The 60,240-nt window shown below is 39.1% G+C and overlaps 2 protein-coding genes across 2 annotated transcripts; one reads left to right on the plus strand and one right to left on the minus strand.

The window, feature by feature from the left end:
- Positions 1 to 231: 231 nt before the first annotated feature.
- Positions 232 to 37,250, plus strand: OXTR (oxytocin receptor). The gene is made up of 2 exons (XM_074198666.1): positions 232 to 1,181; positions 32,162 to 37,250. Exons 1-2 carry the CDS (start codon positions 242 to 244, stop codon positions 32,425 to 32,427), a joined length of 1,206 nt encoding a protein of 401 aa, XP_074054767.1. The 5' UTR covers positions 232 to 241; the 3' UTR covers positions 32,428 to 37,250.
- Positions 37,251 to 38,026: 776 nt separating this feature from the next.
- CAV3 (caveolin 3) lies at positions 38,027 to 59,129 on the minus strand. Its single transcript, XM_074198667.1, has 3 exons — positions 58,888 to 59,129; positions 38,491 to 38,867; positions 38,027 to 38,376 (listed from the first exon to the last, which is right to left on the minus strand). The coding sequence occupies exons 1-2, from the start codon at positions 58,996 to 58,998 to the stop codon at positions 38,526 to 38,528; spliced, it is 453 nt and encodes a 150-aa protein (XP_074054768.1). The 5' UTR covers positions 58,999 to 59,129; the 3' UTR covers positions 38,027 to 38,376; positions 38,491 to 38,525.
- Positions 59,130 to 60,240: the final 1,111 nt, after the last annotated feature.

The raw sequence follows: 60,240 nt of genomic DNA on the forward strand, positions 1-60,240 counted from the left end.
GGGGCGAGGACAGGGACGGGAGGGGCAGGGCAACTCAGCTCCCCCCTCCCGCGAGTCCCTCCTATAAAGAGCGCTTCCGGACTGGTGGCCAGTAGAGGCGAGGAGCGCAGCGCCCCAAACTCTCCGCGGGGTGCGTCTCGGGATCGCCCTCCAGGGATCCGGCCGCGATGGCCGGAGCCGGGGACCGCGGACTGTGAGTCCTTGGGCCGCCAGCCCCCGGACCACCATGGAGAGCGCCACCATGGAGAGCGCCGGCGGAGCGGCCGCCCCGGGGTCCCTGAACCGCAGCGCCAACTGGAGCCTGGAGCTCTCCAGCCCCGGCAACCGCAGTTCCCTCCCCGTCCAACGCAACGAGGCCATGGCCAAGGTGGAGGTGACCGTGCTGGGTGTGATCCTCTTCTTAGCGCTGACCGGCAACCTGTGCGTCCTGCTGGCCCTGCGCACCACCCGCCACAAACATTCGCGCATGTTCTTCTTCATGAAGCATCTCAGCATTGCCGACCTCGTGGTGGCTGTCTTCCAGGTGCTGCCCCAGCTCCTTTGGGACATCACCTTCCACTTTTACGGCCCCGACTTCCTCTGCCGCCTCGTCAAGTATCTGCAGGTGGTGGGCATGTTCGCTTCCACCTACCTGCTGCTGTTGATGTCTCTGGACCGCTGCCTGGCCATCTGCCAGCCGCTGCGCTCCCTGCGCCGCCAGTCGGACCACCTCTCAGTCCTCTGCACGTGGTTAGTCTGTCTGGTGGTCAGCGTGCCCCAGATCCAGATCTTCTCCTTGAAGGAGGTGAGCGAAGGGGTATATGACTGCTGGGCCGTGTTCATCCAGCCCTGGGGACCCAAGGCTTACGTCACCTGGATCACACTGACCGTCTACATCATCCCGGTCCTGGTGCTCAGTGCCTGCTATGGGCTTATTAGCTTTAAAATCTGGCAGAATTTGAAGCTTAAGACAGCTCACGAGCCCCGAGCTGCCGGACTCTTGACCTCTTCTGCCACAAGTGGGGTAGATACTAGCTATGGGGCAGCCATGTCTCGGGTCAGTAGTGTCAAACTCATCTCCAAGGCCAAAATCCGCACTATCAAGATGACCTTCATTATTGTCTTGGTCTTCATCGTGTGCTGGACTCCTTTCTTCTTCGTTCAGATGTGGTCGGTTTGGGATCCCAATGCCCCTAAAGAAAGTAAGAAAGGGGACACAGAAGGGTGGGAGGGTTCATCTCTCCTCAGTTGTGGGTGCTGAGGAGAATCTATAACCAGTAGTTCTTCTGGTTTTGGTGGTGACACTTTAGCTCCTAGGTAGAGGATTGGAAAGGGGTGATGGAGTGACTCTAAGACACACATGAGTCTCCAAGGTGGGCAGCTAGGTGTGGCAGTGGAGGACCTGAGTCCAAAGCAGGCCTCAGACACTTAATTACCTAGCTGTGTGGCCTTGGGCAAATCACTTAATCCCATTGCTTTACAAAAAAAAAAGAAAGCAAAATGAATATCCAAGGTAGGGACTGTGGGAATTTGTCTGAAGAACTGCTCAGACTTGAGGGAAGAGGAATGCCTGCAAAGAGTTGATCAGTTTTAAAGGTCTTCCAACATCTAGCTCTGCTTGGAGATTAGAGAGTCCAACTCTAATCTTAGAATCAAATTTGGTCTCCGAACCAAATTATCTAATCCCCAGATGTGAGATAACATTAAAGCAAAAGAGGCACCAGAGTACAATGCTCAGTTATAGTCCATCTTCCTGAAACTCAAGAGTTCTGGGGCTTCCTTTCCATTCTTCCTCTAGGAGAATGGGGTGGAATAATGCATCATAATTCTTAAGATTATAGATTTAGATCTGGAAGGAACCTTGAAATTCTTCTAGTTCCCCTCCCTCCTAATTTTATAAATTAGGAAATTGAGGCATAGAACATTTAAGTAATTTGCTCAGATCACACAGGTAGCAACTTCAAACCCACTTCTCTTGATTCCAAATCTGATGTTCTTTCCATAATGCTCTGGCATATTGTTACAATGTGTTAGAATCCCCTGAGCACATGGGTGACACTTTATAAGTCCTTACCTTCAACAATGTGAATTTATGCTCCCCAAAGCAGTCATGCTTTCTGCCAGAACCTGTGGTTTCATTCTCTTCTTTGGGAATGAACAAGTTAAGTGCATTGTACACATGAGTTACCAGGCAAAAATTTTCTGGGAAGAAGCTGAGAATCTCTCCACCACCACTCAGACTGTTCAGTCTTGGCCAGTCACTTCCCTTCTCCTTGGTTCATCTATTGTCTTATCTATAAAACAAGGGGGTCACCTCTGGGGACCCTGTGATTCTTTTTTTTTTTTTTTAGATTTTGCGAGGCAATGGGGTTAAGTGGCTTACCCAAGGCCACACAGCTAGGTAATTATTAAATGTCTGAGGTTGGATTTGAACCCAGGTCCTCCTGACTCCAAGGCCGGTGCTCTATCCACTGCACCACTTAGTAGCCCCAGTCCTGTGATTCTTAAATCCTATAGATGGAAAGAGAATGCTGAGCTGTTTGTGACCCTCTCTAAAAGTATCTATTGAACAATCAAGAATTCCACTTTCCTGATGGAAAAAAGAATACCTGAAATTTTCATACTGCTAAAATCTTTTCAAAAGTAACAACTGCTTGCTATCTCTTAAATGCTTTTTGTGTGTGCTGTCCTAGGTGCTGTGGGGAAGGTAGGTATGGGGATGGGAAGGTGGGAAGAGATAGTGAAAAGGAAATTCACAAGAATACTCTCCTAGAATACTTCATAATTTATTTATTTATTCATTTAATAATTCATTTATTCATTCATTCATTTGTTTGTTTATTTGTAGATGGGGAAGGGTCAAATCAAGTAGGCATGGAATCTGGATTTGATCTCTCAGTCACTGTGGATTCTGGGGCTACTTGAAGCAGTACCCAGCATTGTTTGGAAGCCCATGTTTATTGAAGCAAGCTGATAGAAGCAATAAGACTGATATGGCAGGAATATACAGGACAGGTTGGAATACAGGAGACTGTATACAGAAGACTAGTTGTGAGGTCATTGTAGTATAGGTTGGAGGTCTTAGGATCTTTGATTTAGAATCGCAAGGGAACTTAAGACGGCTTCTATTCTATCCTCCCTCCTCATTTTACACTGGGAGAAACTGAGACCAAGAGAAGTTAAATGACTTATCCAGGGTCACACAGCTAATAGATACTTGGGGAAGGATTTGAACTCGTTTTTATGACTCCAACTCCAGTCTTTATCTAATGTACTACTTCCTAGTTATAATGGTAGAACTGGAGAGGAGGCGGCTGAACTGGGAAAATATTTTAAAGGAATAAAACTTAATACTTAGTAACTCAGTATACTTAATACTCAGTGAGAAAAGAATGCAGAATCAAAAATGACTCAGTCTGGAAGCCTGGAAGAATGTTAACACCTGGACAAAAAAGCTTTGGTGAGACCCTTCCAGGAGAAAGAAGACATTTTAAGGTCTACTGGTTAGACATTAGAAGGGAACATTAAGACAAGCTCCAGGGTTGGATGCTAACATTATTAGCTTTTCTTTCTCTTCCTTTCCTTTGACAATTCTTTCTCTCTCCTTCTCTCTCTCTCTCTCCCTTCCTCCCTTTCCCTCTCTCTCTTTCCTTCTCTCTCTCTCTCTCTCTCTCTCTCTCTCTCTCTCTCTCTCTCTCTCTCTCTCTCTCTCTCTCTCTCTCTCTCTCCTCTCTTTCCCTTCCTCCCTTTCCCCTTCTTTCTTTCCTCTTTCTTTCTCCTTCTCTTCCTCTATTCATTCCTTCTCCCCTCTTTCCTTTCTCTCTCTTCTCCTTCCCTTCCTCCCTTTCCCCTTCTTTCTCTCTTTCATCTTTCTTTCTCCTTCTCTTCCTCTATTCCTTCCTTCTCCCCTCTCTTTCCTCTCTCTCTCTCCTCTCCCTCCCTTCTTCTCTCCCCCTCTTGCTTCTCTCTTTTTCTCTCTGTCTCTCTGTCTCTGTCTCTCTCTGTCTCTCTCTCTCTTTCTCTCTGTCTGTCTGTCTCTCTCCTTCTCTGTCTCTCTCTCTTTTTGTCTCTGTCTCTATCTGTTGCTCTGTCTTTCTCCTTCTCTACTGACCTTTGGTACAACCTTCTCATCCTCCCTATGTCCCTGCTTTTTACCTTTTCTGCTTCTTTCCCTAACTAACTTTAAAAGTTTGGACTGAGTCACCTTTATCCCTGAATTTATCTTCAGGTCTGCACATAGGTACCTGTTTAATAAATACTGGCTGAAAGTTTACTGGATTTAAGAACTCCTTCTCCCTATAAGTTATTTACTCCAATAACGTGGAAGAATAGAATGTTTAAAGAGATACATATTGGTGGGGATGGGGTGGGTCATGCAGCCAATAGGAAGCAGAGAGGTGGCTGACTTTTGAATGCAGGGCTTCCTGACTCTGCATCAGCTCTCTTTATCCCTACTTATGGCTTTTTAAATGTTAAAAACTCTTTTTTTTCCATAAGTTGCAATTTCTCTCACTTAAGAATATGGAAAAAAGTTGTATTTCTCTCACAAGCAAACAAGCAAAGCAACAGCAATAGCACCAACAATGATGTTGTTTTTAGGATGTACAGTGGATAAGGGCCTGGGAGTCAGACTCGAATTCCAATCCTGCCTCAGATGTTCGCTAGTTGTATAACTCTGACATACTTAAACCCTCTGCCTCAGCTTTGTTGCTTGTAAAATAGGGATAAGAATAATACTTAGCTGAAAGAATGATTATGAGGCTCAAATTAGTTAACATATATAAAGCAGTTTGTAAACTTTAAAATATTTTATGCACACACATTCAGTTATGTCTGAATTGTGGCTGCATTTGGGTGTTCTTGGTACAGATAAGGGAACTGAAGCAAGCAAGATCAAGTGACTTGCTCAGGGTCACATAGCTAGTAAATTTCTGAGGCTTGATTTGAACTCAGGTTTTCCTGTCACCAAGTCCCAATGGTCTAGCCACTGTGCCACCTAGCTGCTCTCTCACACACAGAGAAACATATGTGTGCATGTATGTATACTTTTGTGTATATATATGTGAATATGTATATCTTTACATACATACAATTATATCTATCTATCTATCTTTCTATCTATCTATCTATCTATCTATCTATCTATCTATCTAGTATTAGTTAGCTATTATGTTTCCCTCAGCTTTATTTTTCCTGTAGTTAATTGATAAACAAAAGAAAAAAGTTTCCCCACTCCTAATGCAGAGAGAACAGGGGAAATATATTAGAAATATATTAGCAAAGGGAATTTTAGGTCATAGTGGTTTCCTTTGCTTCTTCTGACTTTCATTTCCCCCAAAGAAAACATTGTGTGCCAATGAGTTATGTAGGGTGTTTCTTTCTCTGGTTTTCAATATTATTCTTTTATGCATAGTGTTCTTAGAAGAATACCAATGCAGACAGAAATTGGTATGAATGATTCTGTTATTGCAATGAAAATGAGACTCCTACCTAGTCATCCAATACTTTTCTTTAAAAAAAATAACTTTTACTTTTGCAATTAATGTTTATTTTAGCTTCTCATCTCTTCATTCTATTAAAAGAAAGTAGTTGTGATTTGCATTTTTCTAATCAAAACCCCCTGTAATAAATATACATGGTGAGGCATAACAAATATTCACATTTCCCTTGCTCCCAAATGTGTCATTTGTATCTTAAGTCCCTCACCTCTCTGGAAGAAGTGAGAATAGATAATGCTTCCTCTTTGGTTCCCTGGGATCATGACTGGTTCTTAGGCAGTTGGACGTAGACATAAGTGGGGTGGAGGGTAGGTGGCCAAAAGCCAGCTACCTGCCCAGACACAAGATGGCTATTGCATCAGGGGTCAGGCTACTCAGACTCAATCCTCAGCAGAAAGAGAGAGGATGTGAGGACAAGAAGTATTCTCTGGAAAAAGGGCTCCTACCCTTGGTCTAGAGAAAATTAATTTAGACAAGCTTAAGAGGCAAGTTAGATCTCAGGGCAGGGATTATTTATACCAGAATGGTCTTGTGTGGATTTTGTGATTGGCATTTGATGACCATAATTGACTGAATATGGCACCAGCAAAAATATTAAATGGCATCCATTATATCTACTCTATGAGGGCTTAGCAGGTGCTTAGAAGGAATAAGGCAAGATTGCAAAACCATGGAGTTCATTGTGAACAGAATAGTGGAATTTTACAGGTAGCAGAGGATTTGGAGACAGATGTTCTAGGTTCAAATGCTGGCTGCCACTCATTTACCTGTGTGATTAAGAAGAACCTCAACTTTTTAAAAAATTTATTTTAATTTTTTTCCAATTATAGGTAAAGATGGTTTCAAATTCACTTTTTTGTAAGATTTTGAATTCCACATTTTTCTCCCTTCTTTCATTCTCTCCCCTTTCCCCATGATAATGAATAATCTCACATAGGTTGTACACATACAATCATGTTAAACATATTTTCATATTAATCATGTTGTGAAAGAAGAAATAGAACAAAAGGGAAAAATCACATAGAACAAATTTAAAAAATTGAAAATAGTATGCTTTGATCTGTATTCAGGCTTCATAGTTTTTTCCTCTGGATGTGGATGGCATTTTCCATCACAGATCTTTTAGAATTATCTTTGATAACTATCCTATAAAGATCTAAATCTGTCATAGGTGATCATCACATAATGTTGCTATTAAGATGTACAATGATCTGATTCTGTTGATTTCACTGAGCACCCATTCATATAAGTCTTTGCTGGTTTTTCTGAGTCCACTTGCTCATAATTTCTTACATTACAATACTACTCCATCACATTCATAGACCACAACTTGTTCAGTCATACCTCAAATGAATTTCCAACTCTTTTCCACTACAAAAAGAGCTGCTACAAATATTTCTGTACATGTAGGTTTTTCCCCCTTTTTTTTGGATCTCTTTGGGATACAGATCTAGGAGTGGATCAAAGGGATTTTTATAGCCCTTTGGACACAGTTCAAAATTGCTCTCAGGATTTGTACAAAACTCCATGAACAGTACATTAGAGTCCCAGTTTTTCCACAACCCCTCCACCATTTGTCAGTTTTCTTTGCTATCATGTTAGCCAATATGCTGTGAAGTGGTACCTCAGAGTGGTTTTAATTTGCATTTCTCTAATCAATAATAATAATAATTAATTAACTTTTATGAGCTTCAGTTTCCTCGTGTAAATAGAGAGAGGCAGCATGGGGAAGCTAGCATGAAAGAAAGAATAAATCCACTAAATTTGAAGATAGAAGACTGGGTTCAAATTCCAGTTCTGCCTCTGAATGACCTTGGGTAAATTATTCCTCTTTTAAGGGAGGGAGTTAGACTAAATGTCTATCTGCATGACCTTGGGTAAGTCATTCCTCTTTGAAGGAAGGGAGTTAAGACTAAATGACTTGTAAGGTCTCTTCCAGGTTTAAATCTTTCTTGCTATAAAGTAAATCATTGCCATTGTCATCTTGAAGATTAACATGGCTTACTAAGTAAGTGTGAAACTAATAGGCTATCTTCCCCTGCGCCCCAATCTGAGGGTCATAAATAGAAGTCATATTTTGTTTGGGGAAATGTAACATATAACATTTCTTCATTTAGAACAACTCAATTTCAGGGTGGTCAAAGCTGAAGTATAAGAACAGTGTAGGCAATTTCTAGAAACCTGGCTTCCAATATTGACTCTGACAGTTATAGGCTGTGTGATGCTAGACATATCAATCAGATTCTCTGTGTCTGAGCTTCAGTTCTCTTATCTGTAAAATGGGAATAATGTGTTATTTTTTCCCCTACCTATTCTACTAAGAGAGAATTGTGAGGAAAGACACTCATAAACTTTATTGCACGATGTCAGCTTGAGTTACAATTGTGTTTACTGCATTTCTCCAGACTGGTGATTTCCTCAGTGTGAGGCATTCCACTGCCAAAGACCGACAACTCATTCACAATGTTGTTTTCAAAAATTGTTTGAAGGTGGAATGGGGTAAGAGATCAAATGATTTTTTAGTGGCACACTAATTAGTCCAATGATTATAATATAGTGAAGTGATATGGTTTGGAGGCAGATTAAGTGATACAGTGAATAGAGTGCTGGGTCTGGAGTCTGGAACACCAGAGTTCAAGTCTTCTCTCAGATACTTATTAACTGTATGACCCTGGGCAAGTCACTTAAGCCTCTTTGCTTGTTTCCTCATCTGTAAAGTGAACTGGAGAAACAAATGGCAAACCCCTTCAGTATGTCTGCCAAGAAAACCTCCATATGGGGTCAGAAAGAATTGGACACTTAGTATTGTCAGAGCTAAGATTGGAATCCAAGGTGCTTTGCGAGTTAGAGGCAGACTTTAATTCTTTACCTTCCTGACTCCAGGGAGTCAGTTAATCAGCATTTATTAAGTTATTACTATATGCTAGGTCCAATGTACCAAGTGCGTATACCATACTACCTCTCATTTGCTACATTTATCAATGTGCTGGCAAACGTTTAGCAATTGTCTCACTAAAAAAAGTTGACTACTTTAAAAATTAATCTATTTTATTAAGAGTTCTCGGGGCGGCTAGGTGGCGCAGTGAATAGAGCACTGGCCTTGGAGTCAGGAGTACCTGAGTTCAAATCTGACCTCAGACACTTAATAATTACCTAGCTGTGTGGCCTTGGGCAAGCCACTTAACCCCATTGCCTTGAAAAAAAAAAATCTAAAAAAAAAAGAGTTCTCCATCACTTTCTTAAGACTAAAAGTTAATAATGCAACAGATTAAATCCTGATTTGTAGGATTTACCAATTTTCAAGGTGTAAATGCTCACGCTGTTTTATTTTTATTTTTATAAATTGATATTTTTGATTTTTATATTTTATATTTTGATTTTGATATTTTAACCTTTTCCCAATTTCATATCAAGGCAATTTTTAGCATTCATTTTTACTAAATTTTGAGTTCCAAATTTTTTTTCTTCCCTACCCTCCTTTTTTCCTAAAATGGCAGATAATTTGATAGAGTTTACACATATGCCATCATCTTGATTTTTTTTTTTTTTGCAAGGCAATGGGGTTAAGGCCACACAGCTAGGTAATTATTAAGTGTCTGAGGCCGGATTTGAACTCAGGGACTCCTGACTCCAGGGCAGGTGCTCTATCCACTACGCCACCTAGCCACCCCCATACTAAAAAATTTAATAATTTTTAACTAACAGCTTCCCCACCTTAGGAAGTTACAGCCCAGCATACTTTAGACTAAAGTACAATTAATATAGAGGTAGAATCAATTACCACTAATACTATTAACTATAACTAAAACAATTAACACAAACCTCAGGTTGACTGGCTCACAGGAAAAAAAATCTTGTCACACTTTATTAAGCAGCAACTCTTGCTTTTGAGAAACAGCTATATAATGTAGGAGAGGGAAAAAGAAAAAAGAATTTTTTAGTAAATGCAAAAATAACAATAATTTTTTTAATCAGTAAAGTGAGGGAGAAAGAGATAACTGGAGAAAAGTGAAAAAAGAGACTATTTTGAAGTTTCCTAGCTTTAGGTGATGGTCTCAGGTATAGATGAAGGAGATGACTCTATGCCAAGTATAATTTGAGGGACCTGGAACAGGCCCTCCTGCCTTGGAATATTTTCCCAATTGGATGCCAGAGACAAAAATTCTTCCTTTTGCTGAAGCACTGTCCTTCTTTTAAAAATACAACTTCACCTGGGAGGGAAAGCCCATCAGATCACTAAAACTTAAGTGTAGAGGAAATGCAAACCTCTTTTTTTTAATCAGCATAAGAGTTCATGGTTGGGGGGTGAGATGAGGGATAAATTTTGCTTCTTTTTCCAATTTGGAGTGCTGTTCATCACAATGAAATTTCCAGGGCAGTTAAAGATTTGGGTCAGTTGATTGCAGTTTATTGTGGTAGGATGTGTGGGTGACTTGATGCTAGAGAAGCCCAGGAAAGGGGCAAAGAGATAGTACTTAGCTCTAGGGTGGATGACTTAAATTAGCTTCAAGTACCTTCTTTTTTATTTTTATTTTATCTATCATCTATCTATCATCTATCTATCTATCTATCTATCTATCTATCTATCTATCTATCTATCTATCTATCTATCTATTTGCAAAGCAATGGGATTAAGTGACTTGCCCAAGACCACACAGCTAGGTAATTATTAAGTGTCTGAGGCTGGATTTGAACCCAGGTCCTCCTGACTCCAGGGCCGGTGCTCTATCCACTGTGCCACCTAGCCGTCCCTACCTTCTTTTTTAAGAAGGACCAGACAAAAACCATTTTTTGGCTTTGATTGATATGTCTAGTCCTTCTAGTGTTTTAATTATCATCCCTTATCCTCTTCTTTACCAAATGCACAGAATTTCCTGGGAAAGGAGACAAAGACAGAGAGAATCTGTGGTGGGGGATCTGTAAGATACTGTTAGTTAAGAGACCTGACTCTGAGCTGATACCCATAAAGTTTCAGTTTCATGACCTTGAAAAATCACTTCACTTTTCTGTGCCTCATTTTTTTCATCTGCGAAATCAAGATGATAATACTTAGATATTAGCAACTAGAATTTGGATAACACTTTATGGTCTGCAAAACACTTTAAAATTATTATCTCATATTATCTTCACAACAATCCTGGGATGTAGGTGCTGTTGTTAACATTTAACAGTTGAGGAAACAGGCAGGCAGTGTGTGAAGTGACTTGCACAGGCTTACCCATCTTGTAAATGTCTGAAGTTGAAATTAAACTCACTTCTTTCTAACTCCATATCTGGAGCTCAATCCATTGTGCTACCTTTCTGCCAGATCAGAATTGTGTGGTTGAAAGTGCTTTGAAAACTATTACCTTATATCATCAGGTCATAGCTCTAGATCTGACAAAGTTCTATATCCTGATTTTACAGAGCTGGAAACTGAGACCCTGGGAGGTTGTGATTTTCCTAAAATCTTAAAGGTTGTGAACATCAAAGACAGGATTTAAGCTCACTTATTATGACTATGGAGTCAATGTGTTTTTCTCTATGTTATATCCAATGTGATAGATCATCATCATCATTATCATCATCACCATCACCACCACCATCATCATCATCATCATCATCACCGGGTTAGCCAATACTCTGAAATTTTATCTATTAGTAATTATACTTTTAAGTACCTTACTTGTGCACTTCATTTTAGGTATTAAGGGAGAAAGAAAGAGGACATAGAGATAATTAAGACCTGATTGGGTATACAGGACAATGTGAAATAATAGGAAGAGCCCTGGCAAGCTTGGGTTCTAACTTGGCTGTTTTCCAACCTTGGGTAAGTCACTTAATTTCTCACTGTCTGACTTGGAATGGATGATTATTAAGATTCCTTCTGAGTCTTTGACTTTTTAACCAGATACTACTCTGTCGCTTCATAGTTCATGGAAATTTTGTAGCCAAGGAAGAAAGTAATATGATATTTGAAAATCTTACATTTATTTATAGTTGAACTATGTTTAGTTTTCAAAATATTACCATTTTCTCTCAATTTGCCCAAGGGGACTAATGGCAATATAAAGGTGGCAGGGACCTTTGCAGTTATTGGAAGATTGTAAAAAAAGGTCACTGGTTATAAAAGAGGCAAGGGACTTTGGCTGTAACAACAGGAAGGAGGACAAAGTTCACTAGCTCTGTATCTTCCCCTCCAGCATTCTTAGTTTCCAACGAGTCTCACAAAATCCTGGAATCTTTTACTATAAGCCAGATTCAATGTGAATTGTTTAAGATCAGGTGTATCCAACCTCACCAGTTGTAGTCCTTGGAAACCTGGTCACATCACATTTGTTGTTGTGCTTCTTGGTGTATTCATGAATGACTGTTGTTGGATGATGAAGCCCAGAAGAGCTTAAAGGTTGGACACCCCTGTATTAATCATAGTTTTACTCAAGTCTCAATTAGTGAATTCCCTTCCAGTCATTTAGGCAAGAACCAAAAATCAAATAGCAAAACATTTAGTTACTCAAAATGACAGCAAGGCAAATAACAAGAGAGCAAATCATGGAATCTTCCTGTGCTGCCCATATATACAAAGGGATATGATTCCTCATGCTGTTGGGAGAGGAAACACTCTGGACTTTGCATACTTTTGAGATGTATAGGCACACTTTTTTTGGTTTTTTTTCAAGGCAAGGGGTTAAGTGACTTGCCCAAGGTCACACATCTAGGAAAGTATTGTCTAAGACTGGAGGCACATTTCTTACACCCTTTTCTGAACAATTGTTTTTGCTTTGATTATTTTCTGTTCCTCCAACCCTTCCTTTCTGCTTCTGCATCTTGGGTGAGTGACTTTTGCCATCTGCTGTGTTATCTACTATAGTTTCTTCTATAAGAGGAGCATTATTACAGGGTTAACATGTTTATTATTAATGTTATTATAATTATTATTTATTACTTATTATAATAAGCATTATTACAGGGTTAACATCATTCTCAGCAATTTTGTAGACATCCCTGTCTCAATTGATGGCATAAAAAGCATCTCTTTAGTAGTTGTCAAAGTTTATTTTTGTTTATCTGTCCCATCTCAAATGGAAGTCCTTCAGTACCATTCTTTAGTTGCTTTGATTTACTAACCATGCTCCAAGTTCATACAAATTATCTTGAAGCTTTCACAAGGTTTAAGTAGCTACTGAGCAACAATGGGAGTTGAGAGGTGGAGCTGCTGATATATTTGTTCTACATTTTTGCCCCTCTGACAGATGTCTATTTCCTACTTTTGCTACCTTCTATACTATCTCACCATAAACAAGGTTTAAATTTCATTTTGGTGATAAAAGACTTGCCTCACTTGGTCGTTGTGAGGTTCAAATATGATAATCTATGCAAAATGTACACTTGAAGATTTCTTAAGATGCTCATTTTAGAACCTAATAGAACATTTTTGAGTGGGAAGTTGAGAACCTGTCTCCCTGCAATTTTCATGTGTCAACACTAGAGAATGGATCAGTGTTCTCATTGCATGAAAGTCAGAGCATGAGGCCCTTGGGGTCTTTTTATATTATCATTTGTTCATGTTTTCCCTAGGATGTTTGATAGGATTGATTGTAGTCTGGCCAACTCTTTTCCAGGCATGTTGTTGGGGATTGGATGGTGACTAGAGAATGGGAATTATTGGGAAGACATCTTTCTTTGCGTTTTCAAAGATACCCCTACTTCATGAAGATCATAGGTTCATTGATCTAGGGTGATAGAAATTTTTCTCCTTGGTAGTTGGCATTGCAGAGTTAAGTTACATATCCAGAAAGTATGTATCACAGAGGGAAAAAGTGGAGTGGGCATGGAAAGAAGAATCTGAGAGGCAAGAAAATTGCTGAAGAGGGGAAAGAGTGTATAATCTAAAATTGAGTCTATAATAGAGAGTCCTTTTCTCCTCCCTCCTCTCTCTCTATTTATATGTGTATATATGTATTTATATATAAATATATTTATTTGTACATGTATGTAAATATACACATATAATTCTTTTTTCTTCCCTTTCTTCATTCTAAAATATATCTTAAAAAGTAAAAATATCTTAATATATAACTTATATTTTTAAAAATTTTAAATATAATCGCTATGAACAAAGCATTCAAATAAAATATAAGATCATAAAATCATGTCAAAGATCATAAAAATTTCACAATTTTTTTACCAAGACTATTATTTGAACAAAATAACAAGACATCATGGTCACATTCCTGTCTCCTTCTGTTCTTTCTTTGTTGCTAATTTGTTGCTAAGATGATGATGATGATGAGAATGAGGATGAGAATGAGAACAAAGATGGTGGTGGTGGTTATGGGAATGATAGTGATGATGATGGTGATGCATCTAGTGATAGAATGTCTTTAGTTCTAATTTTGCTTTCTTTACTATGAAACTGTTCTTGTTTGAAATCTTCATAATTATAATTTCTTCTATTCTGAAATGCTTTTATACCACTTTTGCTTAGTCATTTCCCAGTTTTGGGATGCATACTTTCCCCACTAGTATGGGAAATATTTTGACCTGGATGAGTTGTTTCCCTCCCTTTATAAGAATATATCTTACAGTTACAAACACTTCAAAATTGGGGAAGCACTTGGCATAATTTATCTAATTTGAAATTCACAGCAGTCAGGTGAGGCAAATATTTTTACCCTTATTTATAGAGATGAAAAAGTTGAGGCAAAGAGAGATTAAGTGCCTTAATTATGGTATAGCAAAGCAAAATAAGTAACATGGGTAAAATCCCAACCAATATGTTTTTGATTTTATCTATCATGATATACTATAATATGATTTAGGGGAGAAAGTACTAGACTTGGAGTCAGGAATTCCTGAATTCAAGTCATACCAACAATATTTACTATGTGACCCTAGACAATTCATTTAATGTCTTTGTCTCAGTTTCCTCTTCTATAAAATGAAGGGATTGGAGTAGAATATCTCTATGGTTCTCCCCACCTAGCTCCAAATCTATGATCCTTTTTCTAATTAACATCCATAGGGTCTAGCTCCAAAAAATGGAATTCCAGGGTTATTCCAGGAATATTAGCAGTTTTATTAATTCAAGAAAATGATCACTTCTTAAGCATCTCCTAAGGACCAGGTTCTATGCTAAACCTTTTGTAAGGTACAAAGAAAAGCAAAAGTCATTTACTGACTTTAAGGAGCTCCTAGTCTAACATGGAGACAACATACAAACAACTATGCATGAACAAGATATATTTAGCATTAATTGGAGAAAATGTTAGAGGGGAGGCACCAGTAGGAAAGAGGACCAGGAAAAGTTTCCTGAGAAACATGGTAAAGCTTTAGCTGAGACTTGGAAGAAGCCAGGGAAATCAGTAGGCAGAGGAGACAAGAGGCATGGAGTGTAATAGCAGTGAAAATTCATGGAGTGGGGAGCACCTTGTGTGAAGAAGAACAATGAAGCAAGTGTCACTGGAACTGGAAGTCATAGAATATGTGAGATGACTGTAGAGTTGGAATGGGGCCAAGTTATGAAATCCTTTAAAAACCAAATAGACTAGTTATTTTAAAAAAATCATTTGATCCCAATAGTAACAAGTAGGTCCTGGAGTTTATTGACTAGGAAGGTTATTCTTTAGGAACGTCAATTTGACAGTTGAATGAAAGATATACTGGCGCGAGGAAGGGCAAGTCAAGGAGGCCGTTTCAATAGTCCAGGTATGAGATAATGAGTGTATTTAAACCAGTAAAATAGAAGCAAGGTTCTCAGGTGAGATGTTGAGAAGAGGAAGTTTAAGGAAGAACAAGAACATGGTGAATACGAAAGTGAGTTAATTTGGGAGATGTAAAAGGATTGTCTCGTTGTAGTGAAGACCCAACTGAGATTGTGTAATTTAAGTTGATAATGGACCCAATAGCATGGTTTCATGATTTCCTTCAGTTTTGTCTAGCAGCATATGAATTGGAGTGAAGACCACAGAAGGTAGAAGCAATCCAATGCAGAGCCTTAGCAGAAGAATATTGGTGAAAGGAAAAGTGAAGGAGGGACATGAGAGAAGAAGATAGCAAAAAAAAAAATGACCTGGTTCGTCAAGAAATAAAGATGAGGAAGGAGTATGTAGTCAGTTGAAGGATAACTGTGAAAAAGAACTGAAGACTAGACAGAGACTGACTGTTATGAGGATGAATAAAAGATTAGAGCTTGTAAGTCACAGGGACAGATGGAATGATACAAGTTTATGATGAGATAGAGGAATTTCAGAGTTCATGAACATGCATCACTTGTGGCTGTGGCAAGATCAAAGGTATAACCATTTTGGGGAGTAGGGAAAATGAGTAAGTTGAGGAAGTGGGAGGTTAGAGTATTTAAAGGAATATTGGTATGCATGCTGACAAAGGAAAGAAAGGCTGAGGCAGTCACCCAACTCATCTAAGGAAGGAGTGTATGTCCTGAAGGTTGATATATAATAGTTACCAGAATCTTGACTGGATAATCAATACCCATTGAATAAACCTTAAAAGAGAGGTTACTGAGTGATGGTGTTAGCATCAGATCTTAGAATTGGCAAAGGGGAGCAAGAAACACTCCAATTCTACAACCAGGAGCAGTGAGTTGGGGAATCTGGGAAAGTACAGCCACTTCTGGAAAGGGTGACCTGGGAGAGTGTCAGATTTCGGTGAATGTTAGTCTTCCCCTATTAACAGTGACTCCTTGAGGGAAGGTGCAGTCTTTTTTCCCATTCTTCATATCCCCCATCATTTAGCAGAGTGCCTGCCATATAGAAAGTGCTTAACTAATTTTTATTATTGTTGTTTTTGAAGAAGGAAGGAACAAGATTTCTTTTTACTAGTACTTTCCCATGTTTTGGTTAAAGCCACAAGTGTAGCAATAGAGAGAGAGAGAGAGAGGGTGAAACTGGAATAATTGCTGAGAAGTTATAGGGAAGGGGCTTTGGATTCAAGGGACCAAGAAGTTCAACAATGGTCAATAGTCAGTTCCCTGACCTATAGGGGTCTGAAAAAGGTTAGATAAATATGCTATCAAAGGCACATAGTATATATTTAAACAGAATTCTTAGAAGATTATTAAAAAAAACTAAACAAAAATCATAGTGCTTAGAACACAAGGTTTGGAGGTAGGAAGACCTGGATTTACCTTCCTCCCCAGAGTCTTTCAAGTTTTATCTCTTTACAAATCATTTAAATTCTCACAGTTTCAGGCTCCATATCTGTCAAATGGGAGAACATAATATCTAACTCATAGGTTTATTGGGAGAATCAAATGAGAGAACATCTCTGTAATGTGCTGTGTGAACCTTAAAATACTATTTAAACATGGGCTACTATTGATGTAGGTGACTTTCCTGGGGCTAGGGGTATTTGGAACTGGATTATTTTTAATATCCCTTCTGACTCTAAGAATCTATCAGAATTACAGCCTGGCCTGGTGGGGAGGGTATTCTTACTCATTGGGAATGTTCAGGGACTTCGTACAAAGCCTTAGTAGGAAGGTCATTTTTATAAAAGCTCCCAGTAGCCTCCCCCTTCACCAAAAAGGTGTCCATGTTAGTGGTGAAGAAAATCAGACTTGTTTTTCATAAGAGAAATCAAATGCTTAATTCCTTTATCTTGAAGTTTCAATTAGATCTATAGTTAATGATCAAGCTTCTTGGCTGAATCAGCAATTATAAATTACATTAAGTTTCTAGCTGTTTTAATTTTGGACTAGTGCCCCAAGGCAATCTTGTTTGTTTTATTTTTTGTCTTCTAAAAGCACAAATTAAGACATGCAAGTAAAATGAGGAAGAAGGGGGGGAGGAAGTTATTAGCTGGGGACTTCCAGCCTATTTTCCAGGGTCAGGCTTTTTGCATTTGTTTTTCCTTTTCATATGAGACTGGGTACATTGAGGAGAAAGGGTGCATGAATGGAAGTTGAAATTTTGAAGAGTATGTCAAAAGAAGTTCTATTAATGGATTCAATCTTAGAAATGTTAACTAAAGTATATATTTTGTACAAAGCATTCTCTTTGGTAAGATAGTTCCTTTTTATGTTATGTTATTTTATTTTTTCCAATTGTATGAATGGTTTTCAATAGTCATCTTTTTGTAGTTACTGATTCCTGGTAATGTATATAAAATTTTCTCATTTATAATGTTTATGAGAAAATGTTTCTGAGAATAATGCCCCTAAATGAGATCATCCAAAAGATTTTGGCATAACTATCCATACAGGAACAAAATGGATGAGAAATATGTCTCCTCTAGCTTATGATATGTGATTGAGTGGACAAATAGCTTTTTCCTACATTTCTCTGACTTTGCCCTCCCCCTCCTCTTTGCATCTATGTATCTATCTCAATCTCTGTAGACACATCTATCTCTATAGCTTGATAGATACATGAACAGACACATATATACACATACATATATAGAAATATACATATATGTAGAAATATAATCTTGGACAGCCTCTGTAAGTATTCTGTGAGTTGGTTAAAAATTGTACAGGAGAAGTAGATAATTGCCTTTGAGAAACAAAAAATTTATTTTAATGGCTCCAAGTTCTTGCAATCCATTAAAAAAAGGAAAAGTTCATTATTTAAATATCAGCAATATTCTGGAAGTGTTGTCTGACTATGAGTCATAGAATATTATAATCTCCAAAGAGCTGTTGTTAATATATTTTAAAGGTCACAGGAAAATGGGAGCCAGTAGTGGTTGTCTACAGGTCACAATACATTATAAGCGAGAAATTATGAAAAATGGTGAGAAGTATGTCATTGGAATGCATGATTAAAAATAGATCATGTAGCAAGAGTGAAGAATAACCAATTGATAGTCCATATATTCCACTTTTATCCTCATAATGCAAAAATAACTGGGGAAGAAATTTTCCCTTAGGGTGGACCCCTATGGCAAACTCGTGGAAGGACATAGGCAAGAATCACACAGGATGGGCAGGTATTGATGAGTATGTCAATGGAATATGCACATATCAGTGAAATCATATCCATTGGAATATTATTGGTGTAAAAACATTTTTTACTTATTTTAAACTTATGTTCCATATCTCTGTAAAATCCTTGCATAGATACTATTTATGTTCTCCAGGACCAAGCAAAGGCAGTGTTTTACATTGGTAAGGGGACTGGCCTCATGGTCAGAAACATAGTTCAAATTCTGCCTCTGATGCTAATCAATGTGGCCTTGAACCAATTACTTAACCTCCCTTAAGATTTTTCCCATTTATGCATTGAAGTATCACTTTAATCTCTGAGATTCCTATAACCATGATCCTCTGAATATTATGGATCTATGACATTCCTTGATGTTCCCATTTGTCTTCTGTTCTCTAGGCTAACCATGCCCAGTTAATTCAAATAAGTCTTGGTCATGTCCTTTACCAACTTGGTGACCCTTCACTGGAAGCATTTCAGTTTGGAAATTTCCCTTATAGTATATGACACTCAGACTTAGATATGATATTCTTTCTGTGATCTAATAGAAGACTTAAAACTATAAGCTTATTTATGTTTGATTTCAATGTTTAGGAAAATTCCAGAACTTCAGACTAAAGATATTGTAAGCAAAGTATTCCTGAGGTCTGGTAGACTCTCACTTTTCTTGTTCTACACATTATACTTCTATTTCATGAAGAGCAAATACAATTTCTGCCATCAAAGTCCTACTCTGATGCCTCACCATGGTGGGGAGGGGATCACAGGCTCTGGCAGGTCTGACTAAATTGAAAGTATTGATTATGTCCTTGATGGTGTATCCTGTGTCTTTTATATCAAGATTAGTTCAGAGAAGCTCATCAACAAAGAAAAACACCCAGGAAAATTTTGGGAGGGACAAAGGGCAGAAAAATTCAGTAAATTATCCATGAGGGGGATAGATACATTTAGTGAAAGAAAATTCATCAACCAATAAGTATTTATTAAACATTATTATGTGCTGGAGAACACAGTCAGTAAACAAAGACAAAAACTAAATGATTCTGGTCCTCAAGGAACATGCTTGTCTTTTCTCTAATGAGTAAGCGGAACAATTCTTGGAAGAAATGTGTCCATCAATTGCCTTCCCTGTACTCACAATCCCTGTGATTATATTGGCCAAAACTCTATTCCCACCAATCTTTCCCCATTGGAATATAAACATTTTTTAGCTTTTACATATTTTTATTTTACTTTTTTCCAATTATATGTAAAGATAATTTTCAACATTCAATTTTTGGTAAGATTTTTGAGTTCTACATTTTCCTACCTTCCTTCTTTCTCCTGCCTCCTCTCCATGACAGCAAGTAATCTGATATTGTTTATACATGGACAGTGATGTTGAACATTTTTCTATATTAGTCACATTGTGAAAAAAGAATCAGAACAAAATGGAAAAAATCATGAGAAAGAAAAAAATCCATAAAACCGATTTTTAAAAAAGTGAAAATATATGCTTAGGTCTGCATTAAGACTCTATGGTTCTTCCTCTGAATATGGATGGCATTTTCCATCACTATTCTTTTAGAATTATCTTTGATCATTGTATGGCTAAGAATGGTATGATAGTTGATCATCACAAACTATTGCTATTAATATGCACAATGTTCTTTTAGTTTTGCTCACTTCACTCAGCATCAGTTTACATAAGTCTTTCCATGTTTTTCTGAAATCCACCTGCTTGTGATTTCTTCTTTTTAATTTTTAAAAATATTTTTAGGGTTTTTTTTGCAAGGCAATGGGGAGTGCCCTAAGTGACAGAGCTAGGCAATTATTAAGTTCCTGAGGTTGGATTTGAACTCAGGTCCTCCTGACTCCAGTACTGGTGCTCTATTCACTGCTCTACCTAGCTGGCCTTGCTCAGGATTTCTTACAATGACAGTATTCCATCACATTCATATATCACAATTCGTTCAGCCATTTCCTAAATGAAGGTTATCCCCTCAGTTTCTAATTCTTTGTCACCACAGAATGCTGCTATATATTTTTTAACATGCGGGTCTTATCCCCTTTTTAATAATCTCTTTGGGAAACCTTGAATAGAAGTATTGTTGAATCAAAGGGTATGAACAGTTCTATTGCCTTTTGGACATTGCTATAAATTGCTTCCAGGAGGATTGTACCAGTTCACAACTCTACCAACAGTGCATTTGTGTTCCACTTTTCCTATATCTTCTTCAACATTTATCATTTTTCTTTTTTGTTATATTGGCCAATCTGATGGGTGTGAAGTGGTACATCAATCTTGTTTTAATTTGCATTTCTCCAATCAATAATGATTTGGAGCATTTTTTTCAAAAGACTATAGATAACTTTAATTTCTTCCTCTGAAAACTTCCTGTTCATATCCTTTGACCATTTACCAAATGGGGAATGACCTAAATTCTTATAAATTAGACTCAGTTCTCTATGACAATATAAGCTTCTAGAGGACAAAGGCTGTCTTGTTATTTCTTGTGCTGAGCACAAAAATATCTGGTATATACAGAATGTTTAAGAAATGCTTTTTCGTTCAGTTTTTCATCTCATTCATTCATACATAATAGAACTTTTGAACCATAATTACCCTTGCCTTACACTTTGATAATTTTAAAAATTCAAGTGCAGGAGTTTTACATTTATCTTTTTAAAAAGTTCATCTTTTTACCTTCATTTGTGGAGATTTTTTTGGCATCCCAGGTCTGTTGTCATCTATTAATTTTCCTCTTGGCTTTGTTCCATCCATAAATGTGACCATAGCATTTTATTGATGAATTTTCCCCAGTAACTTAATCAAAATAGTAAATGAAGTTATCTGACACGACAGCTCTTACTGCTCACTTAAACCTTCTCTAAGTACTCATGAATCATTTTTAAAAATAATATATCCTAGAATTTGCCAAGACTTGACACCAAATTCATTAACCTATGGTTCAATCTATTTTCTTATCTCTTGTGAAAACTGGAACATTTGTTAGGTTCTAGTCACTAGCAGGCATTCAATAATCACAGCTGAGAATTCTTTCTGTACTTTTGGATGTAATTTTTTTGGGGCCAGATGATGTGACTTCATTGGAAAGCAACCAAATGTGCTCTCTTACCGTTATGTCATTTCTCTAGGCTTTAGTTCCTATTAAATATTTCCTTTTATTCCTTTCCATTTTGAACTTTGATCTCTACAGTAAACAAAACAGAAACAAGATGAAAATTGAGGAGAGTTATCTTTTTGTTGTTATTTCATCCAAAGTTTGATCCCATTCAACTCTCATTTGATGATTCCTTGAACATGAAATTGTCACAGCCCTAAACAGGTATGCTATGTTCTTCATCTTTCTCTGGTACTCAAGTTAGCTAAATAATTCCCTTCCTCCTTTTCATTATTGTGCACATTTATCATACTCTTTAGCTTTAGCTTTGGATTCTTACAGAACTGCAAAAGTCATTTGTTTCTTTCCTTAGGAACCTGATATTATTTCTATTTTGTGTATTGATCATTTAAAATATGTTACTCACTTTATTGTGCTGCTAGCCTGTATTTACATCAAGAATAAAGGTTGTATATTCCATTCAACAGCAGGGGGAGCCTGGGAAAATGACAAACTTGCTATAATTCTCAGGGAATGAATGAATGCTTTTCCCATTCTCACAGTCAGAGGAGCATGTAGTAGTTCTTGGGGGGTGTTAATGAATCAGAATTATACTAGCTCTGAGCCCCCACATCATGATTGGCTACTTCTCTTCATGTTTCTTAATCGTAAGAACATAGTAAAAAGGGATTTACTACCCAGGCCACTGGGAACATGCTCATGATGCTTAGTTTTACCATTAAGGATAGAAGCAACAGAAGGACTAAGGTTGGAAATTCATTTAAATTGCTGCACAACTGTGTAGCTGTAGCTTATCTAAGACCCACAGTCAGTTCATAGATACTACAAAGATCATGATATATATGGATGTCACCAGTTATTCTCTCTGCGAGTGAGCAAAGATACTTATACAATAAATCACTGTTCCCGAGTGCTGACCCAGTCACCATCTCCAAGGTGATCAGTGACATATTAGTTGGATGGGGGTTCAGGTACCAACTCCCAAAACTGTTGTTTTCAAAGTCCTATCATAGGCGCAATCATCAATCCTCTCTTTTCTTCCTGGCTTGTTGTCCACTAATTGGGCTAGGATTTCAATTACTTGTCTCTGTTTATTGCTAATGAAATAATAGGAGGAGAGTGGACTGGGTCACAGAAGGGAAATTGCATCACTTTTGCAATGATGCCAAACTGCTTTCTATCAAAAAACCCCATCTTTTGTTACATTTGCTTTCCTGTTCATTAGGACTCCCCCCCCCAACCCATGGGGGAACTTCCAGTATGGGAATTCCCTCTGCCAATGAAGATCATAAACTAAGATATAGTAAATCATAGAATTGTAGACATAGAACTAGAAGGGTCATCGGGACCCTAGAGGTAATTCTTTCATTTTACAAATGAGGAGATTGAAGCCCATAAAGATTAAATAACTAGCCTAAGGTTATGCCACTTCTAAGCGAAAGAGATAGGATTTCCAGATCCATCATCATTGCTTAGCTACAACAGGTAATTGCTTAGGTTGCCGAGATATTAAATGACCCAGAGTTTTGTGGCTAGCATTTGACTGAGGCAAGTTTTGAACTCAGGACTTCCTGCCTCCAAATTTAGAGCTAAAAATGAAGAGGTATTGTGTATGATGGCACATGCCTTTGGTCCCAGCTACTGGGAGGTCTGAGGCTGGTGGATCACTTGAGTTCAGGAGTTCTCTGCTGTGGTTGAGCCGAAGATTCCAATCTGGTTGTGACAGGGAGACCCAGTCTCAAAAAAAAAAAAAAAAAAAAAGAAAGACAAAGGGAGAAGTATTGTTGATATAGAGTCAACCTTGAAATAAAGAAGGCTTGGGTCCTAATTTTGACACCTACAAACTGTGTGACTTTGGGACAGGTCACCCAACTTTTCAGTGCACCTTTCACCCAGAATCCCTCGTTCCTTCTCCCAGATTTCTATCAGTGATCACATCAGGAAATTAGATGGTTGAAGGTTGCAATGAGTGAAACAGTGAGAGGAGGTTTATCTTTATGGGGTCAAAAGTAATAAATGAGGATACCTAGAAGGAAGGGGAAATAGTTATAGCTTATTTTTGTTTGTTTTTTGGCAAGGCAATGGGGTTAAGTGACTTGCCCAAGGTCACACAACTAATTTTGAACTCAGGTCTTTTTGACTTTAGGATTGGTGCCCTATTCACAGTATCACCTAGCTGCTCCTATAGTTTGTTTTGCCTAGGATTTTGGACCCTTGATAAGGGGGATAGAGTAATAGCATGTTTTAGGCTTTGTAAACCACTTTACCTATGTAATCTTATCTGGACACTCAGAATAACACTGCGAGGGAGGGTTTATCCCAATTTTATAATTGGAGAAGCACTTATAAATGAGGAAAGATGAAGTGATTTACCCAGGATCACACAGTAGGCATCTGAAGTAGGAGCTGAACTCAGAGCTTTCTGATTCCAGTTCCAGTGTTCTGTTCGCTACACCACCTAGCTGCCTCTTAAGAATGTGCTGTGAATTAAGTGCATTTGTAGGCAATTGCTCTGGGAATAGGATTCAATATTTCTAAGGTTTTAGAGACATGGGAAAGGGGCTGTCATTTAGGGTAGTGAGAGAGCTATGGTATTGATAGGGAAAGGAAAGGGAATGCCTGGGAACTATTTAGCCAAAGAAGATTTAGGATAGGTGAGAAAGTTTCCAGCTACAAGCTGGGTGATCTTCCACCAATGTTGGTGTAACACGATTCTTGGATCCTGGAGAATGGTTGGATTGTATGACCTCCAAGATTCCTTTCAATCCTGTTTCAATGATTCTGTGATCCCTTATAGACCAGCCACTAAGGGGCAGTCTTTGATAATTGGTCAGCTTGGAGTGCTTAGGTCCTTCTCAAAAGGACATGAAATTTATCTCTAGAGGTCCTTCAGTCTACTTTTTAAATTTTTCTTTGTGTACAAAGAATGTGACACCTCTTTTGCATTTTCTGAACTTTACTCTTAATCACAATTCCCTCCTGTCCTCTCCCCTGCTCAAAACGTTCTTTTGGGCAACATGGAATAATGGAAATGACAATACACAGAACCAGCTCTCATTCTTACTAGTGGTGAGACCAACAAATCACAGGAACCTTTCTCAAGTCTCAGTTTTCTAATGATTTCTCTGGGGAAAATGCGGTACATTGTAAAGTGCTATAAAACAGGTGTCACCAAAACCCTTGTGATAACCTGTTGTCAGTCCTTTGCACCTTTGTATGAATTTGTTTCATATCTCCATGTCTCCTATAATGTACTAATGGTGTAGAGGAAAGGCCTGTTTTATTTTCTTAGTTCTGTTAATTCAATTCAGCTTAAGAAATATTTGTTTCAACCACAATAACACAAAAGAATGACTCTGTATTCCTTTGCAGCCCTTGTAATTTTTCACTTGTCAAAAGTAAGGAAGGAGGTGGAATTTCATTTTAAAGAAATGATTTTTATTTATACCTTTTGTTATTCCATCACTACTTCATTTTCAAGTATATTACCCTCTATTAGACTTTCAACAAGTCAACTCTTCTTCCAGCCAAAGGAAAAAAAGAAAAAAATCAATGAAACTAATTAAATGGATGGTCTAACAATACATTCATTGATGTGTGGATTAATTTTAATCAGCCAGTAACAACATCACCCATTGTATTTAGCCTGAGTTGTGTTACCAGATAGCATTTTCATTTCCATAATTGTAGTCTCTGTGTATATTGATTTTTAGAATTTGATTTTCTTAATCTTCATCATTTCATGTAAGCCTGCTCATTTTTTGAAACCTTCTTATTTATTGTTCCTTTCAGGGTGGCAGTATATATTATGATTTGTTTTTGACTTTTGGCTATTGCAAATAGAGTTTCTAGAGATATCTTTTGTATAAACAGACCTTTTCAATATATATATATATTTATATATATATAAATATATATATATATATATATATATATATATATATATATATATATCCTTATGGTATAAGTCTGATGTTGGCATTGTTAGGAAAAGGGGTGTAAATATTTTTTTTTAAATTTTGTGGTATAATTCCTTATTACTTTTCCAAGAAATTAGACCAGTTCATAACCCCAAGAGCAATGAATTAATGTGATATTTTCCCACAGCTCTGCCAACAATTCATTTTTCATCCTTCCAAATTTTATAAATATGAAGTAATACTGAAAAACTATTTAAATTTGTTTTAATTTAAATTAAATTGGGAGTGGGAGATTTTATGAATAAGGCATGAGGTAAAGCAAAGACACAGAGTTTGGAAATTCTCAGTAATTCAGTTTGCTTCCAATAGAGAGAATAAAAGGATGGATACTGTGGGAAAAGTTTAGAAATGAAAGGGCCTTAAATACCCAAGCATCTATGTGATACAGTATAAAGAGTGTTGGACCTGGAGTAAGGAAGATCAAATTCAAAATCCTGCCTCATATGGTGGTTCTTCTTGTGGTCCTCTACTTCCTGTACCTATGAAATGAGTATATTATAATGTTTGTCCTTCATTCTTGAAGAAGACCATGACATCATGGAGATGATGCCATTACAAGCACATGAATTGGATTTGAATGAAGGAAGGCTGTGCTAAGTTACCAGCCTCACTTTCTCATTATCAGATATGAATTAGGATGACTGGAGATAACCCTGTATACAGGCAATGAGAATTAAATGACTTGCCCAAGGGCACAGAGCTAGTAAATGTCTGAAGCTGGATTTGAACTCCTGTCCTCCTGACTCCAAGGTCAGTGCTCTATCCACTGCGCCATCTTCACAAAGAGCTCCTACATGCATGGTATTTGTCCTAGGTGAGACTGACAAAAAGCATCTATCTTACCAGGTTAATGAGTTCAGAGTTCCAGAGAGCCTTATTTTATACCTATATTGACTGTGTGACCTTGGTTGAATCCACTTCAGTATTTTTAAAATGGGGATAGTAATAGCATCTACCATCCCAGGGTTATTGTGAGGATAAAGATTATCCTTGAGATATGATTTGTAAAGCCTTACACAAATCTTAAACATCTATGAAAATGCTAGCTACTATTAACAAATTCAGATATCATTTAATAATAATAGGGAATCATCAAAGAGTTTTGAGGAGAGAAGGAAAAAAAAGTGCTAAATACCTCTATTCTGGACAATTTGGATAGGAGTAAAGTGTTTTTGAATTGAATTTTTTTGGGTTTAGATGAAGTAGACCATATGTCTCTATACTGGTATGACCATGGGGCTGACCACACCTAGAAAAGCATGTGGCTGACTGCCAGTCAGCTGTTCCTGGCTAATTTGAGCCTTCCATGATCAGAGATACAGACAAGCTTCAAAGACAGTCTGATTAAGGGAAGGCATACTTGATTCAGTTCTCTTCTATAGTCTAATATAAGGTTTAACCATGGCTATTCCTGAGTGAGATCATTTCTAATCTTAGAACAGAAAAGTGTTATTTTAATTTTTCTGGGTCAGATATGGGTAATATTGCAAAACAAACAAAATCACCTGGGCTCATCACTTTCTGAGTCCATTTCTTTATTCAGTGTTCCCCTTCTGTAAGTTTATTGCCCATCCTCTGACCACACTCTCCCTAGTCAGTGCTTTGCCTGAATTCTGGCCTATCCATTTTCACATCAAATTTTCTGATCCTGGATCTAATTCCTTTTAAGTAATGTGATACACTTTATTGTCATCTTTAAAATTTACTTTAAAATTTAAAAATTAATTCATCTGTTATCCTCAGAAGCATTTGTCTGCTTACTGGTGGGACTTGGAGATAAAATAGCAGCCCTTTGAAAATTGCTGGTTTCCAACTATGTTAAGAAATTTTGGTCTTTTGCCTTTGCCATTGATTTAATGTTATTATGAAACCTTAATACTGGTCCCACCATATCAGGAAAATCTTGGGTACTGGTCTTTTTCTGTTGTTGACTTCATTTGTTATCAGAACTTCCCACCTGAATGTAATGATCATTGGCAAGGAAAATGGAAAATGGGGGTTGGATATCTACTCATTCAGGGTTCTGTTGTTTCTCTACCCAGCATTCCCAGGGCAGTTAGATGGCATAATGGGTAGAACCTTGGTCCAGAAAGTGAGGAGGACCTGATTTCAAATTTGGCCTCAAGCACTTACTAGCTATGTGACTTTAGGCAAGTCACTTAACCATGATTGCCTTGTATCTGGAGTTATTGCCAGATATCCTGATTCATATCTAGCTATTGCACCAAGATGGCTCCAGAGGAGCAGTGACTTAAAACAGTTCTTCTTCACTCAAATTCAATTCTTGGGCATGTCATGGCACCATCTCCCTAATGTCAGTGTCTTTTTGAGAACAAAGAACAGACATCATCATCATCATCATCATCATCATCATCATCATCACCCAGCATTCCCTCTGAATGAATTCTGTTAACCAACCCGTAAAGATTCATTGAGTACCTGCTTTGAGTCCAGCCCCTGCTGGGCAGCCCTAGTCTAGAGGTATAGAGAGAAGCACACTCCATGGTGTCTGCCTTCAAAAACTTGTGCATTATCTGTTGATAGAAGGCTTAGCTATATCAAATATGAGAGGCCGCCTGGTATGGTGCACAAATAACTAGTGTTAAGGGCAGGAAGATCTGAGTTCAGATTTCACCTCTGATACTTATCAACTGTCTGAGTCTAGGCTCAGTAGCTCAGGGAACTTTCTAAGGCTCAATATTGCAGAAGCATTGTTGATCTGTCCTAGGGGAGGGACTTTCCTTATCAGGGAGTTCTTACACAGATGATATCTGGGATAGGTGAGACTAAAACAAAAGCATTTATCTCAACAGGTTAATTAGATCAGAGGTCTAGAGAACCTCAGACTCTTGTCTTTACAGATGATGTCTTTACAAACACAATAAGTGATTTTACGCAAGATCACACTGCTTGCAAGCATTGGAGGTAGGATTTGAATTCATATCTCCTGATTCTAAAACCAGCTCTTTCAAGCAATCAGGTAGTCACTCCACAAGTATTTTGTGTGGGCTTATTATGTGGAAGGCCTTGTATTAGAGCTGAAGGGATACAAATAAATTGCAAAATGCAATCAGTCCCTACTTTCAAGTTGCTCACCATCTGATGGGGGAGGCAGGATGCAGACAACTGTGTGCAAACAGGCTATATGAAAAGGATAATTTGGGAGACAATTAACAGAGGGAAGACCCTGGCCTTGAGGAGGAGCAGGAAAGACCTTTTTCTAGAAGGTAGGGACTTAAAGGAAATCAAGGGAACTGAAAAGTGGAGAAGAGGAGGAAGACCATTCATTCCATCGGGGAAAATCAGAGGTGATGCTGAAAGCTGAGAGGTGTGGTTTCTTGACAGCCAGGAGGCCAGGGTCACAGTATCTAGAGTTTCTGTGTAAAGTATAAGAAAAGTGGGAAGGTTGATGATGCATAGGACAGATTAAGAAGAGCTTTGAAAATCAAATAGAGGATTTTATATTTGATGTTAGAGGAGATAGGGAGCCAATGGACTTAAGGGAGTAGGGAGGTGACATAAGACCTATTCTTTTTTTTTTTTTTTAAGGTTTTCACAAGGCAATGGGGTTAAGTGGCTTGCCCAAGGCCACACAGCTAGGTAATTATTAAGTGTCTGAGCCCAGATTTGAACCCAGGTACTCCTGACTCCAGGGCCGGTGCTCTATCCACTGAGCAACCTAGCCACCCCCATAAGACCTGTTCTTAAGGTGGAGAGGAGGAAGGAGGCAGTTCCAGATGTGAGGGTTAGCAAAATGCCTGGAATTGAGAGATAGAATGTTTGGTTTGAAGAACAAAGCACAATTATGAAATTCAGATTATATTTACATATATTCAAAAACACATAATTTTGCAAACTTTAAAGAATCATGTAATTGTTTGATTTTATTTTGATGCCCTATAAGGGATTGTTATAGACAGCTAGTTGGTGCAGTGGATAGACATAAATTCATATCTTGTCTCAGGCACTTCCTAATTTTGTGATCCCAGGCAAGTCACTTCACCTTGTTTGCCTGGGTTTCCTCATTTGTGAAATGAGCTGGAGAAGGAAATGACAAACTCCTTCAAGGGAACCCCAATGGGACCATGAAGAGTCAGACATGACTGAAACAACTGAACTACAACAATTGCTCAATTTTGTTAGTGCTCTAGAAAGGATTATTATTAAGTCACTTAAGATGGTATCTAATTAAATATGCAATAGTATAGGAGCAACTAGCTTACCCAGTGGTTAGAGCCCTGGTTTTGGAGAGAGGAGGACAGAAGTTAGAATCCAGCCTCAGATACTTAACACTTACTAGCTATGTGACATTGGTGAGTCACTTAACCCTGATTGCCTTGCATCTAGGGCCATCTCCAGTAATCCTGATTCATATCCAGTCACTGGATCCAGATGGTTCTGGTGGAAAAAAGTAAGATTGATGACTTAGCTCGGCCCCTCTCCCCCACTCAAATACAATTCATGTGCTTATCATGGCATCACCTCCTGATATCATGGTCTTTTTTGAGAATGAAGGATAAACATCATCATCATCATCATCATTATCATTAGTGTGACTTACACTCAGAGCTGCAGGAGAATCATGATTCAGTGGAAAGATCACTGGTATGAAAGTCAGAAGACTTTGCTTCAATGCTTGACTCTGATGGTTACTAGCTGTGTGACCTTGAATATGTCTCCTCCTTTCTCTGGGCCTTCCTTTTCTCATTTGTAAAATAAATTGGATTCACTGGCTTCCAAGATTCCTTCTCAGATCAAAATATTTGACTAAGAGTTTGGTGGAAAGAGAGATCATTGAGGATTCAGATGGTCAGGGAAATATTCATGAAAAAGGCTAGGACTGACAGATAAATAGGATTTAGAGAAACTGTTGAGAGAGATGGTAGTTTCCCTCTGCTAGTTTGATAACTTCTTTGTTAAAATCTACTATTTCAGGGTGGCTAGGTGGTGCAGTAGATAGAGCACTGGCCCTGGAATCAGGAGTACCTGAGTTCAAATCTAACCTCAGACACTTCATAATTACCTAGCTGTGTGGCCTTGGGCAAGCCACTTAACCCCATTGCCTTGCAAAAAAAAAATCTACAATTTCATACACAGTCTAATGAGTTGGAAACTCTTGCACCAGGATTTGACTAATGTATCGGACCAATTGAGCAAAAAAGCAACTCAATGTTTATTTCTCTCTTTTTTTAAAGGTTATTATTATTATTATTAATTTTTTTTGCAAGGCAATGGGCTTAAGTGGCTTGCCCAAGGCCACACAGCTAGGTAATTATGAAGTGTCTGAGGCTGGATTTGAATCCAGGTACTCCTGACTCCAAGGCCGGTGCTCTATTCACTGCACCACCTAGCAGCCTCAATGTTCATCTCTTTAACCAAATCTTTGCTGATAATCTTCCTCTCTCCCCTTCTCCAAAGAAAGTCCATCTGTTTTTCATCTCCTCTATTATGTTAGGAAATTCTTTTGCTGTTCTGAGAAACTGAGAAGGCTTAAGAATAGCTCTCAGGGCTTCAGTAATGATAGAGCTATTTAATCAAGTATCTTCTAGGAACAAATGGACATGACCTAGAGAATCTCCCTGTAGGGCCCTATTCGGCCAATAGATGTAGCTTCCAAGAACTATCACCTCTGTACAACTTTAGGAATTCATCTCATTCTGGGAGAGGCAGTCCTTCTGCTTCCATGTTGAATTACCTTGATTAGGGTTGAGTTTGTTAAAGTAGGGAGTTAGGTGCTGGTGTCCATGGCATAAATCTCTCTCTCTCTCTCTCTCTCTCTCTCTCTCTCTCTCTATATATATATATATATATATATATATCTATACACATATATATATATATATTCCCCCCCCCCCTTGCCAGGGGGAAAAACCAACCAACCAATCATCACCACCACCACCAACAGCAAACAACATCAAGTTTAACTGCCTATTAGGCCTGACTGTAAAACTTTCTGCACAGAATCATAGAATCATAGATCTAGAACAGTCATCAGGATCTAAGGAAGTCATCTGGTCTAAACCTCTCATTTAACAGATGAGAAAAAATGAGAACCTAATAGATATCTGAGGTCCAGATATCTCTTTGACCACAGGATCCTAGATCTAAAATCGAAAGGGACTGGGGAAAATCTAATCCAACTTCCCCCAATTTTAAAGATGAGAAAACTGAGGCAGAGGAGAAGTTGCATGAATTTCCTCAAAAGATAATGTCAGAAGAGAGATTTGAACTCAAGTACTATGACTCTAAATTCATTGCTTGTTGGAGTAATCCTGGCTGCAGAGTGTTGGCTTTCTTGTTGAGAGCCACCGTTGATGACTGTTCACTATGTTGTCCAACTGGGATTACAATCTGTAACAGTGGAGGAAGACCTTACATTGATAAAGTCATGGGTCTGGGAAGCATTTATGCTTAATTATGATTATCTTGGCAGTGTTAGGATCTTGCTTGGGTGCTGATGGGGGGATGCCTTGGGTGAATGGGAAAGGAAGCTGTCAAGATCAACCCGAAGGATCCAGAAAGGGAGACAGGTGAGTACTAGAGCTGGTGGGCATGCCACATGTTTTTTGCTTCCCTCAGGCTGGCTCTGCCAACTACCATGTTGACTTGATACCCTCTTAATGCTTTGATATTTACTTTTACCTTCTCTGCAGCCTCTTTGTTCATCATTTCCATGCTCCTGGCAAGTCTTAACAGCTGTTGCAACCCCTGGATCTACATGCTGTTCACAGGCCACCTCTTTCATGACCTAGTACACCGTTTTCTCTGCTGCTCAGCAAGTTACCTGAAGACCAACCCAGGAGGTGAGACCAGCGCCAGTAAAAAAAGCAACTCTTCTACCTTCGTCCTGAGCCGTAAGAGCTCCAGCCTGAAGAGCTTCACCCAGCAAGCTAAGGAGTGTAACAGGACCCAGGCCTAGGGTTTTGAGGTCATTGGGCTTAGCTTTGTGTTGGCAGAAAATTTCTGACCTATTATGGATGTTTATGTATGAATGATGTATATATGTATATTGTATAAGTGAGCATAGATTCTCTATATAGATATAACTCTGGACTGTCTATTATGGGGATATGGTACAAGAAGAATGGACCTAATAATCAAAGTAGTCATCCCCTATGGGCATTTTGTGTCACTTCCTATCAACTGATCATTCAATCTTTTGGGTCTTCTGGCAAAATCTCCTCTTCTCCTCTCTATTAACCTACTCCTCACTCCTCACCCTTGATTAGAGGATGGCATTTATTCTTCTCAGTTGACTTAAAAGACAGACTGGGATGGGGAGACAGAGCTAACCTCAGAGGGAGCATGTTAAAATGCAGTCCTTCCTCTGACACATATCCCAGGCAAGTCTCATCACCTCTTTAAGACCAGATATGGTGTAATTTCCTTCGAAAATGCTCCCTGTACCAAGGATGAAAAGCCCCCCAAATTAATGTATGGCACACTCTTGTTAAGACAAATATAGGACATTTGTAGGTCATTTCATTGTTGGGCTTCTTACCAGTGTCATACTGAGGAATTCATTGTTGGTAGCACATGGTGGTAAGAGAAGGAAAGACTGGGGAAAGAAAATCTAGAATTTTAAGAGTTATGTTAGCAGAATTGTGGAGAAAATCTAACTGGATGCTGCTGTTTTGGTGTGGCAAACAGTTGCCCCTGGAGTATTGATTGAGAAGAGAATATTCATCACTGGGCTAATGTAGCAATTGCTACCATATTGGACAATCTGGCATAGGCAAATAGGCCAGAAGCTTGATAAAAAATGACCAGTTTTTCAGGGCTGATTAAACAGAAATGAATTAGAAAGAAGCTGGGGCTGCAAATGAATTGTTGAAAGGTATTAACATTCCAGGCTTTTTTTTTTTTTTGCCTAGACATTTGCTTAGAATCTCCTCATTGGTGAAAATAATGATAATTCTATATTTCATCTTGGTAAACTTTGGGAGAGGAGAATTTCTTTTTCTAGCTTCTAGGTTCTGGAGAGGATGCACATGATTCTAGGCTTCCTTTAGGTAGAGAACTCTTGAAGGAATATCCAGTTCTAATTTGGATTTTATCATTAATCCTAATACCAAAGTTGAAATGTTAAATATAGCTAGATTTTAAAATTATGGGGCTTAACTTTAATTCTTTGAACAGACAATAGAAAATTCTACCAAAATAAAATGGAAAAGCATTTATTAAGCATTAAGCAATGTGCCAAACACTGTGTTTTTATAAATAGTATATTGAGACAGTTTAAAGAATTACATATTCCAAAAATGGGCTGCAACATATAAAGCAGGGTATAGTTGCATGGTAGTTGAAAGGTCCAGGGGTTCTTAGGGTACATCAGCAGAGTAGCTGATAAGGGTCCTTAGAGGACAATGTCAGGGTATATCGTAATGACCAAGGATCCAGAATGCACAATGGTAGGGCAGATGGTATGGTAAATTTCAGAGGATCTTATGGAGCAATAAAAGATCCAGTGGCATAGTTCAGTAGGCTGCCTTCTTATTAGAAGAATTATAATTGGTTACTTCCTGTTCATCCATGGAACTTGAGCAGCCAAGTTCCCAATCAATAACTGTTCAGAATGGGGTAGTAAGTCTGAGTGTTGGAATTCACTTCTGTTGGGGGTGAAGATACAAGGAATTACCATCGAACATCTGGTGAAATGGGGTAATAGAATCCTGGATAGGGGAGTCATAAGGAATCTCAATTGATCTATTCCTAATGGGTCCTTGAATAATTCATTGGATTGGGAATATGAAAGGAAAGCTGGGTTGACATAAGGTCCTTAGCTTCCTTCAGCATCTGCTTTTGTTAAGGTCTAGATGGTAATGTATTTAGAGATAAAACAATGTTAGAAATTTCAGGAAATAAAAATGGAAAATGAATATTTATTTCACAGTTTAGATTTTAGAAAATTCTTGGGAATTTGTATTGACTTGTGATAAAACCTTGCTTAGTGCGAAGCCATTACCTTTATCCTACCAAATGCATACAATGGTATTCCTATGAATTGCCAAAGGATGATATTTACCTGATGATATTAATATTCTTTTATAATTTACTTTACAGATGAGATGCTTAATAAAGGCTTTTCTCATATGTGTGCTTTTGCTTTTTAATTGCTTTCCTTCAAGAGGGGTTATTTATGGTGGCTTTGTGGGGAGGTTGCTCAGTTTTCTAAATTGTTGTCTCAATTATCCAGTTGGCTTTGGTTTTACTGTCCCTGGGCTGGAGCTGGCTACATGCCCAGGTCTCTTCTCTTGTAAGTTAGGGACATATCCTAAGAAGCCCTCTGATTTACTTCATAGTTCTGGCATCTTCATCTTATAGTGGGACCACACCTGCTGTCTATTACATTCTGATCCTGGGTGTGCAGAATCATTGAATGTTATTTGTGGAAGGGATCTTAAAGATCATATAGGCCGAGCCACTCATTTTGAAGAGATAGAAACTGAGATCTGGGGATACAGGGTTTAATTGAAAGCAACATAGTCCAGAACAGGTGTCTTGACTTTTATTTAGTGTTCTTTTCACTATAGACACATGGGATCTTTATATATCTCCACAGACTTGTATGACATCCCAGAATATAGGAAAGGACCTTTGAAATTTCCTAGCTTAACCTCCTTATTTATGAAAGGTATGGGGCCCTAGGGCATAGTTGCTTAACATTCCAATGTCCCTGGGAAAGTCTGATGTGTGTAATTAAATAGAATATAGGACAGAATGAAGTGGTCTTCCCAACTTCAGATTGCATTATCAGAACTAATGGCATAAACTAATAAAACAAATCAATCTCAGTGCAACAATTAAGGAAACATCTGGATGATTGTTTGATGTTCCTCTGTTGCTGGTATAAGCAACTTACCCAAGTCTAACCCATGATGTGAGTAACCTTTATAGTTTCTTGAAGATTACCTCTGTTCCTATGCTCTGGAAATCTGTCTCTTCTTGCACAAAAATAAACTTTATTAAGTTTTTTAAGACTTACCAAATTCATCAAGCACCTTCTCTGGGGTATAACATTTTATAGAGAAGTGAGATTGGGAAAAGTGAAGTTACTTGTTTAAGATATCCCTGCTGTGTAACAATTTGAAATCTGTTAACTTCTGTTGGACTGGAAGGTTTTTCCCAGTCCCTTCTATACCTTTCATTCGGTGACCTGGATTCAAATCTTCCCACTGTTATTTTCTACTAGTGAATCCTGGGACAAACATTTTTTTTTCTTTTCTATGTCTAAATGTCCTCTTTAAAAACAGGCAATCACTAAAGATCCTTCTATCTCTAAATACTATGACTAGAACTCAAATGAATTAGAACTCCTATCACTTGACTTCTAACCTGATTTGTATTTCACTTGGTTTTGGTCCTTCATTCTCCAAGTGAACCGATGACATCATGAGGTGATGTCTTGAGTTGGGCATGAACTGGATTTAAGTAAGTGGACTTGTCAGTCTCATTCTCTCTTCCTGAGTCATCGAAGTCAATGGCAAGATGAAGATCCATGTGAGTGACTCTGTGATTCTGTAGCTAGGGATAACACATCATGTGGGAATTCCCAGCATGGTCTATGACTTTATAGATAGGCCTTTGAAATCAATGACCTGATAAACCCAGAGGGTGTGAATCTTAGGGTCCCACAACTGGTTAGTGTCAGAGGTAGCATTTAAACGCAGATTTTCCTGACTTAAACTCTTCACTCTACCTACTACACCATGTTACTCTTAAAAATAGCAATTTATGGTGAATACAAATGTAAGAAGCTACCAGATTATGAGTCCACTCACATACCCTCATCATAAGATTTATAGCTGGAGGGGCCAGTCCAGATCACCTCATCCAACTTCTTCACTTTACACAAAATGAAACTGAGACTCAGAGAGAAGTACCAGCTTGTCCAAAGTTGCCCCAAATTATGAGAAACATCAGACAACTCTTCCAGTATCGATTCCACTTAACCATGTTTGCCATTTCTTCTCATTCCCTTATTTGAAAGTAGGACTAGGCATGTTGTATTGGGCTGGGTCATAGAGAGAGAGGTAATCCAAAGTCAGCTTGAAAACAAGATCTTCCTGCCATGGTGCCATAATTAAACCTACTGAACCGGCCATATCCATCCTACCTGTAAAGGTTAATGGCATCTTGGGTTCATTAAGAGTGGCAGTTTCCAGGAACAAGGAGGTGAGAGGACTTCTGGTACTCTCTTCTGAGAAAATCATAACTGTGTTCATTGTTGATAACACATTTAAAAAAAAAGACTAGAGCTCATTTGGGACAGGGTAGTCAGAATGGTGAAGGACCTCAAGCCCAAGCCATAGAAAGAAGGGTTGAAGTAACTGAGGATGGAGAAGAGAAAGTCAGAGAGAACAATGGAGGCAAGGTGATTGAGTTTAGAGAATATTAGATTTGGAATCAAGGCTCTGGTTTCAAATCCCATTTCTTTCACTTGCTGCCTGTATGCCCTAGAGATGGTCTTTTAATTTCTCTTCATCTCCATTTCTTTGGTTTTAAAATAAAATAGTTGGGCTAATCAATCCCTGTGATTCTATGCTCTAAATCTTAGGTCCTATTATCACTAAGTACTTGAAAGACTATGTCATGGAAGAAGAGTTAGATTTGTTCAGACCCCAAAAGAACAGAACTTAGAGCTGGAGGTGGAGACTGTCAAGAAGTAAGGGTAGACTCAATGTCAGGGAAAGCCTTCCCTTCACTAATGGCATTCTAACAAAGACTGGGTGATCACTTGCTAGGCGTATCATGGAATGGATTCCTTTTTCCTTATAAGTCGTACTGTATAGTCCTATGTGTTGGTCACTTCTGACTTTGAGATTCTGCCATTCCATGATTCCATGAATGTTCCTCCTTGCATTCACTCTGTATCCATTCAGGATGTGCAGGATGAGCAAGGGAGTGAAACAAAAAAGAATAGTCTTCCAAGGAACTTACTGGATGCCACATTATTGGTGTAAGTGACTACTAAGGGGAAAAAAGACATAATATATAGATTCAAAGAAAGAAGTCTATGCTGATCTATCAAAAGATTTTAGATGAGACTCAACCAACTCTTACTCTGATTTCTGGGATGATTAAATACCCTTTATAGATGATCCCAAGCACTATAAGAGATTATTTACAGATTTGCTGGTGGAAAGGGTTTAGATGGGCATTCAATCTTTACTTAGAGACTGCAATAAGAGGAAACTTACTCCCTACCAAGGCAGTCTGGGAACATTTTGGATAACTCAACACCTGGAAAATTTTCCTTATCTTAAGCTGAAATTTGTATTTTTGCAACTTCCAATCATTGGTGATGGCTAGTCTTATGGGAACAAATAGAACAAACTAAATGATATTTTTTGGCATTTGGATATTGGAAAATAATTATTATATCTCCTTGGAATCTTCTCTCTTTTTTAGGTCAAGCATCCTGAATTCCTCTTAGAGTGTTCCTGGGAATATAAAATATCCTTGGGGAAACAAAATAAACATTTTAGGAGGACATTTTGCTCTAATCTTTTGGACAGAAATGAAATGAACCACCACTCCCCTGCAGCCAAAACCCTTTATTAGATTCCAATTTTCCAGTCGTAATTGAAAGTTGTTAGTAAAATAAAGGGGTTCACAGGGTTTCTGGAAACAATGACCCCAGGTGGGAAGAGGCTGGTTTCATGCCAATACAGAGAAGACTTAACATTACAGTACAAATGAGTGCCCAGACTCTTTCAGTAGCTGCCCTCTGAGCAAATGGCCATCATTCCGGCTGTGGGATCCCATGGTGAGGGAGAGGGACAGAATGAGAACCAAAATGCCCAATTGTCATTATGTCATTTCCCCTTCCTCTGCACATTCTTGTCTCAGAAATAGCAACAAGTCTCTAAAACATAAAATATGTAGAAATCCTCATGGAGTGTTGTTGTGGAACCCGTTGTGGCTTTATGTCCCCTCTTCCCCTCTTTCTTCCCTCCCACCCTCACCCTGCCAGACTCACAGGTGTCAACTTTCCTCAGCTTCCCCCAACTTCATCTAGGCTTCCTTTCTCAAGGCCACTTTGATGCTGCTGAAGACTTGGCCAAGGGCAGCAAACAGGGGATGGCAGAAGGTGTGGACACAGAGGGAGTAGATGCGACTGATGCACTGCATTTCAATCAAGCAGCTCTTGATGCAGGGGACCACAGCCCAGATGTGGCAGAAGGAGATGCAGGCAAAGATGAAGCCCCAGAGGAGGGCCAGTGGCACGCCCAGTAGGGTGGAGATCAGCCGGTAGCACCAGTACTTGCTGACTGTGAAGGTGGTGTAACTGACCTTCCAGACGCCATCAAAGCTGTAGGTGCCCTCGGGCTCTGCGATCACATCTTCAAAGTCCACCTGAGGCCAGGGCCAGAGGGAGGGAAGAACAGAGGGCTGATCAGAGCACAAGCATTGGGACTAGAGAAGCAGCTATACGCAATGGCAAACGGATGCAAGCTGCAGAAGCAGAACCAGGAGAGCAAAAGAAGTGGAGAAAAGGACATCCAAAAGGACCATGGCAACTGAAAGCTGCTCACAAGCTAGCAGGCGATTTCCCAGTTCATTTACATTTTAATAGGGTTTTAAAAAACTAAACCAAGGAGGTGATTTCAAGGAAAAGACACAACCACTCATTTCTATGAAGTACAGAGATCTTTCTGTCTCTGTCTTTCTCATCTTCCTTCTCCTCCCTCTTCCTCTTTCTTCCTGTCCCTCTCTTCTCTTTCCCCCTCCCTTTCTCTTCTATTCCTTTCTCCTTCTTCCTCTTCCTCTCCTTTTCTCCTCCTCTCTCTCCCTCCTTTTGTCTACCTCTCGTATTCCTTCCTCTTTCTCCCTTTCCTTTCCTCCTTTTCCCTCCCTCCTCCCTATCCCTCTTCCTCCCTGTCCTCTTCTCCTCCTTCTCCCTCTCCCTTTCTTCTTCTCCCTTTCCTCTCCCTTTTTCTCCCTCTCCCTTTCTTTTTCTCCTTATCCCTCTCTATCTCCTTTTCTTCTCTCTTTCTGTTACCTTTCCTCCTTCTCCATCTCCCACTTGCTTTTCCCCCTCTTCCTCTCTTTTCCTCCTTCTCCCTGTCCCTTCCTCTTTCTCCCTCTCCCTCTTTTTCTCCTCCTCCCTTCCTCCTCCTCCCCCCTCTCCTTTTCCCCTCTCCATCTCCTTTTCTTCTTCTCCTTCTCTATTTCCTTTCCTCCTTCTCCCTCTCCTTCCTTTTCCCTCTTCCTCTCTTTTTCTCCTTCTCCCTGTCCCTTCCTCTTTCTCCCTCTCCTCTTTTTCCTCCTCTCTGTCCCTTCCACCTCCCTGTCCCTCTCCCTTTCCTTTTCCCTGACTTCCTTTCCTTCTCCTTTTTCCTCCTCCCTTTTCCTCTCCTTTCTTCCCTTTCTCCCCTTCCTACCTCTCTCTTCCTCCCTCCTTCCTCCTTTTCCTCTTCCCCCCTCTCAAAAATCTATGGTTTTCTTGGCAGGGACTTTATTGTGAATGCAAATCCCAGTTCATAAAGTTACTAGCTATTTGACACTGGATGAGTCATTTAACTTTTCTTACCCTTTGTTTCTTCATCTGTAAAATGAATATAATCTTATCTATCTCACAGGATTATGAGGTTCACAGAAGATAATATATCTAAGGTCTTTTGCAAACCTTAAATCTATGTAGATGCTAGCTGCTAATATTATTAACTGATATAATTTTGATAAACATAGCTGGGGAGATACTCTATTCAATAAAGGTTTATTAACTCTAATGCAAGGTGCTAGGAAAAAACCCAAAGTGAAACTGTTTCTGCCCTCAAGGAGTTTATATTCTCTTGGGCAAGCAGATAACTAAAAGTCTATAAAGTAATATAACGTGGTTTCCAGACAGAAAAAGCACAAATACCTTAGGGCATCAATATCCTCCTGCCTGTTTCTCTTAGGTCCCAATCTCCAACTGACTGAAATGTAACTGCAACCAAGGAAATTGGCTCTCTCCAGACACAGACACAGACCTATTTGTAATGGCCTGAGGTTGTGTGATTGTTGTACTGAGCTAGAAAAAAGCAAACCAAAGGAATCAGTTTGGAATTGAGAAATTTCTGCTCTGGAATAATAATTCCAATTCTATTTAGGGAGGGAAAGAAAAGACACATTTGGGTAGGCATAATAACTCAGCCTGGGGATCCACTGACCAGAAGCTGACAATGAATCCCTTTTGCTCCTTCCTTCTGTAGAGGAGAGAAGTCTGACTCTATCTAACCTACATTAGAAGAAATGGTAAAAGCATACTCTGTGTAGCTACAAAATGGAACCAGAGACTGGGGGAATGTTATTTTGGTGACAATCGGCTGACCCTTATTGGCACAGCTGGTTTGTAAATAGAGGAGTTTTTCTAGAACTGGAAAAACAGGGAAAAGAGATAATAATAGAATTTATAATAGCTATATATAATATTATAATAGTATTTTAATTCCATGTTTGCAAAGTACTTTATATACACTATCTCCCTTGATGGTCACCACAATCCTTGAAATAGTTGCTGAGAGAGTTTAAATGCATTATCAGGTTCATACAGGTAATAAATATGTGAAGTTGGATTTAAACCCATGTCTACTAGTCCCATTAAGTTCAGAAATATCTCTCACACATATTCTCCTTTCCATTCACATGCTCACCAATTAAATTCATCATTTCCCAACTGGACTATAGATTCTTTTTTTTTTTAGGTTTTTTGCAAGGCAAATGGGGTTAAGTGGCTTGTCCAAGGCCACACAAATAGTTAATTATTTAGTGTCTGAGACCGGATTTGAACCCAGGTACTCCTGACTCCAGGCTGGTGCTTTATCCACTGCACCACCTAGCTGCCCCTGGTCTATAGATTCTTAATTAATCTTTCTGGCTCTAATCTCTCTTCTTTCTGGTTCTTACTTTATTGGCAACTATGGTAGGAATTTTCTCAAGTTATATCATTGCCCTGATCTAAAACCTTCAAATGCCTTCCTATGGTATCTATTGTAAAAAACAAATCCCTCAGACTGGCATTTAGCTCCTTCTATCATTGTCTTGGATAGGGCTTTTCCAGACTTCTTTCACATTGCTTTCCTTCATGGATTCCACTTTCCTGACCAACTGTATTTCTTGTTGCTCCCTATATACTAGACCATAACCTGAGAGGCGACATGATCTAATGGAAAGAATAGCAGATTTGCAAACATAAGACCTGGGTCTATATCTTGACTCTGCCACTTAATAGCTGTATGACCTTGGGAAAGTCACTTCACTTTTTTGGGTCTCAATTTTCCCATTTGCAAAATGAGGGGTTGACCTAGATGGTCCCTAAAGTGTCTTCTAGCTTTAAGTCTATGATTATGCCTTCACACATTTACACATCTCTACTTATCTGACAATGTTTACCTTCTCAACTCTGTCTTTTAGAATATTTATCTTCCTTCACAGTTCCTTCCTTAACCTTTGGTTCTTTCTCTTCCCAAATTTTTCTGGATCTCTCCTTCTCCCCACTCCCTGCCTATTTTTCCCTACCTCATCTATAAATATAAATTCATTCTCTCCTCCAGTAAAATGTAAGTTTCTTCAGGGTACAGACTGGTTTCTTTTTGTCTTTGCAACTGAATAAGTGTTTGTGTAATGATTACATTTTGACTTTATAGGGTAACCAGGCTGGGGAAAGCAACTACCTGAGTGCCAGTATCTCTTTCTAAGAATCCACTCCAGGTAAAACTTGGTGTGGATTTTTGTTACTCCATGAGTTTGAAGGTACAGATGGGTGGAGCCCTTTTCTCAGCTTAGAGTTTTAAGTTGGTAGGTCCTACAAACATTAGGGCAGGGTATTTCTCATCACTGGGCATCTTAAGACAGAGAAGAGTAGCACACGAATATCCTAGTCTGTAAAGCTTCTGTTTGGCTTGGCACCAAGAAGCCACTTTGGGGTGGGATCAGGATTTCCCTTCATGGACTCTTCTGAGTGTATTTTGATATCTCCTTCTCTCAGAGCATTCCAAGCCATTCATACCTCTGTAAGGAGGGACAGCGCTGGTCAATGTATTCTCAGGCAAACGGATGGTGCCAAGAATTCTTTGGTCTACATACCATAGGCACCTCTTAGGTCACTGTCGGCAATCTTGTGGTTCTGTGGCACTGGGGAAGGTGGGCTGTGTGAGAAGTCACAGTCATTGACTTCGAGAGACTCAAGAAGGTCAAGCCTACATTCTGTCTCAGTCAGGGAAGGGTGATAAAGAATGCTTAGTGGAAGAAGATGACCTCTGCACTATCAATCTCAGCAAGATTCCACTATCTCCTTAATAAAGTGCTTTTAATTAATTCAGCAAATTTTCCTTGATTGCCTCCTATGTGCAAGACTACATTGTGGAAGGATGCAGTGATGACCCCGATCTCAAAGAATGACTATTTAAAAAAATGAAGCAAAAATATAATGCAAAAGATAATTAGACTCTAAATAGAAAAGTAACTCAATGGATCCATTGCCCATGAATTTTTTTAAACTACATCTGAATTTCTTTATATTTTTAGCTTGTGCCACTCCTTAAAGTAATAAAGCCCATAGTTTCCCTAGCTGTTATGTTGAGAAGGACTTAGTTTTAAAATTATCTCCTCTTTCTGGAAGACCTTCCCTATCTAGTTCAGCTGTCTGAAATTTGTTGAACAAACCTGCATTCTCTTGTATTTAAGCTTTGAAATTTTGTACACTTTGACTGCATCTAGTCTTGGGCTCCATTTCCAGAATGAAGTATTTTAATGATTTGACTCTGCCCTCCTTTGTAACCATTCTATTCCCTTGATTATTTTAATATACATGAATATATCTATTAATGTAGGTTAAATCCAATTTCTCATTTTGGTCTGGGTCCCATAGCCCAGTCTGACTTAAACATACTTAAAAGATTTAAAAGCTTTTGGCATGGATATAGTCATTGCCAACACAGTAACATAATCAAGACATTATAACCCAACCTGGAAGGGTTTTCTGTGGCTAAGATCTCAGGCAGTTTGCAACAAAGTCTATATCATAAGATTTCCTCAAAAACATACAAAACACAAGAATATTCATATATATATGTATATATATATATATATATATATATATAATCCTAGAAATCATGGGAAGAGATATAGCTATGCAAGGAATCAGATCATTTACACAACTTCTTGTTAATTCTCCTCCTCAACTCTGTGGTTATAAGAGAACATTCCATAGGTGTCAGTGGTTTGGCATGGTATCAAAACCCATTTCATGATGGTGTTGATGATGGAGACAGGGAGAGAGAGAAGAGGGGAAAGGAGAGGAGAGGAGAGAGAGAGAGAGAGAGAGAGAGAGAGAGAGAGAGAGAGAGAGAGAGAGGCAGACAGAGAGAGACAGAGACAGACCGACAGAGACAGGGATGGAGAGAGACAGAGAGAGACAGAGAGAGAGAATAACAGAGAAAGAGACAGACACACAGAGACAGAGACAGAGAGAGAGAGAGAAAGAGAAAAAGAGCTAGATGAGAGAGACAGATAGACAGACATACACATACATATATAGACTGAGACCAAGACCAACACTGAGCTCGAGAGACAGCATTGAATGTAAAATGATGTTGATTGTTATCTTTTGTTCTCGAAGATGACCAAAATGACACTATTATGCTATAGTCAAGTTTGACTGTGGCTGATCATACCAATCTGAGCTTGGAATACTCTACTGCAGGTTAAGCACAAGTAGGCCATGTGAACCTTTGCAATAGATTCTCTAAATTTGCACATCTTGAATTTCTTTTGAGCTTCTTCAATTCTGCTTTGCTCATGGATCTCAACAACTTTTGTGTTGAGGGCACACCATGCTGGGCAGTTCTATGCCAGTGTCTCCCATGTCATGTAATTAATTCCAAAGTTCCAAAAGAATCCAAATTTTGAAGAATGTGGAAAAACTGTTGAACGTAAGCAGTGTGGTTGTTGAATACTAGAAGGAATGGAATCTGAATGCCAGTCCTTAGAGCATATCAGGTATGTGCTCCAGGTCGACAAAGGCAGGTGACTTTGCCTTGTGCAGCTTGTCTGGAATGCTCATAGGTCTTTGTTCCAATGAAAGGAGCATTTTGGTGTTCAAATGAACCAGTCCTAGCAGCTGTAGAAAGCTGTTTGGCACAATTCTGAATCACTCTCAATGGACCAAGAACAGCAAAAGAGAACACTTGGGGAGAAGTGGAAGGATCCAGAATCTAGATCCAAGCAAAATTATCAAGCGGTGTGAGGTGTATGCATGTGGATGTGTATAAGCGTTTTTATTTCTGTGCACATATATGTATGTATGTGTGTCTGTAAACTTTCAAGAATTTTTCCCAAGAATGGCAGCATCACATTACTCTGCCCTAAAGTGGTATTCTTTGATTCTCTTTCTTTCTCTGTGATAAAATTGTGACTGCTTAGCCCAAACAGTAGCCTAGAGATTCAAACTCTTCCTACTTTTATATGCTCTTACTAGTGAGAAAAATACTGGTGCTCATGATGGGGTTACTGGCAGAAACTATTACCTTTCTGTCAAAATGGGACCAGAGGCTAAGGGAATATTATTCTGGTGGATAGTAGGTTACTCCAGATGAACTGGCCCACTCCCCCTGATTGTAGTAGTAACTTAATTGTCAGAAACATCATCATCAGATGTAATTAAGACAAGGATTTAATTTAGGAGGTTAATTTAATTTAATTCAGAATCTGGGTGCTTTTGATATCAAACATCAGCTGGCTTGACTCTTCTGAATCCAGGTAAGAGGTGCCTGCTTGGCCTTCCTGGGGACACAGGGGCCCTCTCTGTATCATCCCATCTTAGGGGCATGGAGGTTATAGTGGTGTGATGTGATCAGACCACATGGACCAGGTTCACTCTCAAGCAGTTAGCATCATCCCCATTTCCTCATTCTCCTCAGTAAGCATTGCTATTAGCCTAGAGTCAAGACTCTAACTGGGATGGGGGATCATCAGTCCCCCCCTCCCAGGTTCAAGTTTTAAAGGATGAAGTCTAGATTAAGTGCCAACTCTGGACCTTAAACCAATTTAGCAAGAACTGTTAGTTCAGAGAGGCCACTGCTAGATGGCTCCTTCTGGAGGCTCCAGCCAATGGAGCTCTTCATAGGAGGCCTCATCTCTACCTCAGCACCTCCCCAACCTTATCCCTCTTCCTTCATGGCTTTTCATTTCAAGGCATGTTTTGTGCCACTGCCTAGAGGAGTAAGGAGGGTGGTGACCCGGGTGGGAATGCTACCAGACATACCCCCATTTGAACTAGCTACTCTGTGATGTGCCCATATCCCTTGCATCCATAGGCTGACTTTGTCAAAAGAGATTTGTTCCTAGAGAATTTAAATCTAATCACCTTTGGCAAATGATTTCCCCAATAATGGAATTGTGAGTGGCAGTGGTGGGGTAGGGGTTGGCTGCCTGAGATGAAAGGATAAAAGAAGGGAACTTATTTTCCCTTCCCTTTTTCCAGTAACCATAAGAGCTCTCCAGTGTGAGGGTGTATCATTTTAATTATTCATTTTCTTAGAAATCATTGGTTCTGATGTTTTAATTAAGACAGTTTCCAGCAATGTTTTTCACCAAGGAGGACTGGCTCTGAGTTCCCCTGTTATTCTTTGTCTTCCCTGTAAATCAGAGGAAGCCTGTATACAGGCCTGCAGCTGTCCCCCCGCCCGGCTTGGATCTGAGAGAAGGACCTACTTTGGTCATGGTGTTCTAAGCCTTTCTGGGGAAGGAGAGAGTGGCATTTAGGGAACTAGAATCTGGAAGCTCTGTAGATAATGACCAAACAATATAGTGACTTCATTTCTTAATTACTAATTAGAATTGCAGGGGAAATGACTTATTTTGGTGGGGGACTGGTCATATTCCCTTTGCTCCCTTTCTAAAGCAGAATGTTCTGTCCATGTCTGAAGGGAGGGAGGGAGAGAGAGGGAAGCGAAATCAATCTGCCTAAGCCAAGCAGCCTCTCCTAGATTTATTTTTGGAGCAGGAAGGTGGTAGGTTGATTAGTGTGAGCCAGCTGGAGCAGCAGTGGGGCAAGGGTAGATAGTGTGGAGGGCCTGGAGCATAGCAGGAGGCAGGGGAAGCTCTCTGTGGACTTGTTAGCTTATGTGGTGTCCTGAAAGCTTTGCTTTCATTCTGGGAAATACTGCCTTATATTCTCAAAGACTCATCCAGTTCAGAGAAAGAAATTGAAAACCCCAGTAGAAATGGAAATACATTGTTGTTGAGTCGTTGGTCAGTCATGTCCAATTCTTTTGACCCTTTTGGGGGTTTTCTTGGCAGACATGCCAGGTGGTTTACCAATTCCTTTTCCAGTTCATTTTAGAGATGAGGAAACTGAGGCAGACAGAGTTAAGTGATTTGTCCAGAGTCACACAGCTAGTAAGAGTCAAACATAGAGTTTTCCTGATTTCAGTCCCTGAACTGTGCTCTGTACCACCATCTAGCTCCTCCTCCAATTATTATAGTAATAATTCTTCTTTAATTATTAATAGCATCATCTATAATTAATAATATATTGTGTGATGATGATTAGAGAGATAATAAATATATTTCATTTAATAATAAATTAATTATATATTTAGATATAATATAATATGTTATAATAAATATATTATATTTATAATATATATTAAATAAAGACTTCAACTTAGAATCAGGAAATTCAAGTCATGGTTCAAGTCCTTCTATGTTATTCTGGAAGAATCTTTGTACCCTTAGGCAATGTTCTAAGCCTAAAGGTTGTAAAGCAGGTACTAATAAGTTTTGGTAGAGGGCATTTCTCATGTAGAGTTCTCTACATCAATGAAATCTGAAAAATTAAGTAACACTAGTTAATAGAAGCAGTATGGGGGCAATAGAAAGAGGACTGGGCTTAGAATTTGATAGAAAAAAATTTTTTTTTAGGTTTTTGCAAGGCAAATGGCGTTAAGTGGCTTGCCCAAGGCCATACAGCTAGGTAATTATTAAGTGTCTGAGACCAGATTTGAACCCAGGTACTCCTGACTCCAGGGCTGGTGTTTTATCCACTGCACCACCTAGCCACCCCAAGAAAACTCTTTTCAAATTCAACCTTTGCTATCTATGGGTGGTGGCCTTCAGAAACACCTGGAGATTTATTTATTAAGTCAAGAATATGTTGCCAGCTGTGTAGCTAAGATATGACACTTAGAATATACAGAACAGCTCCCTGAGGGCAGGGACTCTCTTTTGTCTTTCTTTATATTCCCCCCACCTTTAGCACAATATCTGGTACATAGTCAGCAAATAATAAATGCTTATTTATTGACCGTCTGATCTCTTTCATTCTTCACAACAACTTTGTGAAATAGTGTTCATATGAATTCCATTTGTCGGATAAGACTAGCCCAAGATCACACAGCTAGTAATCACCAGAGATAGTATTTAAATGCCATTTTTTCTTGACAATTATAAAAGTGATATCATGAAAGGTCAAGAGAATTGACTTTTAGTCCTGATTCTTCCAGTGATTTGTTTTTGGACCATGGGATGATCACTCCACCTTTTTGTGTCAATAAAACCAGTGAACTTGAGGTGTCCGGGTCCTTCCTGGCTCTAAAAGTTAATGCTATGCTCACATTTTGTTATGTCACATTCACCCATTTTTAGCTGGGAATTCTTGAATAGAGATGACTTGTTTAGAGTAATTCATTGAGCAAGAGTCTGGAAAAGATAAGGGACGGCTAAATATTGATTGAGTATGAGTGAAGACCCAGATTGAGAAGGGCTATGTGGAGGCTAAGCTTGTGTTGAATACCAGTGTGGGTGTCTGCGCCCCACAGTTGGCAGGTGCAGAGGATTATGGGAGGATTGTATTACACATAGGAATAGCTTGCAGATGACAAACCAATACTGGGAATGTCAATTAGACCACTAATACGGCCAGAACCCTGATTTTGGACCCTCCTTGAGAGTGATTCCTTTTGTCTGAATTTATTACTTGTGTGTAAGACATTTACTCTGCACCTGGACTCCTAGAATTATGAATATAAAGTAAGAGACATCATTTATCTAGGTTCACAGTGCCCTAATTTTAAAGAGCAAGACTTGCAGAGGGAAGACCTGTCCAAGATCACATATGCAGCATGGAGCAAAGTTGCAATTAGAATCCAGGCACTGTTGCATTTAAAGTTAGGGATCTGTTCATGCTATGCCTCCTTTGGCATAGTTTTCACAAAAACCACTCATTTCATCCACAAAGAATTACTAGAAGCACAAGGGATTGTAATACAAAGGTGAGATGAACCCCACCAGAAGGAAGTTTATATTCTACTGCAAGCATTGAGTCATGAAGCAAAAGAAGTTCAAAGTTGGAAGGAGTCTCAGTGGCCATTGACTTGAACCCATGCCTGAAACAGAAAAACCTCTATGAAGGGATCCAGTCTTTGCTTGAACACCTCTAAAATGTGTGAATGACTCTAAGTCTCAGTTTTCCTATCTGTAAAGAGAGAGGTGATTAGAATTACTAGATAGACTACTGATGTTCCTTTCAAATTTAGGATTCTATGAATCCACTTATTCCATTTGAATATGAATATGTTTTTCTGTGTATTTGATTTGAATTTGCTTCCAACTTTACTAATTCCAATTTGCTACCCCAAACCTGGGCTTCTTGGATCTTACTGGGTGCTTGGTTTTGGTCTGATCTCTTTAGAGATGAGGAACTAGGGATTTGGATGAAGGCCCCAAGAAAACAGAATGAGCCTTTGCTTCAAGAAGTAGTTCTTAGATGGAAAGCTCTCAATCTCACTGCTGAAAGAGCTGTTCTACATATCTGAACTCCTTATAAAATGGGTGGGGAAAGGAGTCAGGAACCCGGATAGTGTAATTCAGTGTCTAGGCACTGGCATCCATCAGAGATGGCATCAGAGATCTACATAGAAAGAGTCAGATAGTGCAAGAGCATGTTAGATGTATGATCAATTCCAGTTCTGTTTGGGACATGTAAGAGGAGGTTGGGTAAATCCCTCCAAGATTTCTCCCTGTTCTGAACTTCTTTGTCTGACATGGTTTCTTTCTCCCTGCCCCTCGTCCTCATCTGATCACACATTGTAATTTGTCTCTAACATAGTGATGATGCTTTAGTCTTCTTTGCTAATGAACCAGCTAGGAACAGCCATCCATATCACTTTATAGAACCAATTTATGGAACTAAAGAGCCTTTTAGAGACAACAGAACCATAGCTAGAAGGCACCTTAGAGATGGTGTAGTCCAACCCTATTCTTTTATGGAGTAGGAAATCTGCTAGAAGCTACACAGCGAATACATAGCAGATATGGGAATCTTTTCTGGGCTGTGTCTGGATCTCCTCCATCATTCCTCAGCTCTTCATCCTGAAACCTTGCTCCAGTCCTGGAATTCACACTTTGAAGCAGGCCTCTTCTTCTGATTGTATGTCTCTTCCCAGAACCCTCCATTTAAGGAGGGTTTGCTGGCCAGTCTTAACTCATTTTTTCCCAGGCTGCATTCCCACTTACCACAATGGCTTGATCTTTGTTAATCGATTGACTGACTGACTGACTGAAACCCAGATACAGAGAAGCATAGGCTTGTGATATTGAACTGGAAAGGGCATCGCAGGTCATCTAGTCACACTCCCTCATTTTCCAAATGATGGAAGATTAAATGATTTCTTCAAATCAGTTAGCAAATAGCAGAGCTAGGATTCAAAAGAGATGCTCTGTCATTCTACAGCAGTTGATGGATAGCAGATAGAGCTTGGAGACATCCTAGGTTTAAATCCTGACTTGCATACTTGTTGGCTGTGTGACCCTGGACACTTTGTCTCAGTTTCCTCATTTCTAAATAAAAGAGGCTAATAACACCTACCTTATAGGGTTGTTGTGAGATCAAATAAGAAAATATATGAAAAGTATTAGGTAATATTTGCAAAGTACACTGGGTACATAGTAGGTATTGCATGTGGTATACAGGGCAGGTGCTCTATAAATGCTTATTCTTTCTTGGCACATGACAGGAACTACATAAATGCTTATTCTCTCCCTTCCCTTTGTTATTTCCCAGGACTCTTGTTCTCTTATTTTTTCTCATAGAAATAGATTTAGAGCTAGAAGGGACTTCAGACAGCATCCATAGTGCAAACCCCTCACCTTATAGATAAGAAACCAAGACCCAGGGAGACATAGTGAACTGGCCAAGTTGGGGATGGTGCTCAAAGTCTCTGACATCAGATGCAATGTTCTTTCTAACACACCAGTCACTTCCCTTCTAGGGACTTCTCAGAAGCAGGAAAGTAGCTCCAATTAGTCATTAGAATCTCTGAGTACGAGTTAGTTAATGGGTTTTGCCCTGCAAGGAGGAAAGTTCCACAGCATCAAAGGGGATATTAGGCAGAGGGCAATGCTTTATCCAAAGAAATGACAGGTTCATGGTGACTTTTCTGTCTCTCTAGTGTGTGTGGGTGTGTGTGTGTGTGTGTGTGTGTGTGTGTGATATTTGTGAGTTACTTAGACTTTTTCCAGTCCTTGAATCACTAATGGGTTACATTTGAGAGAGTTCAATTTGGTGCTTTTAAATGGGAACACATTAAGTCATTATCATTTATCACATCTCAGCTCTGCTTCAAAAACACCACTTGTTTAAATCCAAGTCACCAGGCTCCTATCTTAGAGCATCTCAGATTTTGAATCGAGAAGCCTTGTTCCCAGGCTTTAAGGTAATGGAACATCCCCACTGTGGTATAAGCTGAACATCGGTGTTTATGGGCTGAACATCAGAAATCAGAATGGTGAATGATACCTACCCCCCTCCCTGGGAGAGCAGGGACTGTTTTTGCCTTCCATCCATCCATCCATTCATCTATCCATCCATCCATTCATCTGTCTATCCTTCCATCCATCCATCCATCCATACATACATACATACATACATCTATCCATCCATCTATTAATTTACTCATTTATTAACACACACACACATACTTTAGGTGTGCCCAGAACTTAGCTCAGTCCCACACATAATAGAAACAATGAATGATAGTTGATTGACTAATTATTTTGGTTTAAACTATATTATTAGGCATGTTGAAGAGAGGGAAACAGGGATCCCATCACTTGTTTATATGGCCTCTTTTAAAGGTTTCACAATTCTCAGTTCTGCCTCTTAGAAATCTTAATTTTTCTTCAAAATTCAGTTTCAGTTGAACTTCCTATATGAAGTCTTTATTGATCCCCTACTCAGTTACTAGCATCCCTCTAAATTATTGCATATTTACTTTTAATATATTTCAGTATTCATTTATATGTGTTCATGTATCTTTTCTCATCTTATCTCTATCCCCTAGCACCTATCATAGTACCTGATTCATAATAGGCTCTTCACAAATGATTCTTGATTTGAAAGCTTTTTTTTGCAGTTTGTAACAACAGGCTGTACCTAACAAGTATTAAAAAGGAGCCCAGAAAGACCAAGTGGGGAAACCTGGGAACTCTGTGGGTCATCCTTTGCTGTGTGACTTTGGGCAGGTGGGGAATTTACAATCAGAAGATGTGTTATCAATTCTTATTCTTTCATTGATTAGTTAAATCACCTCTATCAAGCCACTCCATCTCTCTGGAGCTTAAATTTCTTATCTCTGAAATGAAGAGATTGGACTAAATGATCGCTAAATTCTCTTTTGGCTTTAAATGGATGATCTTATATTGTGAGTCCTCCTCTTCCCCTGACCCTTACAGACACACACAGATTGGGGCCAGAGAGAGTGGCTGGACAACTGAGTTCTTCTCCTTCAGCTTTATACTATTGGCTAATCTTCAGGGATTTGGAGTTTTCTGGTTCTTGATCCCTCCATATTGTGTGCCCCTCAATATTGATTAACTACTCAAAGTCAATTTAGATTTTAGAAAATGGTACTAAGTACATTTGGCCCCAAAACATACTCCCAAGCTTTGGGAACTCACTATTTCCTGCAAATTCAGAGAAGTTAAGAGGAAAGTTGGCTCGTTTAGAGAACATGATGCAACTGAAGGGTAACTCATGACTTACATCTTTTCTCTAGGCCTCCATTTCCTCATTTGTCAAAGGAAGAACTTGGTCAAGATGATTTTTAAGTTCAAATATTCTATGAACTCTAATCTGTTCCCAAGGAATTTTTTCCACATAGCCTATGGGGAAATAGGCTCCCTGAAATAGGACATTGTACTGAAAACTATTTCCTTTCCCAGACACTCTTAGGGAGATTCTGAAAACAAAGTAGATCTGAGAAAATAGCATTGAAATTCATTTTAGCATTAATTTTCCTTTGTGTTAACTGATAGTCCTCTGGCTATAGACAAACAATTTGAAGGTATTAACAGAGTCCCAGCAGAGGAAGTTCCTTCAGTAACAGGGAAATGGGGCTTGTGAGGACAGTTTTTATAGAAGATCAATGATTTCTTCCAGCTACATGAATAGATGAACTTGATGGACCATTAAAAAGGAAAGAAGACCCTCAGTTCTGAACAAATATCCCTTTTTTTTAAAAAACCTGTCTTAGGTTTTACAACTTTTATATACACTTTCAACAGTAATATAAACCACTCACATTTCTCTGGTCCTTTAAAGTTTGGAAATTAATCGGTCATATGGACTATCATATCATTGTTATTATTCTCATTTTAGAAATAAGGAAGTTGAGACTCATGTTTACATGATGAAATAACTATTAAGCTTTGGAAGTTAAGCTATGTCTTTTTTCTTTAAGGACATCATTCTATTTTTTTATAAGGCATGGTTTAGCAACTTGGTTTTGACAATCATTCCCATTTGTCTAGTGTGTTGAAATTTGTAAATTCATTTATCAAGCATTTATAATTGGCTCCTCCTTATGGATTAGGTGCCAAGGAAACAAAGAGCTAAATGAAACATTTCCTTCACTCAAAAAGTTTGCTGCCTAATGGAGTGATACAATATCCACCCGGATAAAGAGAGATGCTTTAACTTGTGGGTGGAGGACTAACAGCTGACTAGTGAAATCTCTCCTGTGAGGGAGATAGTATGGGCATTATCAAGCCCATTTCACAGAAGAGGAACCCTAAATTTATAGAAACTGTAAATGTGTTAGCTTTATGTTTCCAGTATTTTTCTCTTCTTTGAATTCCTTTAACAGCAACAGCAACAACAACAACAAATGTGTTGTGAACTCCCAGGTAATTTAATATTAAATTAAAGAATTTTAGCACAAACACCTCTGATCTAACAACAGTTATATTGAGGGAAGATATGGAAAGCGTTGGCCAAAGAGCCAGGTTCTAGGTTCTAGTCCTGACTTAGGCAGTTTACCATATAACACTGGGAAGATCACTTGACCCCCTCATTCCTCCCATCCTAGCCATCTTTTCTTCTTCCTTAAGGTCAAAAGTGAAGTGGCTTGCCCATAGTTACACAACAAATGGCAGTTGAGGTCCCATATTATACCCCATGGGAGTTGGCAAACATCAAAGCCTTAAGGGGTGGGGGGAGGGAGAGGCAAATGTTCTTAATTTTCAACATCTTCTAGGTACAGTGGTGGAAAAATGGTGGATCTAAGGTCAGAACACCTATCTCAGTATTCCAAATCTGCTACTCCTTAGCTATGTGAGGTTGAGTAAGTGTCACAACAACCAGTTTGTTGTCGTTCACTTATTTTCAGTCACGTCCAACTCATTCTGACCCCAGATCCTGGAGTAGTTTACCTTTTCCATCACTTTACAGATGAGTTAACAAGACAGAGTTAAGTGACTTATCCAGGATCACACAGCCAGTCAATGTCTTGAGGCTGGATTCGAGCAGGACCAGTGCTCTAGGGCACCACCTAACGACTCCATGAGGTTATTTACCATTATACTATTGTTTACAATTCCAATCCAGTTACCATGTAAACACGGAAAATGCCATTCAGTGACTCTAGGCCTCCTACATTGATCCCATAATATATAGTTAGCATTTAAATAGCATTTAAAGGTTTGCAAAGTGTTTTAACTTGTTTGATCTTCACAACCACTCTACCAAATAGGTGCTTTATGATTTTACAGATGAGGATACTGAGGTTGAGATGAGTCAAGAGATTAGAGTCACATCATCCATATCTGAGGTAGGATTGAGACCCAAGTCTTTCTGACTCTATGTCCAGGGTTTTGTCTGCTGTACACTTGGGAGCTGCCCACTGGTTGACAAATGTGAGAAGAAATACACACATGGACATAGCCTTGTTGAACCTGGAAGCCAGGAAGGACTTTGGAGATCCCTTGTTCTGGAACCCTAATATTTGGTAGATGACAAGGATGAAGCCCGTGGAGGGGGAGGGATTGAGACAATTATTAGACTAGAAACTGGTCATAGATCTAGATCTCAAAGGGACCTCAGAGACCTGGCAGTTCAATCCTCTCTTTCTATAGATGAGGAAACTGAGGTTCAAGGAGCTTGAGTGACAACTCAAATCCACATTAAAACCAAGTTCTTTGACTATAATCATTAACCTTTCCACTAAACTATCCTGTCTCCCACTGATTTCCTGTCACATTCTCTTCTCACTTGATAGAATTTAACTATAACTTCCCAATATCCCAATCTCACAAAAACCTTCCCTCATTTTGATATCAACTTTGAGTGGATGAGCAATGTTAACTGTTGGTCAGTTGGCAGGTAAACCCAAGAGCCCCCTGTGTGGAAGCATCCTACTTCCCCTCTACTCTCCAACCACCCAAACCACCATTCAACCTGCATTCTACCTACCCCTCATAGACATCATCCTGGAAAGTAATCTTAGTAGTGATGAGACCTGCCAGCTACTGAAGATCCAGGAAAGAAAGTCCTAAAAGTTCTAACCACTACCCAATGGTTGGTCATTAGAAAGAAATATTATTTTATCATTATAAATGACATTGGAGAAGAACTATTACCATCTGCTCTGCTACTACCCTCAAGGACCTTGAGACCTTTCCATCTGCCCTGCAGCTGAAAGTCCTTATATATAGTCTTCCTCATTAAACTCCTTGGGGTGGAGAGAGGATTGTCTTTTCTGTTTCTATTTCCATAACTTTGAGCCATGCTTTCCATATAATAAGCATTTCTTTTTTTTTTTTTGCAAGGCAAACGGGGTTAAGTGGCTTGCCCAAGGCCACACAGCTAGGTAATTATTAAGTGTCTGAGACTGGATTTGAACCTAGGTACTCCTGACTCCAGGGCCGGTGCTTTATCCACTACGCCACCTAGCTGCCACTATAATAAGCATTTAATAAAACGCTTTTCTTTCATTGATTCACTCACTCATTTATTTTATAAATGGAAAAACTGAAGCTCAAAGAGACAAGCTGTAGATTTAGGATTTGAACCTAGGACCTTGGACTCCAAGTTCAATGATTGCTTTCTCTTCACTGGCTGTCCTGTTCTCACATCAGAAGGGAAGCTGTTGTAGGAAATACATTCACTTGGGAAGTTAGTGGGTTTAATATATCCTCTATCTGGGGGGTAGTTTGTATAAAAAGGATTCTCAGGGCAAGTGTAATGCAGAACACAAAGGGATATCCTCTGGTGGTGATATTTCAGGAACTGTGACCATTTGGTGGGAGACGGAGGGGAAATCCTTCTGGATGCCCCCCAAGACCACAAGTAGAAGGAAACTCTACCTGTACATGGATGACAGCCCTGCCCCTGATGGCAGGTAGTGCTTCTGGGGCACTGTTTGGATCTTCTGAAGAACAGCATTAAGGGAGACAAAAATTCAGCACTGTCTCTCTAACTCCTTCAGATAATCTTAGATCCCTATGATGATTTATAAATGACTTCTCTCTCTCTCTCTCTCTCTCTCTCTCTCTCTCTCTCTCTCTCTCTCTCTCTCTCCTCCCCTCCCCTCCCCCACATTTGTTGAGTAATTTTTCTGTCATGTTCAACTTTTTGTGACCATTTTGGGTTTTCTATTCCCTCCATCAGTTAATTTTACACTTGAGGAAACCAAGGCAAAAAGAGTGAAGTGATTTACACACAACTAGTAAGTGTTAGAAGCCAGATTTGAACTTGGGAAGATGAGTCTTCCTGACCCTAAGCCTGGCATTCTATCTACTGTGCCACCCAACTGCCCATATATCTATGCATACACATGTGTGTGGGCAGGCATATACATACATACATCTATATATAAGGCATACACAGTGGATATTCATGTATCTATAACACACACATGAATATATATGTATATGATTTTTTTTGCTTTCTAGACTTGAGAAAGTGATGGAGAAAATATTAATACATATAAATTTAAAATTGTGTCTTGCATATGTCCTGACTCCTAACAACACCCCTTAAACATATACCAATAAACCCCTGGTTCAAATCCTGGTGATTGGGTAAGTCACTTCCCATGAGAGGCAGTGTGATACTGAAAAAGAATACTGGCTTTGGAATCAGAGAATCTGAACTTCTAATATCTCACCATGAGGAAGTCTCTTTAGGCTTCAAATTTCTTCTACACCAAATAATGAGTGGGGGCTGAACTAGATGATTTTTCAGCTCTGAAATCTATGATTCCTTTGGGAACTTGGATTCACTTAGAATTCATGTCCTAACATACCTGGGCCCAGAGCATGGATGTTTATTGGAAGAAACAAGATTTTAATTACCACTGAGGAATATGAGGCCATAGCAAATGTTAATTGTGTCAATGGGTTGAGGAAGGACATTTAGGAGATTGAGGAGCAATGGAGATTTGAGTTGGGGAGACAGTCTGGGAGCAACCAAATCATTAGCAGCAAATGCCGCAAGATGTTTCCTGGAAGAAAGTCTAATTTCATCTGCACTGAAGACAGCATTTATTCATTCTGGTGGCAGAAATAAACCTTCCTTAGGTTTTCTTCTTGAAGTTGTATGTCTCAGAGGAACTCATTTTTTCGGACTACCATGGGGAGGTGGGGATAGGCAATGGTACTCATTCAGTAAATGTATGCTGAGATTGTTTTCTCTTATTTTACTATTCATTCCTGTCCCAATTAAACAATTTTCAATTTCAATGATGTTCCTTGCCTAGTTCTATTAGCATAGTGAGCCCACAAATTGAACAAAAATCTAAACTGTTTTATAGTGAGGTGGACCACAGGCTAGTTGCATCTATATAAAAAAGGAGGAGGTTGAATGAGATGAATTCTAAGGCTTCTTTTAGTTCTCAATATCAGAATCATTTAATAACAACTCTTCTTTTGAATGTCCTTTACAAAATCCTTTCTTCCCAATACCATTGGGGAGGTAAGTAGCTCCTAATCAGTATTTTACACATACAGAAACTAGAGAAATGAAATGATTGATCCAGAAGTCAGAAAGTGGCAAAGTCAGGCTTCAAACTCCATCCTTCTGACTCCATGTCCATTTATCTTTCCATTATACAACAATAAAGAAGTTTTGGGTTGAAGAAGCTAGAACGGAATGAATCTAAGATCCTGATTTCTCTTCTCTATCAGCTTCACTTTTTGTCCAATGAAACCCAATGGAAAGAAAAAGCTATTTTGATTCTGCTCCTTACTATCTATGTAATATAGGACTGGTGACTTTCTCAGAGTTCTCATCTAGAATATGAAAAAGTTAGACTAGGTTGATCTCAAAGGTTCTATCTATCTCCAAATTCTGTGATTATTAGAATGTTTCCTTTGAGTTTCTTACAAGCTTCCCGCCTTGCCCCACCTGAAAATCCTGAGAGGTGTGAATTTCCATTCAAGGACCCTGGGCTATACCTCCAGGATGCCAGCTGCTTAGAGAGTGGCAGGGGGAGCAGTCACCCCAGTGACCTGGCACATAGGAGTTATCTTTGAGCCAAGATAGCCAGGTTGGCTGGAGAAGTGTTGTTGGGTTAGGGGCTATGATTCTTTGACAGTGGTTTCTCTAGGACATGCAAGAAGTTCCCACTTACTGTCTTCCATCATATGTAGAAGACATTTTCAAATAGGGGCAAATTTTTACTCTTAGCTTCATTTTCTTTCTCAGTAAAATGATAGGCAGGAGCTAAATGAATTCTAACATTCTGTGACTTTATTCTAATTCTGCCAAGGCCAAGAAAAAGCATTTTTTCCAAATACTTGTATCCGAGAGACCAATGTATTTTTTGATCCTTTTTTCTTCCCCACTCTTAATATTCTGTAACATCTTCAATGACTTTTCTTCTAATTATTTCATAATAAGCATTTGGGAGTTCATTAAGGGAAAGTTCAGGACATAGGTACACATTTATAATGAGATCTTCTGAGAGCTTGTCACTGCCTGAAATGAAAATTTTTCCCATCCCGGATTGCTCATGGCCCTCCACTTGCAAAGCAGACATACTTTGGGGGCACCCTGGGCTGGGGCTGCAACAGTGACAGTTCCAGGGCCAAAACAAAAGGATCACAATCCTACCTTGACCACATCTTCATTAATATGCTTTGGGTCTCGGTTCACCAAATCAATCTCTTTACTGTGTATGTCCTGGATGATTCTGGTTTCCAGGTCTGTCTGTTCTTCAGCCATGGTAACAATCCCGTTTTGCTTGAGAAAAGCCCCAAATCCTTTTGGATGGGGGGGGGGGGATACCCTTGAGGGAAGTGGTAAATTCAGTGTTCCCAGATTTGTACTCTCTGACTATGAAATAAGCCCCACCCCTCATGCCAGGGGGACAGCTGTCTCGCATACCTTCATCCACTCCTTTTTGGTAAAGCAGACCATGGCAGGTCTCCAAGCTAAAATTAAGATTGTAACTCACACAGGCCATCCATTCCTTAAAGGGGCTTGTTGAGAGTCCAGCCCTTAAACAAGACAGTAATATTTTGGGTGTCTAGCATTCTTCTTGATGTCACCAAAATGGGAGTGCAGGGACCCAAGGGAACCCTCAGGGAACCGGACCACCCAAGAACTGCTGACTATTGGACAGGGAGATGACTTTGAGGCTTTGGGCTATTAATTTTCTCTCTTTGGAGGACTGAGTCCTCAGGTATAAGTTGGACCTGGTGGTGGAGTTGTGCGTTTCACTAGCTTAGGTCTCACTACATAACTGTTGGGCTGGTGGTAGAAGTTGGGTAGTTCAATTATCTGATGAGCCATGAGGTTGCTTGCCAAAATTGGGTATGTGCAAACACACATATAAACACACACACATATAAATATGTTCATGCATTTAAAAAGCTTTTGAGACACATGTGGTGTGGTAGAGTGAGTCAGCATTCTGTCCTGCCTCTGGATCAGTGTGGCTATGTGACCTTGGGCAAGTCATTTAACTACTCAGTGTCCTGAGCAGTTTCCTAAGACTACACGTTTTTAGAGAAGGGGCAGATCTGCATTTCTAGAGGAAGTTTCCTCATCATGAGATCCATATATAATGAGTATATAGAAATATATACATGTGTATAAAATTTCCTTGATATATATGGATGTATATATGCAGACATCCATATATATTTGAATCATGCTATTATGAGACATTCATGTCAGTTCCAAGGCTGTAACACAATATGAAAAACCAAAAACTTTTTTTGACCGACTGAATCATAAGTATGGTCCCCAATAGAAGCATATGTGTAAGGGGCAGTTTGATGGCACAGAAGATAGAGCACTGGTCTTGGGGTCAGGAGGATTGGAGTTCAAATCCAACCTCAAACACTTGACTCATATAACTGTGTGACCTTGGACACCTAATTTCCTCCAATCTAGGGCCATCTCCAGTCATCCTCATTCATATTTGGTCCCTGGATCCAGATGACTGGAAGAGAAAGTGAA

Source organism: Macrotis lagotis, chromosome 8, assembly GCF_037893015.1.
Source record: "Macrotis lagotis isolate mMagLag1 chromosome 8, bilby.v1.9.chrom.fasta, whole genome shotgun sequence".
Taxonomy (NCBI): domain Eukaryota; kingdom Metazoa; phylum Chordata; class Mammalia; order Peramelemorphia; family Peramelidae; genus Macrotis; species Macrotis lagotis.

Bases quoted from the DNA above. Each gene is read 5' to 3' on its own strand.
- OXTR (XM_074198666.1), top strand. From the start codon at position 242: ATGGAGAGCGCCGGCGGAGCGGCCGCCCCGGGGTCCCTGAACCGCAGC. The intron at 1,182-32,161 runs GTAAGAAAGGGG...CCTTCTCTGCAG, and splicing joins TCCCAATGCCCCTAAAGAAA to CCTCTTTGTTCATCATTTCC.
- CAV3 (XM_074198667.1), bottom strand. From the start codon at position 58,998: ATGGCTGAAGAACAGACAGACCTGGAAACCAGAATCATCCAGGACATA. The intron at 38,868-58,887 runs GTAGGATTGTGA...CCCTGGCCTCAG, and splicing joins TTAATGAAGATGTGGTCAAG to GTGGACTTTGAAGATGTGAT.